The 72089-nt window shown below is 39.0% G+C and overlaps 1 protein-coding gene across 1 annotated transcript; it reads right to left on the bottom strand.

The window, feature by feature from the left end:
* Positions 1-22016: 22016 nt before the first annotated feature.
* On the bottom strand, positions 22017-66070 carry LOC115438119 (OTU domain-containing protein 4-like). The gene is given in 23 exon segments (XM_030161501.1): positions 22017-22487; positions 27068-27422; positions 30021-30097; positions 30310-30886; positions 30888-30971; positions 32804-32844; positions 35231-36079; positions 38315-39005; positions 44551-44625; positions 48007-48142; positions 48249-48411; positions 48771-48862; positions 55358-55452; positions 55542-55606; positions 56187-56289; positions 57117-57156; positions 57316-57478; positions 59422-59503; positions 60046-60118; positions 62059-62105; positions 62192-62242; positions 62875-62958; positions 65663-66070. Coding segments are annotated over 23 exon segments (4101 nt in total). The 5' UTR covers positions 65804-66070; the 3' UTR covers positions 22017-22470.
* Positions 66071-72089: the final 6019 nt, after the last annotated feature.

Here is a 72089-nt window from a genome sequence, read left to right as displayed (position 1 = left end):
TTATTTTTCTGGTCTGACCCACTGCAGATCAAATGTAGCTGAATATGGAACTGAACTAACATGAGTTTGACAGCCCTGATATAGTGTGTGTGTGTGTGTGTGTGTGTGTCTGTGTGTGTGTGTGTGTGTGTGTGTGTGTGTCTGTGTGCAAGAGAACTCAAAAAGTTCTGGACAGATTTGGATGAAAATGTCAGTAAATGTTGATACTGGCACAAGGAACAAATGATTACATTTTGGTGGTGATCGGGGGGGGGGGGGGGGGGGCACTGATCTGCCTGGGTGGAGGTCTGCGCTCTCTGAGTGCTTTTCTAGCTTTTTTAAAATTTTTTTGGCTGTGTGCAAATGTGGTCAGGGCCGGATCAAGTAAAAGTGAACACAACAGGGTTCTTGCTAGTGTCACTGAACGTCAGGGCCCCAGGGACAGCACCAGGGTTCCACATCCAGCCCAGTGTGATCTGCAGGGGGCCGGACCAGTCCAATACCAACAGTGAAAAAAGTCCAGTTACATTCTGATCAGGTTTACATCTGCAAAGGTTCCTTAAAAATCTGAATAACATGAACAACTGGAATTGTCTGAAGAAAAACAAGTGTAATTTGAACAATATTCTGCCTCAGTTTATCAGTTTATCATTTACACATGTGCGTTACAATCGCACAAAACATTTAGTAACAGACAGAATATTGGTCCAACTGCATTTACTTTTCTTCAGACATTTCCGTTTGTTCATATTTGTTCAGGTTATTCATGTTTTTTATAAAAGTATAGTTTGGTAATGTAAACATTTTCATGTAATTTTACTTTTTTTCCACCAAAAAAAACAAGATAAAATTTGTTGTTCTCATTACTTACAGGTTATTCTGATCATATTTGACTGGTTCTGACCCACTGGAAATCTAATTGGACTGTGTGTGTGTGTGTGTGTGTGTGTGTGTGTGTGTGTGTGTGTGTGTGTGTGTCTGTGTGTCTGTGTGTGTGTGTATGTGGAACCTGAATTAAAAGGATTTGGACACCATTGACTGTTCATATCTTCAGTGTCATTTTTGCATTTCATAAATTCATCCCAGGGCCGGATTGGACCCTTTGGGGGACCGGATTGGACCCTTTGGGGGACCGGATTGGACTATAAAAACTATAACTGAAATAAAAAAACCATAACTAACTGAAACTGTATTGTGTGTTTACAAAACTAACTAAAATAGATAAAAATTATGGATAAAATTTCCTTTTTTTTCGTCAACATCGGATTGATATGAAAGCAATTTATTTCACTCTAGCAATTTTCTGTGCTGTCTCCATACGACACTTTTTGCTCCGTCACTTGTGTTCACTTGTGGTTTCCAGTCGTCTTCTGGTCCCCACTCTACCTGGAAACATGGAGACTAAAGCAGCAGAGTCCTGTCTGGGATTGATTTGAATAGGAGCACAGAGAAGAAGAGAAAAGAGACCACTGAACTACAACTGAACTACAACTGAACTACAACTGAACTACAACTAAACTACAACTGAACTACAACTGAACTACAACTGAACTACAACTGAACTACAACTGAACTACAACTGAACTACAACTAAACTAAAACTAAACTACAACTACAACTAAACTACAACTAAACTAAACTAAAACTAAACTACAACTAAACTAAAACTAAACTAAAACTAAACTAAAATTACACAGCAAAAACTGGAGAGTTGAATCAACTCCCACAGAGTTGATTTGAACTCTTTTTCAGAGTTTCTATAGGTCCACACTTTGCAGAGTTAAATGAACATTTTCATTGGAGTTAATTATTTAACACTATACCAGACTTGGATTTTTAACTCAGACACCTGAGTTAACTTAACACTGACTGATTTAACTCCCAACACTCACCAGAGTTCATAAATGGACTGAACTTATATAGTGCATTTTCTACACCTTCATGGTGCCCAAAGCGCTGCACAATTCCTCACATTCACACACACTCATACAGTGTCATCAGTGCCTTGCCCAAGGACACTTTGACGCATGGACAGTCAGAACCAGGATTCGAACTGCCAACCCTTTGGTCATTGGACGACCTGCTCTACCAACTGAGCCACAGCTGCCCTTCAGAATCTGACCCCCCTGGGTTAAATGAACCCATCTGGATTTATTATTGACACTGTCAGAGTTTGTCCTTGAACTCCAACAGAGTTAAATTAACACCATGAAAGGAACAAAAACAACACTCATTTGACTGAATTTTCACTCTGACAGTAGTGTTAATTTGAATCATAAAAAGTGAATCTGTTCAAAATGAGTTCAAATTCAGTGTGAACAGGATGAGTCAAAGACAGCTGGTGCATGTTTTTTACATCATTTCTTTTTCCTCTGTTTTCTCTGACACTGACAGTCTGACAGAAACTGCACAGGTTCACCTGGTGGGAAATGCAGGGGCCAGGCTAATTAACACTGCAGAGACGCTAAACAACACTTCTGCTGAGTTCATTTCCACAGGCTAGACCAACTCTTTTCATTAACCCCAACTCTGAGTCACATTTAACTCTGTGAGTTCAAACTACACTTTGAGAGTGAAAACTGACTCTCAGATGTTTAACCCTGAAATTTACACTCTCCAGTTTTTGCTGTGTAAAATAGGAAAGAGTAAATCTAGGAGTAAATAGTTGAAACAGGAAGGTGATGATAGTAGTTGTAATGATGGGCACGCTTCCATCTCATTACTGTTACAAAGCAGACTCATCCTAAACCAACCAGACGTCACAGAGTACCCCACATGACCCCCAGAAAAGTCTGGAAAAGTCCCACCAGTTCAGCTGCCACATAAACCCACACAGCCAACATGGTAGTGTCATATCTGGAAAAGGACAGCACATACAGCCCTTTGAAAAATAAGGGGTTTTATTTTGTAAATGTGTTTTTGGTCCAACTGTGAGCAGCTCTTGCAGTGTTTGGTCCATGTTTGGTCCGTGTTTGGTCCGTGTTTAGTCCATGTTTGGTCCGTGTTTAGTCCATGTTTGGTCCATGTTTGGTCCATGTTTGGTCCGTGTTTAGTCCATGTTTGGTCCGTGTTTAGTCCATGTTTGGTCCGTGTTTAGTCCATGTTTGGTCCATGTTTGGTCCGTGTTTAGTCTGTGTTTGGTCCGTGTTTAGTCTGTGTTTAGTCCATGTTTGGTCCGTGTTTAGTCCATGTTTGGTCCATGTTTGGTCCGTGTTTAGTCCATGTTTGGTCCGTGTTTAGTCCATGTTTGGTCCGTGTTTAGTCCATGTTTGGTCCGTGTTTAGTCTGTGTTTGGTCCATGTTTGGTCCATGTTTGGTCCGTGTTTAGTCCATGTTTGGTCCGTGTTTAGTCCATGTTTGGTCCGTGTTTAGTCCATGTTTGGTCCATGTTTGGTCCGTGTTTGGTCCGTGTTTAGTCCATGTTTGGTCCGTGTTTAGTCCATGTTTGGTCCGTGTTTGGTCCGTGTTTGGTCCGTGTTTGGTCCGTGTTTAGTCCATGTTTGGTCCGTGTTTAGTCCGTGTTTAGTCCGTGTTTAGTCCATGTTTGGTCCGTGTTTGGTCCGTGTTTGGTCCGTGTTTAGTCCATGTTTGGTCCACGTTTGGTCCGTGTTTAGTCTGTGTTTGGTCCATGTTTGGTCCACGTTTGGTCCGTGTTTAGTCCATGTTTGGTCCGTGTTTAGTCCATGTTTGGTCCGTGTTTAGTCCATGTTTGGTCCGTGTTTAGTCCATGTTTGGTCCGTGTTTAGTCCATGTTTGGTCCATGTTTGGTCCGTGTTTAGTCCATGTTTGGTCCGTGTTTAGTCCATGTTTGGTCCGTGTTTGGTCCGTGTTTGGTCCGTGTTTGGTCCGTGTTTAGTCCATGTTTGGTCCGTGTTTAGTCCGTGTTTAGTCCGTGTTTAGTCCATGTTTGGTCCGTGTTTGGTCCGTGTTTGGTCCGTGTTTAGTCCATGTTTGGTCCACGTTTGGTCCGTGTTTAGTCTGTGTTTGGTCCGTGTTTGGTCCACGTTTGGTCCGTGTTTGGTCCGTGTTTGGTCCGTGTTTGGTCCATGTTTGGTCCATGTTTAGACCATGTTTAGTCCGTGTTTAGTCCGTGTTTAGTCCGTGTTTAGTCCATGTTTAGTCCGTGTTTGGTCCGTGTTTGGTCCATGTTTGGTCCATGTTTGGTCCATGTTTGGTCCATGTTTGGTCCATGTTTGGTCTATGTTTGGTCTATGTTTAGTCCGTGTTTTGTCCATGTTTGGTCCGTGTTTGGTCCATGTTTGGTCCATGTTTGGTCTATGTTTAGTCCGTGTTTTGTCCATGTTTGGTCCGTGTTTGGTCCGTGTTTGGTTCGTGTTTGGTTCGTGTTTGGTCCATGTTTAGTCCGTGTTTGGTCCATGTTTAGTCCATGTTTAGTCCGTGTTTGGTCCATGTTTAGTCCATGTTTAGTCCATGTTTAGTCCGTGTTTAGTCCGTGTTTAGTCCGTGTTTGGTCCGTGTTTAGTCCATGTTTAGTCCGTGTTTGGTCCGTGTTTAGTCCGTGTTTGGTCCATGTTTGGTCCATGTTTGGTCCATGTTTAGTCCGTGTTTGGTCCGTGTTTGGTCCCTGTTTGGTCCGTGTTTAGTCCATGTTTGGTCCATGAGGCCTGACATCAGCTCAGATTTCCCAGAATCAGTCATTTTCAGACAGCCTGTTGGTCTTGAGCACAAGAACGTCCAAACTGAACTAAATACAAACAGAGCTGAACTGTCCTGTCAGTGAAATGAAGAGGATGACGGTTTCTGCTGGAGTGTCCTTGAGCAAAGTCCAGAGGTGAGGTGTGTCATTATCGAAATGAAAACGTGACGGTTTAAAGGCTGGATTTAGGATTTAGGATGGGAATGGTAAAGCAGGTCAGAGCAGATGTGTTCAGTGTGTGTTCAGTGTGTGTTCAGTGTGTGTTCAGTGTGTGTTCAGTGTGTGTTCAGTGTGTGTGGTGTTTAATCTGTGGTGTGTGTGATGGCATGTGACCGTCTGTGACCTTAATGAGGTCAGTAACACACAAACACACACACACACACAGTGAGTGGTGGTTTGGGATTAAACCTCACTGTCTCATCTCAGATTATGTTTCTATCTTTCTTTCTCTCTTGACTACACAACTACACATGTTGTGCTTTTGTGTGTGTGTGTGTGTGTGTGTGTGTGTGTGTGTGTGTGTGTGTGTGTGTGTGTGTGTGTGTGTAGGGTACATTAATGAACTGATGTGCAGTACTCGTACATTCCTCTTCAAATCTTATCCCTCTGGTATCTCGTCCTCCAAGGCCCTTACTAAACACCAAGTGTGCCTTTTTCACACACTTGTGGAATAATGTCAAAAAAACTCACAGTTTGTTCTAAATTCTTTTACAGTTTTTTTTCTATTTCATCAACTTGAGCCATAAATAAAAATACTCAATACTCAATAATTGTCACATATTTTAACCCTTTAAATGTCATGTTTTTAATGGAAACAAACCTTTTTTTTTTGGATGCAAAAAACACACAAAAATATTTTTTCCAATATACTCCATAAAAAGTGGATCACATATTATTAGATTTTTTCATCCTGGCATATGTCAATGATTAACTCCAACACTGGTTAATTTGCATTTTTATTATTTTTGGCTCTAGGTCAAATGTTCAAAAATACTAGCATCTGTCACCAAGTGTGCGTAAAATGCACACCTATAAATCAAACTATTGAATATTATATACTGATTTATTTTTCTGCTCTAATTTGATTTTATTTTTGTAAATCCAGCTCAGCCCTAATCATACAGATCAAATGTTAGAAATAGTGCGTTTTCTGCACACTGGGCAGACAGATGCTAGTCTGGTCATTTTCTTTTGTTTACAATGTGCACATTTGAGTTGGTGGACAGAATTTTAAAGATCATGCACAAATGAACAACTTTTGAATTCTAACCTTATTTAAATTGTGAAAAATAATATGAAGTTTTTTAACACAAAGTGCAAAGTGTGCGTAAAAGGCACACCTGAACACCAGAGGGTTAATAGTTTTCACACAGTATGTCAGTAAATGCAGGTTTCTGAGCTTCAAAACTTAAACATATGGTGTCCAGCTGAGTGGACATTTTTACAACTCCATGAAAAATAGGTTCATAAAAAAAAAAAAAAGAAAAAAGAAAAATCAATCACATTGTTTTTTTCATGCCTAAAGAGGAATAAAAACACTCAGGAAAAAAATCTTGTTTAACCCTCCAGTATCCAGGTGTGCCTTTTAGACACACTTTGCACTTTGTGTTAAAACACTTCATATTATTTTTCACAATTTCAATAAGGTTAGAATTCAACAGTTGTTCATTTGTGCATGATCTTTAAAATTCTGTCCACCAACTCAAATGTGCACATTGTAAACAAAAGAAAATGACCAGACTAGCATCTGTCTGCCCAGTGTGCAGAAAACACACTATTTCTGACCAGATTTGGGCCCCGGGCCGCATGTTTGGCACCTGTGATCTACATTAATAAACAAGAACAAAATGAATCCAAAAAGGTCAGGTCATGTGGTAAACATCTGAACACACCACAGCTGAATGTGGACACAGTTCCATGATGGCACTTCCATACTTATCTAGTAGAAGTTCTGCTTGTACTGGGGAATACAACACTGTGTATCAAGTAAACAATCTGAATACTTTCCCCACCACAGGAAATATACACGTCCGCTGTAGTTGTCCTGGTATTTTCCTTTTCTACAGCATGATGGAATTATTGGCTCAGAGTTTAATGTATTTTTCCACAAAACTTTCCAGTACCCCCTGGGCTTCTTCCAAATCCCCCTGGGGGTCCGTGTACCCACTGTGGGAACCCTGGTCTACAGCAGCCCATGATATTCTAGAAGATGGTCAGATGTTTAAACACGGTAGACTTCTGACAAATGACAAGGTTTGTTTCTGAGACGCTCTGGAACAGATGTACAGAGCTGCAGAAAATGGAAATACTGAAGCACAGGTGTCAAACATGCGGCCCAGGGGCTAAATCCAGCCCACCAAAGGGTCCAGTCTGGACCTGGGATGAATTTATGAAATACAAAAATGATACCAAAGATATGAATCCTTTTAGTTCAGGTTCCACATTTAATCTGCAGTGGGTCGGATCAGTCAAATATAATCAGAATAACCTGTAAATACTCACTACTCCACATGTTTCTCTTTGTAAATGTAAAAAATTTTCATGCCATTTGACTGTATTTACACTAAAACAAACTAACATTTCACAAAAATACAAATAACCTGAACATATATGAACATTTTCAAATGTCTCAAGTGTAGTTTTAATATTCTGTCTGTTCTTAAATGTTTTGTGTTTGTTGATCCACTGGGATCTGTACGTTATAATTTACATGTTTAAATGATAAACTGAGACTGAATATCATTAAAATTGCACATAGTTTTTTTTAAGAAATGTCAGTTTGTTCATGATATTCACATTATTTTAATGGATAGTTGGCAGATGTAAACATTTTCATTGCATAATTTTACTGTTTTTGTTCTAAAACATAGAGGAAAGTTTGGAGTTGTCATTATTTCTGTATTATTCTGTTCTTATTTGACTGCTTCATCCACTGCAGATCACGTTGAGCTGAATGTGGAACTGAACGAACAGGAGTTTGACAGAAGTGGACTAAAGTAAAGGAGCTCAAATTTGGAAATGACTTCAAGTTCCAAAGTATCCAAGTATTCTAAGTGTTTCATTCTTAGAGTATGACCTGAGGGGGAGCTGCTCCTGCATAAGTTTAACACTGGTGTCCTTATTTCAGAATTTTACAATTTAACTCAATTCAGTGAATAAATCTGAATTGGAACTTTTTATTTTTCCGGTAAATGCAGTAATCATTTATTCAAGTACTTTACAGGGTAACATTTGGTGCATCGAATGGTCAGTGTTTACCCAAATGTTTTGTTATTGACGCAGCATCAAGTTGAAAGTTATTATAATTTTAATGATCTGTTTTATAGAGTATGTTTTTCATTTTAATTTGTAGTATTAAAAAATCAATATAAAAATAGGTCAGTATACTATAATAAAGTATAGTGTCCATAAAGTCCACACAACACTATGGGTCATATCTGTCAGTGTAAGGGCTGGGTTCTGTTCTGTGTCAGTTTTACACAGAATGCTGAATTTGCACATTACACTTTTGTTTTTAACCAATGTGATAATGCACTGTACTTTTATTTATTTATTTATTTATTTTCTGGATGTTTGTGTTTCTTCGTATGTGTTGTCTGTGCAGTGGACTCCTCTGTCCAAGACTAATTTCTCCCAAGTGAGACTAATGAAGACACCTGGACCTTGAAATTCAGGTTGTAATCATATGTCATATATTCTGTAAAGCACAGGCGTCAAACTCATGTTAGTTCAGGGGCCACAGTCTGATCTGCAGTGGGCCGGACCAATAAAATAATAGAAATAACAGGATAAGAACTAATAAATAATGTCAACTCCACAGTTTTCTCCATGTTTTTGGGTGAAAAAAGTCTAATTGCATAATGAAAATGTTCACATCTACGAACTGTACTTGAACACAACACGAACAAATACGAACCTGGAAATTCTGAAGAAAAATCAGTGCAATTTGAACAATATTCCACTTTAGTTTATCATTTATACATGTGCGTTACAACCTGCAGATCCCAGTGGATCTACAAATACAACACACATTTAGTACCAGGCAGAACACTGGTACAGTTCCATATGCTTCTCTTTAGACATTTCAGGTCGTTCATATTTTGTGTAAAAGGACAGTTTGTTCATGTAAACATTTTCATATAATTTTACTTTTTTACACTAAAGCACAGAGGAGCTTTGTCATTCTTTATCGGTTATTATAAGAGCATTTGACTGATCTGAGCCACTGGAGATGATACTGGTCTGTGTGTGGAACCTGAGTTAAAAGGATTTTAACTCCACTGACTGTTCATATCTTCAGTGTCAGTTTTGCAGTTCATAAATTCATCCCAGGTCCAGACTGGACCCTTTGGTGGACCAGATTTGACCCTGGGCCACATGTTTGGCACCTGTGCTTTAGGCTTTAGAAACTTTTACAAACGGTCTTCACCATCTGTGTTTTCTTCTTCTTTTCCAGTCTGTAGTCTGTAGGCTGTTCATGGATGCACTTAGAACACTCACTTTATTTGTGCTAGGCCTTCCAGTCCAGATCTACGGGTCTTGTCCTGCTTTTCAGTTGGATTTCAGAGTCTAGTCCAGGTCTGTCAGACTCCTGTCAGTTCAGTTCCACATTCAGGTAAATCTGATCTGCAGTGGGCCCAACCAGTCAAATAAGAACAGAATAATACAGAAATAATGACAACTCTAAACTTTTATCTGTTCAAGAGTGAAAAAGGTTAATTTACATTCTGAACAGGTTTCCATCTACAAACTCTCCTTTCAAAGACGTGAAGAACATGAACAAACTGAAACAATTAGTGTCATTTGAACACTATTCTGCCTCAGTTTATCATTTCCACATGTTCATTAGAACGTACAGATTACACCTAGAGCAGGGCTGTCAAACTCCTGTCAGTTCAGTTCCACATTCAGCTAAATCTGATCTGCAGTGGGATGGACCAGTCAAAGAAGAACAGAATAAAATAGAAATAATGTCAACTCCAAACTTTTATCTGTTTTAGAGCAAAAAAAGTACATTTACAAAATGAAAAGGTTTCCATCTACAAACTGTCCTTTCAAAGATGTGAATAACATGAACAAACTGAAACAATTAGTGTCATTTTAACACTATTCTGCCTCAGTTTATCATTTCCACATGTTCATTAGAACGCACAGATCACAGTGGATCTACAAACACACACAACATTTAAGAACAGACAGAATATTGGTACAATTGTACTTATATTTCTCAACAAATGTCCTTTTTTTCAGGTTATTCACATCTGTTTTTGTTTGGATAATTTGTAAATGTACATATTGGCATAATTGAATGTTATTTTTTGTACTAAAACCATTTGTAGTTGTCATTATTTATTTATTTTTTCAGTTTGTTCATGTTATTTACATCTTTTGAAAGGATAGTTTTAGAGCGAAAAAGGTAAATTTACATTCTGAACAGGTTTCCATCTACAAACTATTCTTTCAAAAGATGTGAATAACATGAACAAACTGAACAAATCAGTGTCATTTGAACACTATTCTGCCTCAGTTTATCATTTCCACATGTTCATTAGAACTGACAGATCACAGTGGATCTACAAACACACACAACATTTAAGAACAGACAGAATATTATTAAAATTGTACTTATTTCTCTTCAGACATTTCAGGTTGTTCATATTTGTTCAGGTTATTCATGTTTTCTGCAAAATTCTCCTTAGTTTCAGTGTAAATCCATGTAAATATTTCCATTTCCAAACAGAACCATTGTCAGTTGTCATTATTTCTGTTCTTCTGTCAGTATTTTTCTGGTCCTGTCCACTGCAGACTGAACTGGTCTGAATGTAGAACTGAACTAACAGGACTGGGCACATCTGAGTGGAAGTTATGCAGCTCACACATTCATCCCAGGGTCAGACTGGATTCTTTGGTGGGCCGGATTTGGGCCCCGGGCCGCATGTTTGACACCTGTGGTCTAGTCTGACAGGACTGTACAGGAAGTGTCAGTATTTGTCAGTATTTGTCAGTATTTGTCAGTATTTGTCCTTACCTGTCTCTGCTGTGCTGTTGTTCAGACTGTGTTCTTACCTGTGCTCTTCACCGGCCTCTCCTCCTCCTCTCCTCCTCCTCTCCTCCTCCTCTCCTCCTCTCCTCCTCTCCTCTGTCTGCTTCTCCTCTGCCTCAGAAACTCCACACAACTCCTTCTAAACTCCGTCTGAGGACATGAGCTCCACTTCCTCCTCTTCTCAGTTGGTTCTTGTGTTTCTTTTGTGTCGGACCAAACACCACAGCTGCGGCTCCTCCGCATTAAGCCGCTCAACTGTCAATCACTGCTGCCGGCTGGGAGGGAACCACCAGGCCACGCCCACAGAGAGATTAAGCCACGCCCCCGACCACAGAGCGACTGGTTCATGTGATTGTGTTTCAGGATTTAATTCTGTATTATTGCACAAAAGGATAGAATAGAATAGAATAGAATAGAATAGAATAGAACAGAATACAATAGAATAGAATAGAATAGAATAGAATAGAACAGAATAGAATAGAATAGAATAGAACAGAATACAATAGAATAGAATAGAATAGAATAGAATAGAACAGAATACAATAGAATAGAATAGAATAGAACAGAATAGAATAGAACAGAATAGAATAGAATAGAATAGATTATAACAGAACAGAATAGAATAGAATAGAATAGAATAGAACAGAATAGAATAGAATAGAACAGAACAGAATAGAATAGAATAGAACAGAATAGAATAGAATAGAATAGAATAGAATAGAATAGATTATAACAGAACAGAATAGAATAGAATAGAATAGAATAGAATAGAATAGAATAGAATAGAATAGAATAGAACAGAACAGAATAGGATAGAACAGTTGTCGTTGTTTACAGTTGCTGACTGAATTGCAGAACTGAAAACAGAGCAGAACAAACACACCACACACACACAAATACACTACACATGAAAAATAGACATAGTTTAAATAGAAAAGTTAACATTTAAATAGAAAAATACACTTTAAAAAAGGCAAATAAAAATACAACACTAATGCAATGAGGATAATTAAATGAAATAAAAACAAGGACTGTGTGTGTGTGTGTGTGTGTGTGTGTGTGTGTGTGTGTGTGTGAGAGAGAGAGAGAGAGAGAGAGAGAGAGAGATTCAAGCATAAGAGATTTCCATGTGAAAAGGTTTACAAAATGTACATATATACATATATATAAAACATTAAAATGATAAATCAGGAGCATTATTTAACAGAATGTAAATATAAGACATGTACACAGGGTGGGGAAGCCAAATGTACACTGAACATGTAGTTGTTTTTTCTCAGCAGACACTACGTCAGTTGTTTTGAACCCAAACATATACTGATGTCATAATCATACCTAACACTATTATCCATACCTTTTCACAAACTTTTGCCCATATGAGTAATCAGGAAAGCAAACGTCACAGAGTGTGTGATTTGCTGAATGCACTCGTCACACCAAAGGAGATTTCAAAAATAGTTGGAGTGTCCATAAAGACTGTTTCTAATGGAAAGAAGAGAATGACTATGAGCAAAACTATTACCAGAAAGTCTGGAAGATACTATTAAAGAAGAATGGGAGAAGTTGTCACCCCAATATTTGAGGAACACTTGCACAAGTTTCAGGAAGTGTGTGAAGGCAGTTATTGAGAAAGAAGGAGGACACATAGAATAAAAACATTTTCTATTATGGACATTTTCTTGTGGCAAATAAATTCTCATGACTTTCAATAAACTAATTGGTCATACACTGTCTTTCAATCCCTGCCTCAAAATATTGTACATTTTGCTTCCCCACCCTGTATGTATGAATGTATCTAAATCTAAATCCTTAAATGGTTCAGTCAGAGGCGTTAGTTCAGCAGGTGGGTCTTCAGTCTGGTTTGAAGAACGTCTCCATCCTGTGCAGCTCAGACGTTCTCCTCAGACGGTTCTACAGCAGCAGAAGGATGAAAACCTGCCTCACCATCAGTGTGTGTGTTCTCCTTTGGAGGGTGGGAACGGTCTGAGTATTTGTCCTGGGGAGAGGAGAACATTTTTACACCTGTTTTTAAATTATGACGTTATTCTCGAAATAGGACGAGATTTATTTTTACAATATTCAGACTTCATTCTGCTCCGATCAGGACTCTTTGTTTTGGACTCCTAAAACTGCAGCTTTCATCTGTATGTTTACCACTGTGTTCCAGTAGTGACAGGGGTTCTTAGGTTCTTCACTGGTTCTGTTCTTTTCCTTCAACGTCAACTGACTTTTACTTTCACTTTGATCTTTAGATTAAAAGATTTTTTTACTTAATTGAAGATTTTTTTTTTTTTGGCTTAATTCAAGATTTTTTTTTACTTAACTAATGATTTTTTTTTTTTTTTTTGCTTAATTCAAGATTTTTTCCTTAATTCAAGATAATTTTTTCCTCCACTTAATTCAATTCAAGACTGTGGAATTATTTCACTTGTCAAAAACCTCCCAGGGGCTGAACTGGACCCTTTGGCGGTCCGCATTTGGGCCCCAGGCCGCATGTTTGACAGCCCTGTTCTATCGCTTCATAACGTAAATATCACATCAGCGTTAAACAGACTATGAACATATTTGTTCCTTTTATTGATTCATTGTTGTTTTTCTTGGTGCTTCTGTTTTCATTGTTCCCTATATTATGGTTTTCATGCTGCTTTTATGGGCTGTTGGAGTTATGGTCAGTACTGGTTGTGACCTGCCCTTAAACGCCCCTCACCTTCTGTTTTCCACTGGACTACTGGGGAAACCATGTAGAAGGTGTCCCTCTGGTGGACAACTGGACCAACTACACTAAGCATGTGTTCAAGCAGCTCTGTCAGACTCCTGTCAGTTCAGTTCCACATTCAGCCCAGTCTGATCTGCAGAGGACCGGACCAGTCAAATAATAAGAGTGGAAAAAGTACAACTAAATTAGGATCATGTTTACATCGACAAAAATCTGAAGAACATGAACAACTGGAAACATCTGAAGAAAAACAACTGTGATTCTGACAATATGTTCTATCCTCCCCAGTCTACTTTTATACAAAGCTTTTGTTTGCTTCAGTTTTTGGGTTTTTTTTTGTTTTTTTGCTTAATTCCAGATTTTTTTTTTTTTTTAATTCAAGATTTTTTTTTTGCTTGATTCAAGTTTTTTTTTGCTTAGGTCAACTTTTTTTTTTTTGTCTAATTCAAGATTTTTTTCTTAATTCAAGATTTTTATTTTTTATTTTTTGCTTAATTCAACTTTTTTTTTTTTTTTTTGCTTAATTCAAGATTGTTTTTTTAACATCCACAAAATCTGAATAACACGAACAACTGGACACATCTGAAGAAAAACAAGTGCAATTTGAACAATATTCTGCCTCAGATTCTCAGTTTATCCTTTACACATGTGCATTAGAACTGACATTAGAATTACAAATACACCAAACATTTAATAACAGGCAGAATATTGGTACAACTGCATTCACTGATCTGAAGACATTTCAGCTTTGTCACATTTTTTGTAAATTAACAGTTTTTAATATAAATATTTTTGTGTAATTTTACTTCTTTTTTTTTTACACTAAAACAAAGATAAAATGGTCTGTTTTCATTCTTTCTAGGTTTAATATGATAGTATTTGGCTGGTCTGACCTACTGGAGATCTAACTGCTCTGTATGTGGAATCTGAAAGAAAATAATTTGGACATCCTCCATTGTTCATTTCTTCAGGGTCATTTTTGTATTTCATAAATCCATCCTAGAGGCCACATTGGACCCTCTGGTGGGCCAGATTTGGGCCCCGGGACGCATGTTTGACACCTGTGGATTAAATCTTTTCTCCAAGTTTTCTGTGAATCTGGAAGAAAAGATGAGAAAACAAACGGATGCACTTTACGTCTGTAAGAAAATAAAACTGTAACTATAGTTTGTGTTTCAGCCTCCACCTGTTCTCAGTATTTATTTCAGACTGTCTCACATTTGTAGTTACAGAGAACAACCAGCAGATGGCAGAACCACTAGTCAAACTTCTGTTTTTTTTTCCCTCTGGATAGATGCATTGTGTCAATTTTTTTCCCAACTTTATTAATCAAACTCTGGTCATACATTCTAAAGAAATCCCAAAAGAAACATTTTTTCCCCAAACTGAGCATCAGCATCAAACTTACTGTGAACAGTATTTGTAAAGAACATTTTATACACACACACACACACACACACACACACACACACACACACACATATATATATATATATATATATATATATATATATACAGTAGTACAGATACGATTAGACTCGGAAGGTTATTATTGTTAATTATATAAGGAGAGGGGGTGGAGTTTATAAGTTGTTCTTCTCACTCCTTTTTGAATATGTATTATATGTCTTACGTTGAAGTGTTTTGTTCATTTATTTTCTTCTGTTTGACATTCATATTCAAAATAAATCCATCAGTCAGTCGTCTGCTTTAGTTCTGGTAGTGACAAACTACACAAATAAGAGTGTTAGAAAATGTCATTTCACAGTACTGTGTGGATATTAAAAAGTACTGTGTGGATATTAAAAAGTACTGTGTGGATATTAAAAAGTACTGTATGGATATTAAAAAGTACTGTGTGGATATTAAAAAGTACTGTGTGGATATTAAAAAGTACTGTGTGGATATTTTTAGGTATTGATTCAAATGCAGATATAGTGGAGGTTCATTTGTGTTTTTTTGTTTTTCTTTTTTGTTCATATTTTATTTATTATTATTGAACGCTGTTTGTTCTCTGTCTGAGAGGCAGATGGGAGTTCCTTTGGAAACCAGGAGAATTAGAAACATTTGCTGATAGAACATTAGATCCTGTTGGGATCAAATACAAATGTGTTCAGTATTTGTGCAGGTTTCTGCTGGAATTCAATTCTTCCAGGAAAAAAATCTTAAAAAAAACAAAAAAAAAACAAACCTTTTTGACTGTATCATGAAATATCGTCATATATCATACTGTGATCCTCATGTTGTGGTTTCTGTGGTATTACCAGATCGTTGCTCATACACAGTCCTATTAAATACACAAACAGGATTATTCATTTTCGCTGCACATGTGCACAGCTCATGCAGAAACTGTCACGTTTCTGACCTCTGTAGTGTCATTTAGACGCTGTTAGCGCACCTTTTAGAACAGCGTAAAAATGTCTGCACAGGTGTTTGTGTTCGATGTTGAATATGAATGAAAACATCTGAAGCCTGTGTTGACCACAGACCTGGTCTGACCTAATTTATGAATATTCTGACTACTTATTTGCATTTATCACAGCATATTTTCTGTGTATTTGTAAATTCTATCTGTGTATATGTATATCTAGCTACTGTTTAACTTGGCAAAATACTTATATAAAAGAATTTTAATGTCAATGAGTGTTTCACTGTTTTCATGCTCAGTGGTCACTCCAGTGGTCACTCCAGTGGACAGTTGTTCTCCAGCTGTTCTCTTGTATATTCATGGATTTTGTTGTTTTACTTGCACATCAACCAACACAGTGAACACTTACGCACCATCCCATAATACACTGCAATTCATACCGTTACTGTAACATCCGTTCTTGATAAACCTGATCTGCAGCAACATATGTGAGTGTAAATCAATTGCTAATTGTTATTAGACTGTAATTAACAGTTTTGTTTTGTTGTTGTTGTGTTTTGTTGTTTTGTGCATATTATTTGAGTAATAACTACAGTATATTAAAATGTGTGAAAACATCAGATTAGCAACATAAAAAAAAACATTTCTTCCATAGTTTTCACACAGTATGACAGTAAAAACATGTTTCTTTTCTTCAACAATTAAATGCATGGTGTCCAGCTGAGTGGATATTTTTGTAACTCCATGAAAAACAGGTTCATAAAAAATTTTTTTTTCCATCACATTGTTTTGTTTTCTCACGCCTAAAGAGGAATAAAAACACTCAGGAAAAAAATCTTGATTACGGTTCTCATAATTCATGCATGAAAGGGTTAAATAAAGGTTAAAAAATAAAAACCAAACATTTTTGGGGGATCTAACACAAACCCTCTGAGGAAAAAAAAAAAATCAAGTTAATTTGAAAGATGAGGAAACTGAAAAAGCCCAAAACTCTGACTTCTTGTGGACTTCCTACTGCAGCGCTCTGATGACATGACGTTTTATATGGACTCCCTCTTGACACCTTCACAGAAACTAAACCTCAATAAAGGTGTTTCGAGGAAAAAAAAAATACACAAAGACGCCATCTGAACCAAGTTTTATTAATTCAACCACAGAGAAAAGTTCAACCAAGACAAAACCAGCCTTTGGTCTGTACAGCAGTGTTCCAACCCAAATACAAAAGTAGCAAAACATAAGGCACTGAGTCCAAAGACAGAAGGATTTGTACACTACACACAAAAGACAAAAGGACAGAGACGGAAAACTGACATGAAACCAGCAGCAGCAGCAGGATAACAAACATAAAAAACACATCATCTAAAGCAGCGACAGTTCAAGTCTTCTCTGGAACGACACACGTTCCAGCAGCGAGTCTGAAAACTGGGGATCACCTTCGTCCACTTGTTTTCTTTTTTTTGCAGCGCTGTAAACTGACGCTAACGGAGAACCACAGGCTGCTGATCATGGAGAACTCAGCTGATGCTCAAAACCCAGGAGAGATTTTAGATGTTAAAGCTACGGCAGACTTCCACCACCAGTGTGTCCTCACATCTGTCCATCCTCACATCTGTCCATCCTCTGTTTCCTCACATCTGTCCATCCTCTGTTTCCTCAGTTCTGTCCATCCTCTGTTTCCTCAGTTCTGTCCATCCTCTGTTTCCTCACATCTGTCCATCCTCTGTTTCCTCACATCTGTCCATCCTCTGTTTCCTCAGATCTGTCCATCCTCTGTTTCCTCAGTTCTGTCCATCCTCTGTTTCCTCAGATCTGTCCATCCTCTGTTTCCTCAGTTCTGTCCATCCTCTGTTTCCTCAGATCTGTCCATCCTCTGTTTCCTCAGATCTGTCCATCCTCTGTTTCCTCAGATCTGTCCATCCTCTGTTTCCTCAGATCTGTCCATCCTCTGTTTCCTCAGATCTGTCCATCCTCTGTTTCCTCAGATCTGTCCATCCTCTGTTTCCTCACATCTGTCCATCCTCTGTTTCCTCAGTTCTGTCCATCCTCTGTTTCCTCACATCTGTCCATCCTCTGTTTCCTCACATCTGTCCATCCTCTGTTTCCTCAGATCTGTCCATCCTCTGTTTCCTCAGTTCTGTCCATCCTCTGTTTCCTCAGATCTGTCCATCCTCTGTTTCCTCAGTTCTGTCCATCCTCTGTTTCCTCAGATCTGTCCATCCTCTGTTTCCTCAGATCTGTCCATCCTCTGTTTCCTCAGATCTGTCCATCCTCTGTTTCCTCAGATCTGTCCATCCTCTGTTTCCTCAGATCTGTCCATCCTCTGTTTCCTCAGTTCTGTCCATCCTCTGTTTCCTCAGATCTGTCCATCCTCAGTTCTTCCTCACATCTGTCCATCCTCTGTTTCCTCAGTTCTGTCCATCCTCTGTTTCCTCAGATCTGTCCATCCTCTGTTTCCTCAGATCTGTCCATCCTCTGTTTCCTCAGATCTGTCCATCCTCTGTTTCCTCAGATCTGTCCATCCTCTGTTTCCTCAGTTCTGTCCATCCTCTGTTTCCTCAGATCTGTCCATCCTCAGTTCTTCCTCACATCTGTCCATCCTCTGTTTCCTCAGTTCTGTCCATCCTCAGTGTTTCCTCAGTTCTGTCCATCCTCTGTTTCCTCAGATCTGTCCATCCTCTGTTTCCTCAGTTCTGTCCATCCTCTGTTTCCTCAGATCTGTCCATCCTCAGTTCTTCCTCACATCTGTCCATCCTCTGTTTCCTCAGTTCTGTCCATCCTCAGTGTTTCCTCAGTTCTGTCCATCCTCTGTTTCCTCAGTTCTGTCCATCCTCTGTTTCCTCAGTTCTGTCCATCCTCTGTTTCCTCAGTTCTGTCCATCCTCTGTTTCCTCAGATCTGTCCATCCTCAGTTCTTCCTCAGATCTGTCCATCCTCAGTCCTCTCCTCAGTCTCATTGGTCTGTTCATCTGTCTGTCATTCCTCAGCTGAATCTCTTCCTCAGTCTGAACACTTTTGGTTCCGTCCACCACAAACAGACCATGTGTTCACAGAGTTGGGCTGGAACTGGGCATCTGAGGAGTTTTGTCACGGTGTACATGGTGGGAAACGGAGGTTCACACGTCCACCTGACAGCAGCAGCTGAACAGACACGATCAGAAACGGCAGGAGCTCCTTCCCTCTAGACCACAGGTGTCAAACATGCGTCCCAGGGACCAAATGCGGTCCGCCAAAGGGTCCAGTCCGGCCCTGGGAAGAATTTATGAAATGCAAAAATTGCTCTGAAGATATGAACGGTCAAGGATGTCGTAGTCGTTTTAGTTCAGGTTCCACATACAGACCAATGTGATCTCAACTAAAATAACAGCATAGTAACCGATAAATGACTCCAAATGTTCTGAGTTTAACGTGAAAAACAATATTACATTACATCTATGAATAAGTAATGACAACTCCAAATTTTTATCCTTGTTTTAGTGTAAAAACTTACAGTAAATGATGAAAATATTAACATCTACAAACTATCCTTTAACAATAAAATGCAAAAAAACCTGAAATTTTGAAAGTGAAATTTTAATTATTAATTATTAATTATTCTTCCTGTTATTAAATACTTTGTGCCTTTGTGGATCCAATCCATAATACATATGCATGTATAAATGGTAAATTGAGGTGTAATACTGTTAAAACTGCACTTATTTTTCTCAAGAAATTTCAGTTTTTTTCAGGTTATTCACATCATTTTGTTTGGATAGTTTGTAAATATACATATTTTTTATAATTTAATTTTGATTGCACTAAAACAAAGACAAACATTTGGTGTGGTCATTCTGTACAGGTCTATGCTACTGTTTTACTGCAGATCAACTTGGGCTGAATGTGGCCCCTGAACTAAAATGAGTTTGACAGCCCTGCTCTAGTCCACAGGTGTCAAACATGCGTCCCGGGGCCCAAATCCGGCCCACCAAAGGGTCCAGTCCGGCCCTGGGAAGAATTTATGAACTGCATAACTTCCACTCAGATGTGCCCAGTCCTGTTCGTTCAGTTCCACATTCAGACCAGTTCAGTCTGCAGTGGACAGGACCAGAAAAATACTGTCAGAAGAACAGAAATAATGACAACTGACAAGGTTTCTGTTTGGAAATGGAAATATTTACATCTATTTATACTAAAACAAAGGAGAATTTTGCAAAAAAAATGCAAATGACCTGAACAAACATGAACAACCTGAAATGTCTTGAGAGAAGTCAGTACAATTGTACCAATATTCTGTTCTTAAATGTTTTGTGTGTTTGTAGATCCACTGTGATCTGTACGTTACAATGAACATGTGGAAATGATAAACTGAAGCAGAATAGTGTTCAAATGACACTGATTTGTTCAGTTTGTTCATGTTATTCACATCTTTTGAAAGGATAGTTTGTAGATGCAAACCTTTTCATTTTGTAAATGTACTTTTTTTGCTCTAAAACAGATAAAAGTTTGGAGTTGACATTATTTCTATATTATTCTGTTCTTATTGGACTGGTCCGTCCCACTGCAGATCAGATTTAGCTGAATGTGGAACTGAACTGACAGGAGTTTGACAGCCCTGCTCTAGGTGTATTCCTTCAGCCGTTTCTGTTTCCGTGTGTTTGTTTCATCCATATAAAATCATATGGTCGCGCTGCTGCTGTCAGGTGGCTGCACGAACCTCCATTTCCCACAATGCACGTTGCAACAAAATTCTGAAGATGCCTGAGTGACGTCCCAGGTCGGTTTGTAAACACACGGTTTGTTTGTGGTGGATGGAACTCAGGGCTGTTAGAAAATATTGGTATCACAATATATCACCATATTTCACTTCATGATATTGTATCGATATTAAAAAGTACTGTATCGATACGTTTAGGTGTTTATTCAAATGCAGATATGGCAGAGGTCCATTTTAGTTTTGGTTTTCTAAGCTCTGTTATTTCTATATTCACATGGGTATTTTGTTCGGTTGTTTGTTTATGACAATAGTACTATCGTGATACTGCAGGTCATACGTGAAGTTTTTTGAAATTGATAATGCTGTTTTGTTAAATAATGGATAATTCAAGCATCCTAAAAGCACTTTTTACTGTCAAATGTAAAAAGTCAAATGGCAAATGTTTGTGTTTTTTTATTGAGAATGCACAAAAATAATGTTCTGATGTTGGATGATTCAGGGACTGAACACTATGGATTCCGTTCGCAATAGAATACGAACATTTAAGCAGAAACTGAAACTATAATGTCTGCAAAACATTATTTATTTGTGTGTTTTTTTGCACTGGTAAAGCCACATGCTAAAACTTCATCCAAATGCTTCACTAGAATTTTTTTCAGGAAATAATCTTTTTAAAAAAGAAACAAAACAAAAAATATTGTTTTGTTAACAGTATTGTGATATATCGCGATATATTGTATGGTGATCCTAGTATTGTGATTTGTATCGTATCACCAGATTCTTGCAGATTCACAGCCCTAATGGAACGAAGATACTGTTCACCATGAGGAAGAGATTCAGCTGAGGAATGACAGACAGACGAAGGGACGAATGAAACAGAGGATGTGAGTGAGGATGGACAGATGTGAGGAAACACTGAGGATGGACAGATGTGAGGAAACACTGAGGATGGACAGATGTGAGGAAACACTGAGGATGGACAGATGTGAGGAAACACTGAGGATGGACAGATGTGAGGAAAACTGAGGATGGACAGATGTGAGGAAACACTGAGGATGGACAGATGTGAGGAAACACTGAGGATGGACAGATGTGAGGAAACACTGAGGATGGACAGATGTGAGGAAACACTGAGGATGGACAGATGTGAGGAAACACTGAGGATGGACAGATGTGAGGAAACACTGAGGATGGACAGATGTGAGGAAAACTGAGGATGGACAGATGTGAGGAAACACTGAGGATGGACAGATCTGAGGATGGACAGATGTGAGGAAACACTGAGGATGGACAGATGTGAGGATGGACAGATGTGAGGAAACACTGAGGATGGACAGATGTGAGGATGGACAGATGTGAGGAAACACTGAGGATGGACAGATGTGAGGAAACACTGAGGATGGACAGATGTGAGGAAAACTGAGGATGGACAGATGTGAGGAAACACTGAGGATGGACAGATGTGAGGATGGACAGATGTGAGGAAACACTGAGGATGGACAGATGTGAGGAAACACTGAGGATGGACAGATGTGAGGATGGACAGATGTGAGGAAACACTGAGGATGGACAGATGTGAGGAAACACTGAGGATGGACAGATGTGAGGAAAACTGAGGATGGACAGATGTGAGGATGGACAGATGTGAGGAAACACTGAGGATGGACAGATGTGAGGAAACACTGGGGACCAAAGTCTGCTGCAGCTTTAAATCCACACTCACTAACTGTTCCAGGACTGTTTCTGTCCAGTTTGTGTGTATGTGCTCAGAGAAGATTCCACAGTAAAAGGGACCTAAAAGCAAATGAACCAAACTGAATGTTCTTACCAGTATACAGCAGACACATTTGAGACTGAGTTACAAACAGAATAATGACAGTGTTGTCATGAGAAGAAGGCACAAGAGTTCCACAGTTCCATGGACAGAGTGGAGTCCATCAGATGTAGGAGGGAAAGTCTGGAGGGTTTTAGTCAGCAGTGCATTTATGAGCGGTACCCGAGCAGCGAGGAACCAGCAGTCACATCTGAGGGTGACCTGAAGAAAACAACGCAAAAATCCAATCAATTAAAGGAGAAAAACAACACAAACATCGGATCAATTATCCCTCTGGTATCCCGTCCTCCAAGGCCCTTACTAAACACCAAGTGTGCCTTTTTCACACACTTGTGGGATAATGTCAAAAAATTTTTTGTACATTTTGTTTTTAATTCTTTTACACTTTTTTCTATTTCATCAACTTGAGCCGTAAATAAAAATACTCAATAATTACCACGTTTTTTTAACCCTTTAAATGATGTGTTTGTAATGGAAACAAACCCTTTTTTTGGATGTAAAAAACACAAAAAATAATTTTTTTTCAATATACTCCATAAAAAGTGGATCACATATTATTTGATTTTTTCATCCTGGCATATGTCAGTGATTAACTCCAACACTGGTTAATTTGCATTATTATTTTTGGCGCTAGGTCAAATGTTAATAAATACTAGCATCTGTCACCAAGTGTGCATAAAATGCACACCTATAAATCCAACTATTAAATATTACATATTGATTTATTTTCTGCTCTAATTTGATTTTATTTTTGTAAATCCAGCTCAGTCCTAATCATACAGATCAAATGTTAGAAATAGTGCGTTTTCTGCACACTGGGCAGACAGATGCTAGTCTGGTCGTTTTCTTTTGTTTACAATGTGCACATTTGAGTTGGTGGACAGAATTTTAAAGATCATGCACAAATGAACAACTTTTGAATTCTAACCTGATTTAAATTGTGAAAAATAATATGAAGTTTTTTAAATCGAAGAGCACAGTGTGCCTAAAAGGCACACCTGGATACCAGAGGGATAAAGGAGAAAAACAACACAAACATCTGATCAATTAAAGGAGGAGAGCATTATCATATATCTGACTACTGGAGAAAATATGCCTTCTGTGTATAAAGTCCATGTTTTATTTGTATAAGCTGACATCTTTAGAATGACCCAGGGGCTCATACATGACATACATATATGTATATGACATCTGTATATCAGTATATCTGTATATGACATCCGTATATCAGTATATCTGTATGTATATGACATCCGTATATCAGTATATCTGTATGTATATGACATCCGTATATCAGTATATCTGTATATGACATCTGTATATCAGTATATCTGTATATGACATCCGTATATCAGTATATCTGTATATGACATCCGTATATCAGTATATCTGTATATGACATCTGTATATCAGTATATCTGTATATGACATCTGTATATCAGTATATCTGTATATGACATCTGTATATCAGTATATCTGTATATGACATCCGTATATCAGTATATCTGTATATGACATCCGTATATCAGTATATCTGTATATGACATCCGTATATCAGTATATATGTATATGACATCCGTATATCAGTATATCTGTATATGACATCTGTATATCAGTATATCTGTATATGACATCCGTATATCAGTATATCTGTATGTATATGACATCCGTATATCAGTATATCTGTATATGACATCTGTATATCAGTATATCTGTAAATGACATCCGTATATCAGTATATCTGTATATGACATCCGTATATCAGTATATCTGTATGTATATGACATCCGTATATCAGTATATCTGTATATGACATCTGTATATCAGTATATCTGTATATGACATCTGTATATCAGTATATCTGTATATGACATCCGTATATCAGTATATCTGTATATGACATCTGTATATCAGTATATCTGTATATGACATCCGTATATCAGTATATCTGTATATGACATCTGTATATCAGTATATCTGTATATGACATCAGTATATCTGTATATGACATCTGTATATCAGTATATCTGTATATGACATCCGTATATCAGTATATCTGTATATGACATCCGTATATCAGTATATCTGTATGTATATGACATCCGTATATCAGTATATCTGTATATGACATCCGTATATCAGTATATCTGTATGTATATGACATCTGTATATCAGTATATCTGTATATGACATCAGTATATCTGTATATGACATCTGTATATCAGTATATCTGTATATGACATCCGTATATCAGTATATCTGTATATGACATCCGTATATCAGTATATCTGTATGTATATGACATCCGTATATCAGTATATCTGTATATGACATCCGTATATCAGTATATCTGTAAATGACATCTGTATATCAGTATATCTGTATATGACATCCGTATATCAGTATATCTGTATATGACATCCGTATATCAGTATATCTGTATATGACATCCGTATATCAGTATATCAGTATATCTGTATATGACATCTGTATATCAGTATATCTGTATATGACATCCGTATATCAGTATATCTGTATATGACATCTGTATATCAGTATATCTGTATATGACATCCGTATATCAGTATATCTGTATATGACATCTGTATATCAGTATATCTGTATATGACATCAGTATATCTGTATATGACATCCGTATATCAGTATATCTGTATATGACATCCGTATATCAGTATATCTGTATATGACATCCGTATATCAGTATATCAGTATATGACATCCGTATATCAGTATATCTGTATATGACATCCGTATATCAGTATATCTGTATATGACATCCGTATATCAGTATATCTGTATATGACATCCGTATATCAGTATATCTGTATATGACATCCGTATATCAGTATATCTGTATATGACATCCGTATATCAGTATATCTGTATATGACATCCGTATATCAGTATATCTGTATATGACATCTGTATATCAGTATATCTGTATATGACATCCGTATATCAGTATATCTGTATGTATATGACATCCGTATATCTGTATATGACATCCGTATATCAGTATATCTGTATGTATATGACATCCGTATATCAGTATATCTGTATATGACATCCGTATATCAGTATATCTGTATGTATATGACATCTGTATATCAGTATATCTGTATATGACATCCGTATATCAGTATATCTGTATGTATATGACATCTGTATATCAGTATATCTGTATATGACATCCGTATATCAGTATATCTGTATATGACATCCGTATATCAGTATATCTGTATATGACATCCGTATATCAGTATATCTGTATATGACATCCGTATATCAGTATATCAGTATATCTGTATATGACATCTGTATATCAGTATATCTGTATATGACATCCGTATATCAGTATATCTGTATATGACATCTGTATATCAGTATATCTGTATATGACATCCGTATATCAGTATATCAGTATATCTGTATATGACATCCGTATATCAGTATATCAGTATATCTGTATATGACATCTGTATATCAGTATATCTGTATATGACATCCGTATATCAGTATATCTGTATATGACATCTGTATATCAGTATATCAGTATATGACATCCGTATATCAGTATATCTGTATATGACATCCGTATATCAGTATATCTGTATATGACATCTGTATATCAGTATATCTGTATATGACATCAGTATATCTGTATATGACATCCGTATATCAGTATATCTGTATATGACATCCGTATATCAGTATATCTGTATATGACATCCGTATATCAGTATATCAGTATATGACATCCGTATATCAGTATATCTGTATATGACATCCGTATATCAGTATATCTGTATATGACATCCGTATATCAGTATATCTGTATATGACATCCGTATATCAGTATATCTGTATATGACATCCTTATATCAGTATATCTGTATATGACATCCGTATATCAGTATATCTGTATATGACATCCGTATATCAGTATATCTGTATATGACATCCGTATATCAGTATATCTGTATATGACATCCGTATATCAGTATATCTGTATATGACATCCGTATATCAGTATATCTGTATATGACATCCGTATATCAGTATATCAGTATATCTGTATATGACATCCGTATATCAGTATATCTGTATATGACATCTGTATATCAGTATATCTGTATATGACATCCGTATATCAGTATATCTGTATATGACATCTGTATATCAGTATATCAGTATATGACATCCGTATATCAGTATATCTGTATATGACATCCGTATATCAGTATATCTGTATATGACATCTGTATATCAGTATATCTGTATATGACATCCGTATATCAGTATATCTGTATATGACATCCGTATATCAGTATATCAGTATATGACATCCGTATATCAGTATATCTGTATATGACATCCGTATATCAGTATATCAGTATATGACATCCGTATATCAGTATATCTGTATATGACATCCGTATATCAGTATATCTGTATATGACATCCGTATATCAGTATATCTGTATATGACATCCGTATATCAGTATATCTGTATATGACATCCTTATATCAGTATATCTGTATATGACATCCGTATATCAGTATATCTGTATATGACATCCGTATATCAGTATATCTGTATATGACATCCGTATATCAGTATATCTGTATATGACATCCACATGAAGTGTTGAAAGCACAGTAACATGATGTCAGTTTGGCTGTTTTCAGGACTGTTGTTGACCGTATTTAACACAGAATCAAATCAGTACTGTAGTATAAGGCGGCCCACTAATAATCACCTTCTTCATAGTACGTCCTCTGACGGGGGCGGTAGATGTACTGGGTGTGGTTAAATCTGGGCCCGCCCTCTCCTGCGTGTCTCCTCCTGCTGCCGCCGCCCCTCCCTCCTCTACCTCTGTAGCTCTTCCTCTGCGCTCTGTAGTTCAACGCCGGCTGTCTGAAGCTGTTGGGCTCGTCCCAGTCGTCCTCGGTACTGCAGCTCACCGACAGAACCTCAGCTCCTCCCAGTGGAGGGAACGCTGCGCTGTGATTGGCCGGTTTATGGTGACTCCTGTAACTGTGGGAGGGGTTGTTGTCAGGGACCGTCGACTTGGAGATGAAGTTATAAAGGACCTGAGGGCCAGGAGCCATGACCTGAGAAACACAAACAGTCAAATTACTGCCGCGTTCTTATGCATGTACTGAAAATGCAGATCCATGCACATAAAGGCCTCATGGCAGAGGAAGTGCCAGAGGAGGATTTGGGTTTACACCGATTCCACATCCTCCTGTTTCAACTATGTCTGACAGGTGACAACATGAGCTGAACTGAAACCACACACAGCAGGTGCACGAAAGAGTGGCAGCTCTCATTACAGTTCTATTAGAGGTGATACTGTTCAATCTGCTTCAGAGAAATTAAAATAGACCACAGAGTTAGGGATGGGAATAGATAAGAATTTAACGATTCTGATTCAGTTATCGATTTTGCTTATCGATCCGATTCTCTTATCGATTCTCATTGGCTGAGGGAATAAAAGAGTACAAACAGGTGTGTTTGCATTAACTGTCTTTTATATTTCCATCTGCACAGAAAATAGAACATATACAGTATGAACTACAGTACAGGCCAAAAGTTTGGACACACCTTCTCATTCTTTGCATTTTCTTTATTTTCATGACTATTTACATTGTAGATTCTCACTGAAGGCATCAAAACTATGAATGAACACGTGGAATTATGTACTTAACAAAAAAGTGTGAAATAACTGAAAACATCTCTTATATTCTAGTTTCTTCAAAGTAGCCACCCTTAGCTCTGATGACTGCCTTGCACACCCTTGGCATTCTCTTGATGAGCTTCCAGAGGTAGTCACCTGAAATGGTTTCCTAACAGTCTTGAAGAAGTTCCCACAGATGCTTAGCACTTGTTGGCCCTTTTGCCTTCACTCTGCGGGAAGCCCAAGGAATGGACATTAGACCAGTGGAAATCTGTGCTTTGGTCTGATGAGTCCAAATTTCAGATCTTTGGATCCAACCGCCGTGTCTTTGTGCGACGCAGAAAAGGTGAACGGATGGATGCTACATGCCTGGTTCCCACCGTGAAGCATGGAGGGGGAGGTGTGATGGTGTGGGGGTGCTTTGCTGGTGACGCTGTTGGGGATTTATTCAAGATTGAAGGCAACCTGAATCAGCATGGCTACCACAGCATCCTGAAGTGACATGCCATTCCATCCGGTCTGCGTTTAGTTGGACCATCATTTATGTTTCAACAGGACAATGACCCCAAACACACCTCCAGGCTGTGTGAGGGATATTTGACCAAGAAGGAGAGTGATGGAGTGCTGCGCCAGATGACCTGGCCTCCACAGTCACCGGACCTGAACCCGATCAAGATGGTTTGGGGTGAGCTGGACCGCAGAGTGAAGGCAAAAGGGCCAACAAGTGCTAAGCATCTGTGGGAACTTCTTCAAGACTGTTAGGAAACCATTTCAGGTGACTACCTCTGGAAGCTCATCAAGAGAATGCCAAGAGTGTGCAAAGCAGTCATCAGAGCTAAGGGTGGATACTTAATAATGGTACTGTAATAATAAGAACAGATGACGCTGGGCCCAGTTTGGGGGGGGGGTGTGACAGTGAAACTCCAGACTCTTTACTAATTCCTCTATTGCTGCATTTCCACTACATGGAACCTGTTCGACTCAGCTCGTCTCCTGTTGTTGTGCTCCTCATTTCCTTTCCTCTACCTTCAGAAACTTGTATTTGAGGGGGTACGACATTTGTTGCCCGCACCGGAACCAGAACTGGGCCCAGATGACGGCCTGGTGTTCACTCTGACACTAGATTCACAAGCACCGCTGAGTAGAGAATCAAATGAATCACATGTGGACAAATGTTTGAACAGACTGGAGGGATTCCACCTTTAGAAGAAATGGAAGCTTTGACAGAGTTCAACTGGACCTGGTGTGGTCTGTTTGGACCTGGTCTGTTTAGACCTGGTGTGGTCCGTTTGGACCTGGTGTGGTCCGTTTGGACCTGGTCTGTTTAGACCTGGTCTGTTTGGACCTGGTCTGTTTAGACCTGGTGTGGTCTGTTTGGACCTGGTGTGGTCTGTTTGGACCTGGTGTGGTCTGTTTGGACCTGGTGTGGTCTGTTTAGACCTGGTGTGGTCCGTTTGGACCTGGTCTGTCTGGACCTGGTCTGTTTAGACCTGGTCTGTTTAGACCTGGTGTGGTCTGTTTGGACCTGGTGTGGTCTGTTTGGACCTGGTGTGGTCTGTTTAGACCTGGTGTGGTCCGTTTGGACCTGGTCTGTTTAGACCTGGTCTGTTTGGACCTGGTCTGTTTAGACCTGGTCTGTTTAGACCTGGTGTGGTCTGTTTGGACCTGGTGTGGTCTGTTTGGACCTGGTGTGGTCTGTTTAGACCGTTTCTGCCTCAGCTCCACGTTGTCTACGTTCTGACCAAAACAATGCAGCGTACGCATGACGTCATTGCGCATGCGCAACGAAGGTGGAATCGATAAACAGAATTGTTAAACAGGCAAACGATTCCAAGGAATTGAGCTACTGGGATCCGGTTCTCAAAAAGAACTGGTTCTCGATTCCCATCCCTACATATAGTACAATGAAAATGAAAACATTAATGAAGCTGAGGAGTTGTAAGACGATTCTGAAGGTTCTGTGTGATTGTACAGATCCAGGGAATGCATTTAGTCTGTGGCTGTCCTCCAAAACAAAGACGTGTGTTCGTACTACAGGTGTGCTGTGTGAAGGATCCACTGCAAACATCGGTCTGGTCAACCGGTCTCCCTCCTCCTTCTGGGGGTGACCTGAAGGGACAGAATAACACTAATATTAAATATCTATGACTGCTCCTTTACACAGATTACAAAAATAAAAAGTGCCCGAGTGTTTTTACACCATTAGGCTAAGATCCAAGTTTCTGTTGCATTTCTTTACATTTGGACAGGATACAGACAGCCAGATGTTTGATGTCAGTATGTTATCAAGTTGTAGTTTCTTCAAAAAAGTCACAACTTACCAAAATCGGAAACTCCAGGGAGCGCTGCTGGCCGCCCGCTGTTCTCATTGGCCACATTAGCAGAGGCCGCCCCCTCCTGAGGACCAGGGCCTGGGGCTGATCTGAGACCAGGTGCCGCTTCTCCGTTGGCCGGCTGCAGGTTCTGGTCCTGGTTCACCTGGAGCTCCTCTGGGCCAGCTGAGGACTGAAACTCCACTGAAGAATACTGCGCTACAGCAGGGGGGTGCATAGGGTGACCCAGGGTCAGACTGGGGGGGTAGCACTGAGATGTAGGTGGGGGTGTGGGGTATGACAACAGCTGTGGGCTCGGGTACACCACAGGGTAACTGGGGTTTCTGTGCGTTTGCATGTGAGGCTGATGCCATAATGGTGGTGGGCAGGGCAGAGTGCATGAGGGGGGCTGAGAGAGGGGGGGGTATCCACCCTGGGTGTACGCTCCTTCTGTGGGGGGGGCCGGTTCAGCTGGGGGGGCTTGTGGAGAGCTGCGATCGAACTGACGCGACACAGAGGGATAAGGCTCGTGATGCCCTGGGGGGGCACCGGAAGGATGGCAGAGGGGGGTGGGAGAGGGGGAGCGGGGAGGGGGGCTTGGGCTGCACATTGTAGGCATGTTGAAGGGGGAACAGGTAAACATAGGGGTAGAACATGGGCATGGAGTAGGCCTGCAGAGGACAGAGCAGGAGAACAGTCAATATGAACAGAAGACAAGAACATTCTGACACTGTCTGAAGTGTCTACAGCCAACATTCTACAGTCCAGATGTAAGACCCTTTTAGATAGTCCTAAAGTCACTTTGTCTCCAACTTTCATTCAAAGCTGCAGCATTTGAATACTGATAAGTTATCATTCTAACGGAAATCATGGGAAACTCAGCTGAAAACAATAGATACTGACGTATGGGAGGAAATCTGACTTTTACCTTCAAAAATATCCATATGTAACAGATTTAGAGAAATGTAATATTCTAGTTTACAAAATATCTCTATATGTCCATATATGGACAGTAAATCTACAGCAGGGGCCTCTCCAAACTGCCCCAAATGTCAAACTGTTTTAGGTACCAGACTTCAGTGCCTCTGGGAATGTGAACAGTCAACAGTTGTGGTAAAGCACATGTGTTCAGGTCAGTGTGGTCATTAAACAGCAGGTACAGACTGATGCAGTACTGTGTCTGTTAGCATGTATCCCTGAATCACTGACAACACATCAGTCTACTGTTCAGTTTGTGTTTATATTGGGTCTAAAGGCTGTTCTGACCACATGGGTTAGAGAAGAACCTCCTTCAGTCCATCTGTGGAAGTCTGTGATATCTGACTATATTTCTCTGGAAAGACTAAGATTTTATATTAACGATCAGAAGGACGTCTGTACAGCAAAGTTTGGAAAAGTGTAGGAATATCTGGGAACTCAGACTGCAACGACCTGAAACAGACTGAATACAGACTTTTGAGATCATGGCTGTGGACAGATTTTGGATCTGCTCTACATTTCATACAACCTGCATGCACTGCACTGGACTATTCTGGACAATTTTGAAAATGTTTAATAAAAAGAATGTTAAAAAAAAAAGTCCAGATGTAGTGAATATCAGGACAAATGCTAATATGTAGGGCTGGGTAGCATGGCCAATTTCCTTAATCGATTTGATTTCGATTCATAAGGTTCTGAATCGATTAATCACAATTTGATTCAATATTAGTTGGATTCATTCATTACTGTCACCAGTTTGGCCACCCTGAAACAGACTCATGTTGGACCCTTGGTACAACAAACTCACTGGTGTTGGAGGGTGGGCGGAGCTTCGTGATTTCTGCTTCACTATTCTTCTAACTCCACCCTCAGCCACAGGTGATCCAAGTTAATATTTCTAGAATGACTCGCCTCCACCTGCCAGCTCCTCCCTGAGGGGCTTGCATTGGTGGTATCTGGGTCAGGTACTCACTGTCCCGCTCTGAAAAATCGATCTCATCCACTATTAATTGATAACGCAAAAATGAAATAGATCCAAAATTGATCAGATCAATTTTTTTTACCCAGCCCTACTAACATGTATGTGGCAGATCTAAGCATGAACCTGCTTTGTTGTGTATTTCTTCCAGATTCAGAGTGTTTTATTGTCATGTGCACAGTAATGAAACAGGCTTCCCTGTCCAATGAAAATCTGACTGTCATCCACACTGAATGCAAAGAGAGCTGAAGATGTATAAAAACAGAATAATTTAACGAGGAAATTAAAACAAATGAAACATGTGGCATTTAAGAATAGCATGGAAAAGAAATAAGCAAAAAAAAAAAGAAAAAATATAAACTACTATTACTAAGAGAGACAAATATATATTTACATAAATGTACAATATCTGAGTAAATGGTGTAACATGTGTAAAACTGACATAGATAAATAAGATGGTAAATGTGCCAGATTTATGTCTTTTCTATGAATGAAAGAGCAGAGTCCTTTTAATTTTGAAGTGTTTGAGTCTCTTTTTCCTCTTACCTTGACACCCAGGTTGAAGAAGAATCTCAAGATGCTGACATCTGTGAAAAACAAGTCAACTTATTCAACATCCACCTGTGGCTGTTGGAGTTTGAAACCTACAAGAGTTTTCAGCAGCACTATGCAGGTTCACTTCTGCTTCTTGGATTATCTGCAATTATTGCAACAAGTATACAAATACAAAAGCACAAATAACACAGACTTCATTCACCAGTCATGTAAATCAGTATTAGCTGCACGTATTTCTGTGTCATTCAAGTCTGTCTTTACTGTTCAAGTTTGAACTGTATACAAGTCTTACATGGAACTCTGCTCTTGCAACTATCTGATGAAAAGGAGCCCAAAAAGTGACTCCATGCAACTACATTAGGGCTGACACTAAGAACTTTTTCAGTGGTTGACGACTCATCGACTACTGTAACAACTAGTCATAGTAGTTGAGTAGTCAGATTACAAACTGCAAAATTTAATTTATTTATATTCATTGCAGCAATAAAGTACTGTAGCATCCTACTGGACGTCAGAAGGATAGATGAGGTTTTTTTTTTTCCATACTGGTCGCTGTTACTGTCAGCTGTAACCACGGCAAAACTAAAACATTACTCTCTGAAACATCAGTTCATCATACTTTAAAATAAAACAAGCATTTTGTTTTTTAGACAAGAGAATATATAGAAAGAATATAAGTCTGACTTTCAGGGTTGCCCCCTATTATTCCCTCCTCCAGGAGGTGCTGTGATCACTTTGCTTTGTGTGTTTGTTTGTGTGTTTGTTTGTTTTCATCTTTAGTGTCAAACTCTTCCACCCATCTTTCCCAGATCTTCCCCACAGATAGGCCTAGGCCCTGGGACCAGCCCAGTCCATTTTGGTCCCAGTAGGACAAAATTCAAGGTCACAGCAAGGTCACAACATCTACAGTTTTCCATCTGTCATCATTGAATGATTTTCCAAAATTCATCCAAAATTCCAAACGACTCCGATTCTCCTCCAGTTGGATCCACCTGTAGCTTAGAACAATCTCTTGTATCTGGAACTAAATTGTCCACATCCACTGTGGAATGTGGACTCTGTGGACATTTACATTGAACATTAAAATCCCATTTACCACACATTTAAAATTAGAACTCAACTAATATTGATGTGAATTGAATCTAATTTGACATACAAGGTTGTTCCATACTGCTGGATGGAACAACCTTGAAACTGTTAAATATAGACAGAAATAGTCGATTCACACATGCACACTGTTCAGGGGTATATTCAATTAGTTAATGCAAAATTAATGTGGAGAGCATCAATACCGACAACGGGGACAGAGTTCTAATGGTTGCATTTGACTTCTGGTGAATTTCTGTAGTCAGCTGCTTTTTACTTTTTTCTACACAGTAACAGAAAATAATAATGTTCCAAAATTCATTGAAATTCTTTGTATTTTTAATAAAATACATAAAATGTTCTTGTAGCCTGACTAACTACATCCTCCCAGACCTGTGTCGATGACAAAACCCCCAACAAGAAAAGGCTGTTGTGAATATGAATTGACTTTTGACAGTAAGTACATTATGGATTCTTTCACAAATGTGGTAAGGATGATGGCTGAAAAGTAAAAAAATGTGACAAAGACATTAACTACAAGGACCCCAGACAATCTCTAAATCAGGGGTCTCAAACACGTGGCCCGGGGGCCAAAGGTTCCAATCCGGCCCTTGGGATGAATTTGCAAAGTGCTGTCAAACTAATTTTAGTTCAGGTTCCACATACAGACCAATATGATCTCAAGAAAAATAATAGCATAATAACCTACAAAAAATAATGACTCCATACTTTCTTCTCAATTTGATGTGGAAAAAAAACATTACATTATGTCTGTAAATAATGACAACTTCAAATGTCTGTCTTTGTTTTAGTGCAAAAAATAACATCAAATTATGAAAATATTGGCATTTCCAAACTATCCTGTAACAATAAAATGTGAATAATCTGAACAAATGTGCCCAACCTGAAATGTCTGTATTAAATTCAGTCCAGTTTGAACTCTTTTCTTCCTGTTCCTCAGTGTTTAGTGTCTTTGTAGATCTGATCCAGAATGCACATGGACTAATGAGAAGTGGAGGAAGAAGATTGTTAAAATTGCATTTATTTTTCATAAGAAATTTCCATTTTTTCAGGTTATTCACATCTTTTCTGTTTGGATAGTTTATAAAAGTAAGCATTTTCATAATTTAATGGGGGTTTTTTGCACTAAAACAGACAAAAATTTGGAGTTGTCATTATTTCTAGGTTCTTCTGTTCTTATTTTCCTGGTTGGGTCCACTGCAGATCAAATCAGACTGAATGTGGAACCTGAAAGAACAGGAGTTTGACAGCCCTGGCCTAAATCATGTGAAAACTGGGGAAAGTTACATATTTATAGTTTTTGTGGCTCACCTTGTGGCAGGTCGTCTCCTGACTTGTTGGTGGAATAAGGAGGAGGAAGAGCCGGCTCGCCATTGTCCTTCTGGGGGAAGCCAGGATACAGGGGGTCCAGGTAGAGCTGGGACAGCTGCTGCAGAGGGACAGTCCCAGGGACAGGCTGGAACTGAGGGGGGTGAGAGGGGGGAGGGACGACTGGGTGAGCTGGGGACCCCGGGGGAACTGGAAGGGGAGGAGCCTCTGTTTGGGTGTCAGTGGTAGGGGTCTGAGTGGGGAGAGAGGGGATGGTAACAGAGGATAGGGACTGGGAGGGAAGAGGGACCTGAGAGGGGTGAGGAGGGTGAGGATGGAGCTGATCTGAGGTCTGGGGGGTGGAAGAAGGCATTGGACTCTGATGAGAGGACTGGACTGGCTCAGACTGGGGTTTGGAGGGGGGGCAGAGGGGCTGGACCTGGATCTGCTGCAGAGACACTAGCTCAGATTGGGCCTGATGAGACACTGAGGCCTGGACATGAGGCAGAAAGACCTGACTGTGAGGCACAGCAGCCTGGCTTTGGTTCTGCATTTGGGGCACCGAAATCTGGTTCTGCATCTGGGGCACTGAAATCTGGTTCTGCATCTGTGACCCTGAAATCTGGTTCTGCATCTGTGACCCTGAAATCTGGTTCTGGTTCTGCATCTGTGATCCTGAAATCTGGTTCTGCATCTGTGACCCTGAAATCTGGTTCTGGTTCTGCATCTGTGACCCTGAAATCTGGTTCTGCATCTGTGACCCTGAAATCTGGTTCTGGTTCTGGGACTGAGGAACCTCCTTTTGGGCAGACTGAGATGTGGTGAGAACTGCTCCAGGGTTTGGCAAACAATCTGAAGAAAGAAAGAAGAAACAGAAAATTGAATTTTATTTCAGGACAGACACATTATGTGATCATGGGATCTTTAACTCTGTGTGAACAGAACTGTGTCTACATAATCAAAACTAGAAGCACTCGGAGAGCGCAGACCTCCTCCAAAGCTGATCAGTGGCCCCCCCCGTGGGCCCCCCCACCCCCGATCACCACCAACATTTAATCATTTCTTCCTTATCCCATTTCCAACAAACCCTGAAAATTTCATCCAAATCTGTCCATAACTTTTTGAGTTATGTTGCACACTAACGGACAGACAAACAAACAAACAAACAAACAAACAAACAGACAGACAGACAGACAAACAAACAAACCCTGGCAAAAACATAACCTCCTTGGCGGAAGTAATAAATGTCTGATGATCATAAAAGAAAAAAAAACAAACAATACATGACATGATTCCATAAATAGCCTGAAAGTGTTTAGCTTTGCTTGTCGTGCCTGATGACTACCTTTTTGCTTCAGTGAGTTTTATTCTGATTGATATTTAAGAAGCTGTGTTTGATTATATCAACACAAGTCATATCTTATAAAATACTGGCACTGACTTTAAGAGACAAGTCAGGAAGTCATGAGATGGAAGTCATATAGAGTAGACATGAGAGTTTAGTTTGGAGCATTTTTTCCACGTTGAATTGAATTTAAGCGTTCAAATTAAATTAAGACAAGCTCTGCAGCTTTATTGATCTCTTAAGCAGGTCGCTGCTTAATGGGAACTCTTTCTCCTGACACTGTTTTCAGCTCAAACATGATTTTCCAACTTTAACCATGTCTCGAAAGGTCAGTTTACTTGCACAGATTTAGTCAGGTATGTAGTGGTAACTAGGGCTGTAAGAAAATATCAGTACTGCAATATATCACGATATTTCACTTCACAATACTGTATCGATATTAAAAAGTACTGTATCGATATTTTTAGGTATTTATTCAAATGCAGATATGGAGGAGGTTAACTTTTGGTTTTTGGTTTTCTTTTTCGTTTATATCTTATTTATTATTATTTAACACTCTTTTATTAAATAATGTTAGTTCCTTTGTTGGGATCGCACAAAGATAATGTTCTGATGTTAGTTGTGAACTAATAGAAAATGAACATTTGAACAGGATCTGAAACTGTAATGTCTGTAAAACAGAATTTTGTGATATAGCATTAGATCCTGTTGTGATCAAATAAAAATGTGTTTAGTATTTCTGAATATTTCTGGTGTAATTCAATTCTTCAAAGAAATAATCATTGAAAAAAAAAAGAAACCAAAAAAATTGCCTTTTTAACAGTATCATGATTAGGGCTGTGTATCGGCAAGAATCTGGCGATACGATACAAATCACAATACTAGGATCACGATGCGATATATCACGATATATTACAGTATATCACGATACTGTTAAAAAGGAAATATTTTTTGTTTTGTTTCTTTTTTAAAAAGATTATTTCCTGGAAAAAGTTATAGTGCAGCATTTGGATAAAGTTTTAACATGTGGCTTTACCAATACAAAAAAACCACACAAATCAATCAATCAATCAGTAAATAAATAAATAAATAATGTTTTGCAGACATTACAGTTTCAGATCCTGCTTAAATGTTCGTATTCTATTGTGAAAAGAATCCAGAGTGTTCAGTCCCTGAATCATCCAACATTAGAACATTATTTTTGTGCATTCCCAATTAAAAAAAAACACACATTTGTCTCTTTCAGACAGTAAAAAGGGCTTTTAGGATGCTTGAATTATCCATTATTTAACAAAACAGCATTATCAATTTAAAAAAACTACATGTATGATCTGCAGTATCACAACAGTACTTTTATCATATACAAACAACAGAACACAATACCCATGTGAATATAGAAATAACAGAGCCTAGAAAACCAAAACAAAAATGAACCTCTGCCATTTCTGCATTTGAATAAACACCTAAAAAATATCGATACAGTATACAATATCATGAAGTGAAATATTGCGATATACTGCAATACTGATATTTTCTTACACCCCTGATCATGATATATCGTATCGTGATCCTAGTATTGTGATTTGTATCGTATGGCCAGATTCTTGGCGATACACAGCCCTAGTGTTACCACAGTGAAGTGGGGTGAACCCCAGCTGTGCTGCTGCTCTAGCTGGTATGCTTCCACAGGGAGTAAATGACAAACTAAGAAGTTGACGTAGCAATAAATTATATTTTCTTACTTTTGGTGTGCACTGGAGGTGGTGGAGCCTCATCAACTTGACAAGCATGACGGATAAGAGAGGAGGAAGAGGAGGAGATGAGGGCTGAGGACACAGGTGGGCTGGGTGAGTGGGTGAGTGGGGTGAGTTGGGGGGAGACACGGAGAGGGACGAAGCCCTGAGCAGCGACAGGGGACGGAGCGATGGGAGCGATGAAGGTGGGAGGTGAAACCACCAGAGAGGGGGAGGATGTGGGAAGAAGAAAGGCAGAGGAGGGGGCAGTGGGAGGTTTAGGTGAAGAAGAGATGGGAGGGGAGGAGGAGGAGCCTGCAGCCGGAAGCACAGGGGTGACGAAAGCAAAGCAGGACGGCGACGAAGGGACGCCGCCCGTTACAGGAGGTTTGACGGTGGCGGCTGCAGCAGCAGGAGGAGGTGAATGTGGAACACCGCCGGCAGCTGAGGCGTAAGACAGTGTGTTCGGTTTAGGGGGCGGAGCCAAACCTGCAGGGAGGCTGGAAACAACAGTAGTGTCAGCAGCAGCGGTGGAAGCCACATTCAGTCCAGTGTCTGGAGTCCGGTTTACACAAGGTGCAGAAGGAAGGGAGGGGGCACTGGGTGGGGCTTTTGGAGGAGCTGTTAGTGGTGGGCTGACTGATTTGGGCTGTTCTCCAGCATGGGGCGATGGTGCTTTGAGATCTTCAACAGGACTCATCTGCACAAGCAAAGACCAGACAATGTGGATTAGAACAGTGACCTGAGGCATGAACACACTTTACAAATGGGTCATTCCATATGAAATCAACAGATTTTAAAAAAAATGTCCCACCTGACCCTATCAGATTTTTCTAAATTTTTACATACTTCTAGTACATTACCTGTGATGGAAAAATCCAAAATTTCAAGGCTTAATTGTAAATAGTTCCAAAGTTATGACCATTTGAAGTAGGTAGGGGGTACCCGAAAATTGCGACCAAAATTAAGACAGGAAATTTTCAGCTGTTTTCAGGCTTCTATAACTTCTGAACAACAAGAGCTAGAGGTCTGAAATTTTCAGAATCATTTCACAGGAATCTATAGTCCTAAGAAATGTGAAAATATTTACTTAAAATGTATAATTGCATGTTACAGAGAATGACAAAGTTGACATTTTATCCATTGCAAACTTCTAAAATGCTAAATTTGGCCGCTCATTACACAAAAACTAATCCTCATATTCATTAGAAATTTTCTGTGCTATATCTGTTCTACTGTCGGAATGGATCTGTGTAAAATGAAGGTCCTATGTTCTGTTATGGATGATATATGAACAGCTGAAAATCAAAAATATCTGTCCGACCTCCAGATTCAAAGGTCAATATCAGCATGTGGGATAGGTAGGATCACAAAATAAAAGACACCATGTGAAAGGACAGGAAGTGACCCAAATTTGGACACCAAGCACAACTGGCTTCTATAAATACCACATTTTAGCCATAAATGGCTAAAATATGAGGGTGAAAACGTCCATATTTAATTTGAACATTCAACATAGAAGGACGGTCAGACATTGTCACTCTACTCTTCCTCTAACTCCATACTCAGCCATAGGTGATAGTATGGATCCAAGTTATTATTCCAAGAACGACCGGCTTCCGTGACTCGCCGAGCAGCCACTTCCTTCACACTGCGAGTTCAAGTTTGAGGCCAGAGGACCTCCAGCGGAGGGCGTTTCCCCACTGCGTCTTTTTCACGAGCGAGACCAAGTCTTCCCCAGGGGTTCGCAAGACGGAGCCATCCGTGGTTCCGTGTACTCCCGGTCCTGCTCTGAAAAATCGATCTCATCCACTATTAATCGATTACGCAAAATTAAAATGAGATCGATCTAAGATCGATTAAATCGATTTTTTTACCCAGCCCTATAAAGGAGGCATATACATCGTCTCCCCTCCCTCCCCTGGGAAGATCTGATCATGATCCAGTACACCTTCTCCCTGTGTACAAGCCTCTGGTACACAGACAACCAGCAGCCACCCACACAAGAAAGATCTGGTCTGAAGAGTCTGTGGAGACCCTGAAAGACTGCTTTGACACCACAGTGTGGGACGTGTTCTGTGAGGACCACGGGGAGGACATCAACAGTCTGACCAGATGTGTTACAGACTACATAAACTTCTGTGTAGACTCCACCATACCCATCAAAACAGTAAGGGGCCGTTTACACGGCGTAGGATTCAGTCAACTCCGGGAAGATTTCATCGCAGATTAGCCTTCTGTTAACATGGAAACGGTGCCTAGAGCGCCTGAATCCGGAAACTTTTGATACCAGGGTCCAGGGTGGAATGTTATCGATACGCTCCGCATTTCAGCTCCGTGTTAACGCGAATCGGAGCGTTCCGGGGTAAAATATGACGTCACTGCATGCGCGCGCAGCCAAATACCGCCAGTTAACCCACTCCAGGCCAGTTGGTGGCGGTAATGCGCCTCCAAGCTGGTTTGCCAGCCTCTATGACACAATAAAGCTGCAGAAAAAGAAGGAACAACCCCAACAACAATGGCCGGTTTCAGAACAACATACGTGCTGCTAACTGTGCTCAGTTTGCTGTCGCTTCTCCACCAAAAGTTAGACTTGCTGCGTCTACACTCTTACCAGCGGAGACGCAGTTCTTATATTCGCAAATGCCTGAGTCGCCACTGTTTCACTACAGCTCTACATCGCCAGCTACTGGTCTGGCATGGCCACTACAGCGTATTCAGCCATCCTCACGAACTCATGTTAACGCAGATCGTTATCATAGCGGCTTCGTCTTAATGCGGAATGATTTTATAACGCAAAGGAGAAATCTTTGCGGAATTAGATCCTAGTGTTGCCATGTAAACGTACCCTAAGACTGTTTGCAAACAGCAAACCATGGATTACCCCTGAAATAAAAGCCCTTCTCAAGGACAAAAGGAGGGCTTTTAAGTCGGGGGACAGGGAGCTGATGAAGTCTGTGCAAAGAGAACTGAGGAGAAGATCAGAGAGGGGAAAGGGAGCTATAGGAGAAGAATGGAGGAGCAATTGCAGCAGAACGTCAGTGGCGTCTGGAGGAGCCTGAGAACAATGTCAGGACACAACTCCTCCAGACCTGAACTGGCTGCAGACCGGGAGTGGGTGAACCAGCTAAACCGGTTTTTCAACAGGTTTGAACGACCACTCACCCCTCCTCCCACCATACAACCAGCCCTGCTGCAACCCCCCTCTACTGGAACCTCAGCCACTTCAAACACTTGCACCCCAACCCCCTCCCCTGCTGCTTCTCCCAATCTTCTCAGCACACTCACTGCACCTCCAACCCTTCCCCTCCCTGTTACTCCTCCACAACCCCCCAGCACATCCACCCAACCTCCAATCCCCCTCCCTGCTGCCCCCCCAACCCCCATCCTGCTGCTCCCCCACAACCCCCCAGCCCACTCATAGCACCCTCTACCACCCACCCTGCTGCCCCTCCACCTAGCATGGTGTTCTCCACAGCCCAGGTAGAGAGAGAATTGGCCAGGCTCAAAGTCAAGAAGGCATGCGGTCCAGATGGCATCAGCTCTCGGCTCCTCAAATCCTGTGCAGGCCAACTGTGTGGGATTGTGGAGCACATCTTCAACCTGAGCTTGAGGTTAAAGAAGGTACCGCTGCTGTGGAAGACATCCTGTGTAGTACTGGTGCCCAAGTCATCTCGCCCCTGGGATTTTAATGACTACCGCCCAGTGGCTCTGACAGCCCACCTGGCAAAGACCTTGGAGAGGCTGGTCCTCCGTCATCTGCGCCCTCTGGTGAGCTCAACTGCAGACCCACTGCAGTTCCCCTACCAGCCAAACATCGGGGTTGAAGACGCCGTCATCTTCCTCATGCAGAGATCCCTGTGTCACCTGGAGAGGCCTGGAAGCACTGTGAGAATCATGTTCTATGATTTCTCCAGTGCTTTCAACACCATCCAGCCAGCTCTGCTGAGGGACAAACTGGACCATGCAGGAGCGAGCCAACAACTGACACCATGGCTCGTGGACTTCTTAACCAACAGGCCACAGTTTGTGAGGACAAAAGGCTGTGAGTCTGACACTGTGGTCTGCAGCACGGTGGACAGACGTTTCGGACTTGGACGTTTCGGCCTAGGACGTTCCGGACTAGGATGTTTCGGACTGCACTTTTTGCAGAGTAGGACTTTTCGGACAAATCATATTTTCAAAAACAAACACCATAAATTTATGTTTATTTGCATATAATTTTATTATTCACTCGATCACATATTAAAAATGTATACTTGATCACATATTAAAAATGTATACAATATACTCAAATTAAAGTATCAAAATTATACAAATTACATTGCAAGTCTATAACCTCACATTATTTGAAAGAGTCCATAAGAATTTTACACATGATCACACATTACAAATGTATACAATACACTCAAATTCAAAATTATACAAATTGAGCCTTTTTTACACATTGGGCCTTCCTCCTCTCAAGTTGTGACTGACACCCCGAAGGAGTTCTGGAATGGATTTAGTGCCAGAAGCTCTATCCTCACAGAGATGCTGCAGCCTTGATTGAAGTTCCTGGTAGGCCTTCTTTGTTCTCTTCTTAGGTCGGACCCCACGTTCATCTTGTAGTAGGACTCCAGTGACAGTGCTTATGCATCTCTATGATGTGCTCACTGTGTTAACAGCTGAGGTGTGAATTTTCTGGCCACACTTTGGTGATTTGCTTATCTCTATGATGTGCTCAGTGTTATGAGATCTTATTTTGGACTCTTTCAAATAATGTGAGGTTATATACTTGCAATGTAATTTGTATAATTTTGATACTTTAATTTGAGTATATTGTATACAATTTTAATATGTGATCGAGTGAATAATAAAATTATATGCAAATAAACATAAATTTATGGTGTTTGTTTTTGAAAATATGATTTGTCCGAAAAGTCCTACTCTGCAAAAAGTGCAGTCCGAAACGTCCTAGTCCGGAACGTCCTAGGCCGAAACGTCCAAGTCCGAAACGTCCTACATTCCTGCAGCACAGGGGCTCCACAGGGGACTGTCCTGGCCCCTCTCCTGTTCACCATCTACACAGCCGACGTCACACACCACACAACAAACTGCCACCTACAAAAGTTCTCGGATGACTCAGCTATTGTCGGTCTTATCAACAATGGAGACGAAAATGAATACTGAGAACTGAACCAGAACTTTGTGGCCTGGTGCCAGCGGAACTGCCTCCAGATTAATGCTGGAAAAACAAAGGAGCTGGTGGTGGACTTTCGCCAGCACAAGGCCTCCCCTCCCTCCCCAGTGAACATCCAGGGAACAGACATTGAGATAGTGGACTCTGACAAGTACCTGGGTGTTCACCTGAACTAGAACCTGGACTGGGCTGCCAACACCCAGGCCCTTTTCAAGAAGGGCCACAGCAGACTCCACCTACTGCGGAGACTGAGGTCCTTTGGAGTGCAGGAAGCTCTCCTGAGGACCTTTTACGACTCTGTAGTTGCATCGGACATCTTCTACAGTGTGGTCTGCTGGAGCAGCAGCATCACGGCAGCAGAGAGGAAAAGACTGAACAAACTGGTGAAGAAAGTCGGTTCAGTTCTAGGCTGCAGTCTCGATCCAGTCGAGGTTGGGGGGGCAGAAGAATGACAGCGAAGCTGTCATCAATCATGGACAATGTCTCCCACCCCCTACATGAGACTGTAAGAAAGCTGGAAACCTGGAAAGCTCCATCAGTGACCGGCTTCTTCACCCACGCTGTACGAAGGAGAGATACCGCAGGTCCTTCCTTCCCTCTGCTGTCAGACTGCACAGTCAGTCCTGCTCCCAGTAGATCACCACATATGTGGTCTACATATGTGGTGTAATAACAACCCTCCTTCCATTCCATTTATGTTGTCCGTCACTGTCTATATGCATCACTGTCTATAGGCACCATATTTATATATCTAAAACAGCACCTGTCCAAATCTGTATATATTCAAATCCGTATTTATATAGTTTTTTATATTTATAACCATTTGCACTACATTCATATCAAAACATATTTGCACTCTCCTTTTAAACACTTTTTTATTCAAATTTATGACTGTTTGTTTTACGTGTATGTTTGCTGCTGACAACACTGTGAATTTCCCCATTGTGGGATCAATAAAGGAATATCTTATCTTATCTTAAAGGTTTAAAACTCAAATAAACAGGGACAGAGGTCATGTAAAGTCATGTCTACTGTAGATGACATGAGTGTGGACTCAATCTACCGTTTTAACACTTTGCTGGGATCTTTTCTTCTCTCCACCTTTCTTTTTCCCTCCTTCATTGTGGGTCACAGGCGCCTGAGGGGAGGAAACAAGCCAACTTAATTACTGTCAAGACACGATACAGTACAGATAGGGATGGAACCATGGAAAAATTTCATATCACAGTTATTGTGACCAAAATTATCTCGGTTATCGTTATTATCGTGATATTGTTGAAATTGTGCTTAAAATATTCAAAAAGTACTAATACACACACTGAAATAATTTAACATAGTTGTATTTTTAAAAAAAACATAAAATAATTGACACAATCTTAACATATGTAGAGAGGAAAATGTTATCACAATAATAAATTCATCTGTTGATAATTATGGTCAAATCATTATTTCTAAATCAAATCTGTAAAAGACACAAGGCGGCAAAAACAACAACGAAATGAAAACAAGGGGAAAAAAAACAGAACAAAATGAAAACGGAATAAAAGAAATAATTCAAAACCAGACATAAGACCAAACACTTCTGTTGCAGAAACATTCAAATATTAACCCTTAGTGGTCTGAGCCTATTTTGTCCGTTTTTCAGTCCTTTTGATTTTGCCTTTATATACTATATAAACAAATGTTTACTATACCCATGTTTGGGATCTGTTTTTTCAGCACAACTTAATTGATATCAACTGTCTATTATTTTTTCACTTTAACCTACTATATCAACATAAAAATATATAAAATCCAATTTGAAAAATGTATATAACTTATTGCATAAACAACACACAGATGCTTAACGTACCTTTTCAAAGACTTTAAAAGTGAATATTGGTTCCAAATATTAGAGATATACAATTAAAATTGTGATAAATTTAAACTATACTCAAATATTTGACATAAAAGCAGATCTTTACATAGTGTTTTTTCCCCTAAAAATGCTGTAATCAAACACAGTTATCATGATAATTAGAATTTAAACGGTAATACTAACCATCTGCAATTTTACTGCCGTTTATCATTATACCGGTAATCGTTACATCCCTAAGTACAGCAAGACTGAACACTGTGCTACCTCTTCATATCAAAAAGAGTAAATCGGTGTCCATTCATTTGTCACAGGTCATCAAGTAGCTGAGAGCTTAAATGAGCCAAGTATCACATTTTAATAGTCCAAACTAAACAAAGGATCAAAGTACACATGTGTGAAACTCTCTTTTCTTGTATATCATGCTACCCATGTTATTCCTTCTCATGCTCACTCAGAAGATTCAAACCTGTGGCCGCGACTCCCTCTCATCTAATTCAAATACTGGTGGACGCCTATAAAGGTTCCAGTAACAAAAACATCACTGGTAAAATTTATACAGCTTTGAATTCAAAAGACAATGACGTATATTTTCACGCAAAAAAATCAATGGGAGAGGGACCTGCAAGAGGAAATACCAAGTGAGATCTGGTCAGAGGGATGGAAATCTAAAAACTGCACTACAAACTCCCTATCATGGAGGGGTTTGTGTTTCAAATGTCTGGCCCGTTTCTTTATTCCACCTGTAGGAAAATCCCATTTTTCTGGAGTTCATTTTTCCTGCTGGAGGGAGTGTGGTTCACTGGAGGCAGATCAAACACGTGTTCTGCTCCTGTCCTGGTGGTGTTGGCTTTTGGGAAGAGATGATAAAGTTGATGTATTCATTTTTTTGGTGTTCATTTTGATATGTCATTGGCTACTTTGTTTTTTAGCATTCCCCCAGAAGAATTATGTAAAAGTGACATATATCGTCCCTTGAGAATCAGCTGGTTCTATGTCCACTTTTTGCCGAAATGGAATTAAGCATATCAGGACATTCTAAAACCATTTAAGTTTCTGTCCCAAAGTGCTTAGCTCCAAGCTAAACATCTACACACTCACACATACAAACTTTTAGTTCTATGTCCTGAGTGGAGCTGGTTTCAAATCAGGTTGTTCTATGTCCAAGAGGAGCCAATCAGGGGCCAGACCTGGATCATGTGACATTTGCTCAAAATGGCCGTGGAGCACATGGAAAGCACAAAATGAGAACTCCTCAGAAAAAACTTTCTATTTTGATCCCTTCTGAAAGACTTAGGGATTATTTTGATGGGTAAGTTGTTCACCAATAATGTATAGATATTGTAAATCTTTATTTTGTTGTATTAGGGGCGGAAAATCACAACATTCATCACTAGGCCTATGCATGGACACAGAACTGTTTAATTCCCAAACAACTGATTATGTCCAGTTTGCAAATAATATTTATAGTGCACTTATAGAGCACTAATTTTTCTTGTTCATGTTCTAGAATCTGGTCAAGTGGACAATGTTGTCCCGTGTCAGGTTCAAATGAGAATGTGTCTCATTCATGGACTTTTATCTATGAGTGGACTCAGAATGTTCAGTCCTCATCACTCCTCAGTCTTTAAGGTGGTTCATGGTGTTCCACATCATTTGCCTCCATTCCACAACTAATTCTCCTGCCTTTGAGGATTGAAGTATGGACGGAAAATGGTTGTTTGCCATGAAAACTGAGTGAACACAATTTCCTCAGGTCCTCCAGGTGTCCGAACACGTTTATTCACCATTCCACCTTTAATGAAAAAGGATAGATGTGCTCATTTTAGTTGTCCACCTTAAATACATGTGGATTGGAAAACACTAGCAGAGGATGGTTTTTTGTGACATCAGTATAAAAGCCATGCAATCACTGACTAAAAAGTTCTTAGTTTGTTCATAACTTTTTAAAAAAAACAGCTGTGGTGGACATAGAACTTCCTGATGTGGATCATCAGTGACACCTGTAAAGGCACCAGCTCCTCTGGTGGACATAGAACATGCTGACCAGGGACAACTTCCACACCTTGGAATCACAAAGTTCTATGTCCATTTTTGACTTCTTCTATCTGTAAGCCTATGGAGATTTAAAACATGTTAACAATATGTTTAGGGTTCCTTCCACAGTCAACACTATTCAATACAAAAGATGATTGAGAACTCTCCAAATATCACAGAGCAGACAGGTGACATTTTCAAACTCTGTTTTCTCAAAATGAGGAAAAGTGGACATAGAACCAGCCAATTCTCAAGGGACGATATCTATTTAGAATACTGTTTGCCGCAGGCAAAAAAGCCATCACCAAATATTGGCTTAAAAAGGACCCTCCCTCAATTTCCTTGGTGGTAAAAACTGTCAACCAAATCCATTTAATAGAAATGATGACATACAATCTCCACCTACAACAGCACAAGGGTGTGAAGTACTGAAAAAAAATGGGACTTTTTCATTCAATCTGTGAACAGTAAACAGTATGTAAACGTCTGAATGGACCTGGGACCATGTCTGTTTGTTTTGTGTCTTAGATTAAAATAATAAAAAATAAAGTACAAAAAAAAAAAACCTGTGGCCGCCTGCCTGCCTACCTATAACGCTCTTTCTTTTGCGGTTGCTGTTTTACTCACACTGAGTGCAGGGAAGCTGTGTTCGTCTCTCAGCTGAATCTCCACCAACGCTACGTTCCTCTCCTCCTCCTCTTTGGCCAAACGTTCCTCCTCAGTCAGACCAAATGGTGGCGGATCGGCCGTGCTCAAAGACTTCCTGTAGAAACACACACACACACAACCATATTGGCTCACAGCCACAGATGTAGACACAGCAGGAATAGAAATGAAAAGGAAGATGATGTGAACTTAAATGAACTGACCTGCTGCTTCTGGACCCTCCTGGCTCCTCTGCGGTGGCCTGTGGGGGCCACGAGTGCTGCTTCAACACACGCCCACCGGGTGATGAAGCGGTTGCCTGGGCAACAGCAGAGGATGTTGCTGTGGACCTCCCCCTACCTCGACCTCGACCCCTCTGCTCCCATTCTGAGAGAAAAAGCAAAACATGCATTTTATTTTTACAAAACCAAACAGTGTTGTTGCGCTAAAGGCTCATCTACATCAACAGTGTGACGTCTCAGCCTCTTAAAGCAGTGATTGTTCTCAGATGGAATTTCTCTCAACTTGAAGTTTTCATCCTCTGCTCAACTTCTCACTCACTTGATTCTTGGCAATGTATGACTGTTATGAGTAGGGGTGTCTGGAAATGTCATTTGAAAATTACAAATGAGCCGTACATGCTCATACTGTACCGTGAGGAGCGTACCAAATGGTACATGTACCATTGCACTCACCCTTAATTATTACTATTATTATACATTTAATTAGTAGCCTGGTTTTAGCACCTCCATGCCCGTTGCCGAGTCTCTTGTCTCTGTTCACGAAGCTCCAGCTGCCGTCTTCATTCACAGGACGTAAACTCCCCAAAGGCACCTGTCTACAGAAACACAAATATGTTCAGGATTTCATTCTGTGGAGACTCACCTTATCCTTAACAACTAAATTCCTAATCCTACCCCTTTACCCTTAAATGTGAAGATTAAAAGTAGTGTGCAAAAGTTTTAGGCCACAAATACACTCATTGTTTTAGCAAGAAAATGCTATAGACCACAGTGGTGCAGTGGATAGAAGGTCCTGAGTTCCATTCCAACAGCAGGAACCTGTGTGTGTGCAGTTTGCATGTTCCCCTGTGTTTGCGTGGCTTCTCTCCGGGTACACCGGCTTCCTCCCATGATCCAAAGACATGCACTAGTAGGTTCACTGGTTAATCATAGGTGTGGATGTGAGAGTGATTGGTTATTTGTCTCTATATGTCCTGAAAATGACAATCTGTTCTCAACTAACTTACCTGGTTAAATAAATAAAATAAACACAGCTCTGGAAAAAATTAGGAGACCACTGCAATTTCTTCTGAAATCAGCATGTGTGCATGTATGACAGCCATTCCATTCCTGTGTCTGTTGAATACAACAACAAGCACACCTTATTCTACTGAATAAACACCTGTTCTATGTCTTATTTCAGAAGAAGTATAAAAACGGATCGGTTCAGCGTCTGCAGTGACGCGGTCATTGTATCGGTCTGTTGTGGTTCAGAAGGAACTGAGCCGAAAGGTGAAGCTCTCCATTTACTGGTCAGTCTATGTTCCTACCCTCACCTATGGTCATGAGCTTTGGGTCAGGACCGAAAGGTCAAGATCCCGGATACAAGCGGTCTAAATGAGTTTCCTCCGCAGGGTGGCTGGGCGCACCCTTAGGGATAGGGTGAGGAGCTCAGTCACCAGAGAGGAGCTCAGAGTAGAGCTGCTGCTCCTCCACATCCAGAGGAACCAGCTGAGGTGGATCAGACAGCTGGTTCAGATCCTCCTGGACTCCTTCCTGGGGAGGTGTTCTGGGCATGTCCCACCAGGAGGAGACCTGAGGGAAGACCTCGGACACACTGGAGACACTATGTCTCTCGGCTGGCCTGGGAACGCCTCGGGGTCCCCCCGGAAGAGTTGGAAGAGGAGTCTGAGGAGAGGGAAGTCTGGGCATCCCTGCTTAGACTGTTGCCCCCTTGACCCGGCCCCGGATAAGAGGAAGAGAATGGATGGATGGATGGATGGATGGATGGACAGAGACAGATAAAAACCACTACTAGGTCATTCCATATAATTTCCTCCAGTGGTCCCCACCTGACCCTCTCAGATTTTTCTAAAAATTTACATACTTCTAGTACATTATATATGATGGAAAAATCCTAAATTTCAAGGCTTAATTGTAAATAGTTCCAAAGTTATGACCATTTGAAGTAGGTAGGGGCTACCCTAAAATTGCGACCAAAATTAAGACTTGAAATGTTCGTCTGTTTTCAGGCTTCTATAACTTCTGAACAACAAGAGCTAGAGGTTTGAAATTTTCAGAATCATTTCACAGGAATCTATAGTCCTAAGAAATGTGAAAATATTTACTTAAAATGTATAATTGCATGTTACAGAGAATGACAAAGTTGACATTTTATCCATCGCAAACTTCTAAAATGCTACTTTTGACCACTCATTACACAAAAACTAATCCTCATATTCATTCTAAATTTTCTGTGCTATATCTTGGCTACTTAGGGAATGGATCCGTGTAAAATAAAGGTCCTATGTTCTGTTATGGATGATATATGAACAGCTTAAAATTAAAAATATCTGTCCGACCTTCAGATTCAGAGGTCAATTTCAGCATGTGGGATAGGTAGGATCACAAAATAAAAAGACACCATGTGAAAGGACAGGAATTGCCTTAAATTAAGTTATAGAAGCCTGAAAATGGACGAACATTTACAGTCTGAATTTTGGTTGCAATTTTAGGGTAGCCCCTACCTACTTCAAATGGTAATAACTTCAAACTATTTACAATTAAGCCTTGAAATTTTTGATTTTTCTATCACATATAATGTACTAGAAGTATGTAAAAATTTAGAAAAATCTAACAGGGTCAGGTGGGGACCACTTGATGAAACTATATGTAATGACCCATTTCTGTCTCTAACTTTAAGGTCTTTTAACCCAGCGTCTTCATAGTCATACTTTTCTGCAAGCTGATATGAACGTTCTCTTACCTGTAATGTTAACCATATAAAAATGTTTAAAAATTTCCCTATTCAACATATATCTTATATATTGCCACCAGTCTAACTTTCCTAAATTCAGCCTGACTTCTCAGTTCTTCTGTGCTTATCTCTGTAGGACACAGTCCATAGTCTGTATTAGTAGCACCTTTCAGATAGTATGTCCAAATCTGTTCTTGATCATCAGTGAACACCTTTGTTGCAGAGTTGTACCTACTCGTGGAAGTTCGCTTGATCTTCTAACTTCCTCCCTTTGCAGAATTTATATACTAGTGTTCTTCTACCTCGGGGTCGGGACCCTACGTGGGGTCATCTGGAATTCAAATGGGGTCGCTTGAAACTTCTAGTAATTGATAAAAATAAAAACTTACTAATTAAAAATATATGGTAAGTTGAGAGAGACAATCACAATACATAAAAGCTGAAACTGCAGCACTGTGGTTCTGTTTCTCTGTCAGATGTTCATTGTGGTCAGTTTCAGATGCTGCAGCTCTTTCATAATTCATAGTTTCAGTTCTTGTTTGTTCAGTATTAATTGTCCTCCTTGTAAATCACAGCTGGACTGACTGGACAGATCCTGACCAAGGAAAATAAAATTCTCCCTTTGTGCAGTAATCTACACCTGGATTTACTGCCTCTGTCCACAATAATATACATTATATAGACTAAATGTCATCTAATATTAACGTTTATTTGCAACATAATATAGCAAACTATTACATGATCAAAAACAAATTAATTTTAGCAACAACAAAAAAAAATCTCCGTTTTGAATGTCTGGGGTCACCGAAAGTTGTGATGTTAAAATGGGGTCATGAACCAAAAAAGGTTGGAACCACTGCTACATACAGTGACATGCCATACAGTTTTTCCACAGATCTGACTGACTTTCTGTGGACCTTTACGTCAGTGGATATCCAGAGGCACCCCCCCTGTCAGTATTTCTCCTCTGAGACCTAGGCATGTTGAAACTAAAAATCATGAAATCGTCATGAAATCCTGGAAAAACAAATGGATTTTAACTTGGAGTAGGTTGTAACATTTTAGAAAGTGTTCCAATCTACCCCAAGCAAGTTTGTTCCAACTGTCCCTGAGTGCATTAGTGATGAGTGAGTCTGACTTACAGCTAGAAGCTAAAACATTAGCACAAATAACCTGTATGAAAGACTGCTAAACACACATAATCAACACGACAGACCTTTAATGAGTCCAACTACAAAGAGGGCTGCACGATTAATCGATTTTAAATCGAAATCGGATTTTTTAATAAGGACGATTTTTAAAAAAGGGAAATCGTGAAATCAATTTCATCTTTCTCGTGCCTCTGGGCCACACGCCGCGCACCTCTGGGCCGTGCGCTTGCAGGCTACCGTAGGCTCTTCCTCCTATCAGTGACAGCGGTCTGTCACAGAAGTCTGTGCAATGACCACGGACATTAAATCTGTTCATGAACCCGCAGTAGCGATACCAATATAAGCCGTGGTTTCACGCATGGATCCCGCAACTGAAATGTAGCTGTATGGAGATCAGTCATCTTCTGTTGTCCCAGATCTGTACCATACTGTCTTCTTCTGATCCGGGTCTTGGGGTCATCAGCCTCAGCAGAGGGACCAGACAGCCCTGTGCCCACACACATCCACCAGCTCCAGGATAGAATCCCTCCAGTGTGTCCTGGGTTGGTCTGTTCCACACACGGATCTCCCAGTTTAAATAGAACCGCATGAGGATCACTCATACGACTGATGTGTGTCTCTGACTTACAGTGTTCTCACTTCTGTGGGCCCAGATACCCCAAAAAGGGAAAAAAAGTTGTTGTTTTTTTTTTATAATTAATTTATTTCTCTTACTTGCTAAATTTTACATTCAGAAATGTAAGTTCTGTAACACAAAACCAAATAGTATGAATTTTTTGAAAAATATTGAACTTTATTTAAAGCTGTTCAATAAATCTGGAAACAAAAAGGCTCTAAAAACATTCAGTATTCGCTCTGATTTGGACATTGTATTGTAGTGTATTCCTCCTGGCAAACTTGTTATGTTTATTTTTTTTGTTGTATACATTGTTTGTATACTCTACTTCATTCAATAAAGATTTAATAAAGAAAAAAATAAAACTTCTGTGGGCCCATCACGTGATACCATCACAGATTTGAGGTCAGAGCAGTGCCTTGCATTGTGGGCTGCTCACTAAAATGACATGCTGACTTCTGTTGTCTTTTGTAGTTTTACCCAAAAATCGAAATCGAAAATCAAGTTTTTAGAGGGGGAAAAAAAAAATAAAAATAAAAATAAAAAAATCGGGATTTTATTTTTTGCCAAATTCGTGCAGCCCTAAAAGCTATGTAATCACAAAAGTAATTTGAGCAAAAATAATTACTTTCTTACCCCAAAATTATTTTTTCCCTCAAATTTGGATGTGTCTGTCTCACGGCACTAGAACTTCCCATGTGGACCAAGGACTAAATGAGCATGTGCAGAGTGAATTAGGTGAGTCCTAACTTGTTCCTGATTGGAGCAATTGCAAGTGTTACAACTGACCTGTGTTACAACTGTCCCCAGTAACCCCTACCTATAAACGGTAAAAATCTGTGAAAGTGATCATTTTGCAGTGGTCTCATTTTTTTCCAGAGCTGTATATATAATGCTCAAACACATTTCTCAAATACAAGAATTTTAGGAAAAGAAAAAACACAAAAAACAGACACACGTATCCAGTATTTCGTGTAAACTTCCTTTGTACTGAACATGTCTTGAACTCTTCTGGTTTTATTCAACACATGTTCATTGTCTCTTGTTTGTGCTACTTTTTGTCATGGGAACAGAGATCACACAAAATACTAGCTGCTTCCTGTCGAGGCCATGGAGTTTATACTTAATGCTGTGCACAATATTCCCTTTTTTTTTTGTTGTAGTTTGACATAGTGACTGACAAATAGCTATGATGCTCACTACAGCTGCATAAAAACAACACATCTTAGGGTGGACTAAGACTTCTAGAGCAGGGCTGTCAAACTCATGTTAGTTCAGTTCCACATTCAGCCCAATATGATCTGCAGTGGGCTTAACCAGTAAAATAATAACAGTGAAAAAAGTACAATTACATTATGATAATGTTTACATCTACAACATTTGCTTAAAAATCTGAATAACATGAACAACTTGAATTGTCTTAAGAAAACAAGTGCAATTTTAACAATATTCTGCCTCAGTTTATCATTTACACATGTACATTAAAACTTACATTACAATTACAAATACACAAAACATATAGTACTAGGGCTGTGTATCGGCAAGAATCTAGCGATACGATACAAATCACAATACTAGGATCACGATACGATATATCACAATGCATCATGATACTGTTAAAAAGACAAATTTTTTGTTTCTTTATTTTAATGATTATTTCCTGGAAGAATGGAATTACAGCAGAAATCTGCACAAATACTGAACACATTTTTATTTGATACAACAGGATCTAATGTTATATCACAAAATGTTCCTGTGTTCAAACTGAAATTCTGTTTTCCAGACATTCCAGTTTCAGATCCTGTTCAAATGTTCAGATTCTATTAGTTCACAACTAACATCAGAACAGTATTTGAGTTCAATCCCAACAAAGGAACCAACATTATTGAATAAAAGAGTTTTAAATAAGAATAAATAAAATAAACAATAAAGAAAAACAAATACACCAAAAATGAACCTCCACCATTTCTGCATTTGAATAAATACCTAAAAATATCCATACAGTACTTTTTAATATCGATACAATATTGTGAAATGAAATATCGCAATATATTGCAGAACCAATATTTTCTTACTTCCCTATATGGTACCAGGTATAATATTTGGAAAATTGCATTTATTTCTCTGAAGACATTTCAGGTTGTTCATATTTGTTCAGGTTATTCACATTTTTTGTAAAAAGATAGTTTGTCAGTGTAAACATTTTTATTTAATTTTACTTTTTTTTTTACACTAAAACAAAGATTAAACCTGCAGTTGTCGTTATTTATAGGTTATTATGATAATATTTTACTGATCTGACCCAACTGAGATCTAATTGGTCTGTATGTGGAACTGAATTAAAATGATTTTGACACCATTGATTGTTAATATCTTCAGTGTAATTTTTGTATTTCACTAATTCATCCTACCAATTGGACCCTTTGGTGGGCCAGATTTGGCCCCCGGTCCACATGTTTGACACCTGTGTTCTAGACAGTGCTGTACATTGTGTGGATCAGCTTTATGTCCCCAAAAGATTAGGAAATGAAGGGCACAAAGGCACACAGCCTCAGTGGTGTGTGTTTGTGTGTGTTGTTAGACCCACCTCCTGCCCAGTTCTTCTACATAAACTGTCACTGCGCTGTTGTTTGGTGGCACCTCCTTGATAGTTGCATTGTAAGTCCTGCCCTCAAGACGAACCTACAGGGCAATCAAACACAAAACTACTATAAATACTGCACGTCTGTAAGGTAATGACCCTGTGAAAACACACACACACACACACACACCTGACAGCGGTCTCCTACTGCGTACTGCATCCCAGCAGCAATGCAGAAATCCAGCTTCTGCTGGGCTAAAAAAAAAGGGGAAAAAATTATGAGCTAGAAAAAATTAATAAGAACATTCAAATTAAACAAATGACAAAAATACCACTTGTATTAAAAATAACATAACTGTAAACATAATTCCAATTTAGGATTAATAATGTAATAAAAACAGATTAAATATAATGCAGCATCAATAAGATGAATATCAAAAATATGATATAAATTAATGAATGTATGTAAAGCATTTACAAAGGCTAAAAAAGTTTTAAAAATACATTTAAAAAAACTACTAACAATAAAAAACACTAATAACAGTGTAAATAAGGTAAATAAACACAAATAAATATTGACATAAGACATTAAAATAAAAGTTTATATAAATTGATGTTGTAAAATGTTTAATAAAATTATATGATGAAATGAATAAAAAGGATAATGTGGGTAATAATATTAATTCTCATACAATAAAAGGAGTAAATACCTGAACTCATATAAACAGCACAATAAAAAAAAACATGTCATTCTTTTCTTCTGAATAAAGATAATTCAGTGTGTGTGGTAGTAAATGAATGTACATGAAGTATATTGTGTTTATATGTGTGTCACCTTTCTTAGACCTCTGCCAGACGTCAAACTCTATGTTTCTGAACAGAGTCGGGTTCAGAGACCGTCTCACCCTGTCGGACAGATGACGGCCACGCCCCCGGCCCTGAAACACCAAACGCACAAACACATGAACGCAGACACACACACCTATTCACCAGTCTACAGTTCAGTGGTGTGGACAGGGGTCTGACAGCCTGTTCATTAGGGCTGTGTATCGGCAAGAATCTGGCGATATGATACAAATCACAATACTAGGACCACAATACGATATATTGCGATATATCACAATGCTGTTAACAAGGCGATACTTTTTGTTTCGTTTCTTTGTTAAAAAGATTATTTCCTGGAAAAAACTTATAGTGTAGCATTTGGATGAAGTTTTAACATGTGGCTTTACCAGTACAAAAAAAACAAACAAATAAATAAATAAATAAATAATTAAATAAATGTTTTGCAGACATTACAGTTTCAGATTCTGCTTAAATGTTCGTATTCGATTGCGAATAGAATCCATACTGTTCAGTCCCTGAATCATCCAACATCAGAACATTATTTTTGTACGTTCCCAATAAAAAAAAAACACAAACATTTGCCTCTTTCAGACAGTAAAAAGTGCTTTTAGGATGCTTGAATTATTATCATTATTTAACAAAACAGCGTTATCAATTTCAAGAAACTACATGTATGATCTGCAATATCACAACAGTACTATTGTACTATAAAAACATCCGAACAAAATACCCATGTGAATATAGAAATAAAATAGCTTAGAAAACCAAAACAAAAATGAACCTCCACCATATCTGCATTTGAATAAATACCTAAAAATAGCGATACAGTACTTTTTAATATTGATACAGTATCGTGAAGTGAAATATCGCGATATATTGTGATACCGATATTTTCTTACAGCCCTGGTGCTCATATTACCCTGCTCTTTGTTGTAGTAGTGCTTGTCCCATTGTCCAATCTGCAACACAAAAATGAACAGAATCATGAGGCTGGAAATCCAGCTTTAACAGTTTCATAAAGTGCCAAAAAAACCTACAAGAATACTGAACAGGAAATCCCCTACAGGTTCTTCAGTGCCAGCAGACTACTTCACTGGTTTATGTTTACTGTTTCCTACCTCTGCGTCTCAGTCGAGTCCACATCGGACTCGTCACTGCTGATACAGGCGGCCATGCTGTCATCACTCAGCACCTCAAAGTGTCGGCCAGTCCGCTGATACCCAGCCAGTACACTTCGATCCACCTTGAACACATTAGTGTACAGCAGCTCGTACAGGATGGCTGTGACACACACACAAACGGCAGACTTAACACTGCTTCAACTACAGACTCAGCTGCAGGTTTAAGACTGGCACTAAAAACTATGTACAGGCAGCATCACACACCCACGAAAAACTATTCAAAACTAGAAAAGCACTCGGAGAGCGCAGACCTCCGCCAAGACAGATCTGTCGTCGTTGTCGTCCCCCCGATCACCACCAAAATTTAATCATTTCTTCCTTGTGCCAGTATCAACATTTCCTGAAAATTTCACGAAAATCCGTCCATAACTTTTTGAGTTATCTTGCTAACAAACAAACAAACCCTAGCAAAAACATAACCTCCTTGGCAGAGGTAACCAGATAGAAATATATATAAACCAGCCAACCAGCAGTAAACCACATAGAAACATAGTAGTGCTGGGCAGAGATTACATTTTTTAATCGCAATTAATTGCGTGGATTTCTGCGATTAATTGCAATTAATCACATAGTTATATGGGGGGGGGGGGGGGGTTGCTGGCATCAATAGTGTGTATTTCCTTTCAGTGATATTTCAGACTGAAGTACTCTGCTGATAAAAATAATTGCACATGTCAGTGCTTCCAAACACCTGTGTCCTTCTCCCCCCCACCATCTGAAGACATTTAAAATGAAAATGTCCATGGAACAGACCGGTACTGTTACACATGTTTATGTACACACGTTTATTTACACTTGTGAGTGATTGACAGGAGTCTTAGTCCCACTAATCAGTACTAATACTAATAAGCCCAATAGTATGTGGTGTTCAGTTGTTCAAAGTAAACAAAGGGGGCCCTCTAGTGGTCGGAATAAATTGCACTAACATATGTTTTGTCCTTGCGGTGTTCCCGTAGTCAGTTCAGACATAAGAAGGAACTAACAGACACGTTTCTTTCACTCTGTTTGTATGGCCCCAAAAACATTTGCCCGTCAGTATTTTATGTTCAGTTGTTGTCAGAATGAATAGTATCAAACATTAAGGCGTGTCAAATTTTGGTTGAAATCCTAAAGTTTTGGAAATTGAAAGGGCCTTAGTGAAAATATAGTGTATTTTTGGGTGCTGAACACGAATATGGCATTTAAATTTGGATCAAATTACATCTAGCTACCGGGATTTTGATTTGAAAACTCAAAGAAATTATAATTTTTTATCAAAAACTGTCATGGTATAGCTATGTCTATGAGACCACCAGAATCAAAATCAAATGTTTAGAAGCAATTAGTTAGTGTATTTCAGGGCTATGAATAATAAAATTTATGTTTCAGACAATTTAAAGTATTTCTAGTGGAATGTAGAAGTGCAGAGAAATTGCAAAATAACCGTAAAAATCAAATATGATAGCTAGCGTGTGAGCGAGTGCGCTCTACACTGTAAAAATTGGAAGCTGAGATGACTCATCAAAAAGAGTGAGATGGTTTCTCAATTAAAGTAAGTTAACAAAAGGCTAAAGTTTGAACTGAATTTAGCTGTAATTCAAAATTTTTAGCTAAGACAACTTGTTTTTGTTGTGCAACCATCTCACTCTTTTTGATGACCTTTCCCAGCTTCCCAAATTTTACAGTGTACATGTAAAAACCAACTTAAGTGGCAAACTCAAAAACTACTTAAAACTAAACTGAAAACACATTCAGCAAAATAAACTTAGAAAAAGATTCTGTAGACATAGACACTCACAGAAAACCATAGTACAACTAAAACGTCAAAGAAAGTAAAATAAACATGACCACAAATCTGCGCGCGCACACACACACACACACACACACACACACACACACACATAAATGTTCAGAGTTCTTCTCCTAAAAGCTTTAAGTGTCTGACAAAGGCAGTGACTCGGTGCTACCAGGCCTTCATGTCTTTCTTCAGCCGTAGTTTCAGGTTAAAAACATTTGTGCATGTTCTGAGCTTTAGTTTATCTGATTTGAATTGTGAACACTCACACTGGCAGACAGCGGCGCCCTTCATGTGGCTGATGGGATAGACACTGTCGTAGTGATTCCCGTTCAAAAAACACAACCGCACCTGAGAGACAAAAACATTCACCAGGACATTCATGAAAAATTTCATTCTATTCTGTTGTTTCCAAATAGCCCTTTCATTTTTACTCAAACAAAAGCTGCGTTAGCATCTTCATCAATCAGCTGAGGCATAAGAGTCTGGTTTAGACCAGCTGTAAATGTAAAGTGACATGAGATAACTTTTGTTTTGATGTGGTGCAATATAAATAAAATCTGACTGATCAATTTGATTGATAATCTGAAGAACAGACACACCTCAGTCCAATGCAGCCCACTATAGCATCTCAACACAAAGTGAACATTATGAAGCAGGTTTAACTGCACTATCATCAATTTATGTATGAATTAATACATGCTGCATCTGTTTGATTGAAGGCCTTCAATATATCTTTTATTTTGAAATGTTGTCTATATTTTGAAATATATTTCATAGACATCCTGTACAAAAATAAAGTCAAAAGAATAAAATGCACAGTTGTAGAAAAACTCATGTTTGTGAAATGGACTAACGGATTATAAAGGTGTAAAAGTTATTTTCAGTCTCACCTTGTCCTTGAAGTTATTGTCTGTGATGTGGACAGCCGGTTTGTTGGGTTCCTGGTAGATAAGAAAATCTCTCCTACAGAGAAAGAAAAAAAATCATTAAAGGTCGTCACCAGTTTTCCTCAGATCTGTCCATCCTCAGTATCATGAATCCTCTGTTTGTTAACATATGGTTTGTTTGTGGTGGATGGAACTAAGAAACTGTTCACCATGAGGAAGAGATTCAGCTGAGGAACGACAGACAGACCAACAGATTCATGATTAGGGATGGGAATCGATAAGAATTAAACGATTCCGATTTGATTATCGGTTTTGCTTATCGATCCGATTCTCTTATCGATTCTCATTGGCTGAGGGAATAAAAGAGTACAAACAGGTGTGTTTGCATTAACTGTCTTTTATATTTCCATCCGCACAGAAAATAGAAAATATACAGTATGAACAAATAATAAGAACAGATGACGCTGGGCCCAGTTTGGAGGGGTGTGGGGGGTACAGTGACAGTGAAACTCCAGACTCTTTACTAATTCCTCTGTTGCTGCATTTCCACTACGTGGAACCTGTTCGACTCTGCTCGTCTCCTGTTGTTGTGCTCCTCATTTCCTTTCCTCTACCTTCAGAAACTTGTACTTGAGGGGGTACGACGTTTGTTGCCCGCACCGGAACCAGAACTGGGCCCAGATGACGGCCTGGTGTTCACTCTGCCGCTAGATTCACAAGCACCGCTGAGTAGAGAATCAAATGAATCACATGTGGACAAATGTTTGAACAGACTGGAGGGATTCCACCTTTAGAAGAAATGGAAGCTTTGACAGAGTTCAACTGGACCTGGTGTGGTCTGTTTGGACCTGGTGTGGTCTGTTTAGACCTGGTGTGGTCTGTTTGGACCTGGTGTGGTCTGTTTGGACCTGGTCTGTTTAGACCTGGTGTGGTCTGTTTGGACCTGGTGTGGTCTGTTTGGACCTGGTGTGGTCTGTTTGGACCTGGTGTGGTCTGTTTGGACCTGGTGTGGTCTGTTTAGACCTGGTGTGGTCTGTTTAGACCTGGTGTGGTCTGTTTAGACCTGGTGTGGTCTGTTTAGACCTGGTGTGGTCTGTTTGGACCTGGTGTGGTCTGTTTAGACCTGGTGTGGTCTGTTTGGACCTGGTGTGGTCTGTTTGGACCTGGTCTGTTTAGACCTGGTGTGGTCTGTTTGGACCTGGTGTGGTCTGTTTGGACCTGGTGTGGTCTGTTTGGACCTGGTGTGGTCTGTTTGGACCTGGTGTGGTCTGTTTAGACCTGGTGTGGTCTGTTTAGACCTGGTGTGGTCTGTTTAGACCTGGTGTGGTCTGTTTAGACCTGGTGTGGTCTGTTTGGACCTGGTGTGGTCTGTTTAGACCTGGTGTGGTCTGTTTGGACCTGGTGTGGTCTGTTTGGACCTGGTCTGTTTGGACCTGGTGTGGTCTGTTTGGACCTGGTGTGGTCTGTTTAGACCTGGTGTGGTCTGTTTGGACCTGGTGTGGTCTGTTTGGACCTGGTGTGGTCTGTTTAGACCTGATGTGGTCTGTTTGGACCTGGTGTGGTCTGTTTGGACCTGGTGTGGTCTGTTTGGACCTGGTGTGGTCTGTTTGGACCTGGTGTGGTCTGTTTAGACCTGGTGTGGTCTGTTTAGACTGTTTCTGCTTCAACTCCATGTTGTCTTCATTCTGACCAAAACAATGTAGCGTACGCGTGACATCATCGCGCATGTGCAACGAAGGAGGAACCGATAAACAGAATTGTTAAGCAGGCAAACGATTCCAAAGAATCGAGCTACTGGGATCTGGTTCTCAAAAAGAACTAGTTCTCGATTTCCATCCCTATTCATGATACTGAGTTTTTACTGAGGTTTTACAGATTTGTTGAAAAATTGGTGACAAAAGTCTCCTGCAGCTTTAAGGTGAATTTCTGTATGTTTTGATGACTTTACTGCTCACAGAATCCTTTTTTTTTTTTAGATAAAACCACAAAGAGAAAACCCATTCTAACACGTCTTACTTGTACATGACAGCCAGTGCATTGATCTCCACCTCTCCAACCCATTGCTGAAAAATAGAGTAAAACAAATATGACTTTTGTTTTTCTTAACAGTCACCTGTTAATGAAACACAGTGTCAGATGTTGAGTTTACCTGTGGGTCCTGAAGCTTGCAGAGGTAATCCTCAAAGTCTCCTTCGATAAACTGCAACACAGAACAGGGCAAACACCAATTTGACCAACAAATGTACTCATTATTGAATTATTTCATTTTTCAAACTGAAAATGTAACGTTTTTGTTTTGTCTAGTCTTAGAAAGAACAATAAATATCTAAGGTTCTGAATTAGTGGAGCATATAAATTAACTTATGTTTGAATACTTTTCTACATGCCACAGGAAATATACACTTTAATGATGCAAAAATTATTACAGGGCGACAGGATTTTTCAGCTTGTACTTTCATAATTCAATCAAACTCAAATATAATTTTGATTGAATGATGAGGATTACATGAAGTACTAATAAATAAAAGTAAACAATATCTTAAATAAATTATGTATTTTCATTTTCCAATGTCATATAAGTTGTGATCAGTTACACCTCACTTTTTATGTTTTAAGATTCTTTAAAGATCCACAGAAAACCTGGAACATCTTCTTCCTCAATAAAGGCGGCTACTACTACAGCTACATTTATTATTATTATTATTATTATTATTATTATTAATAATAATAATAATAATAATAATAAAGTTCGTCTACTCAAAGGCAATGCTGATACCACAATCAGACTAAAGTGTTAGAAATCCACAAATACATATTCATTCATTTCCATACCGCTTCATAGCTGTCTCTGTTTTTCTTCAGGAACTCCACACATTGTGCTCGAACCTCAGTGTGATAACTTTGGCAATACAGCACCTAGACAGGGTCAAAGGTCAACAAGTTATCCTCTGTTCATTCATATCATAGACTAGTGGGTTGACCCATGGGGATCCACAGGTTCTAGATGTGGTGGTTTTTATGCTGTTGTGTGTTTGTGTATGCTGTACCGCATTTGTCCAGCAGTCACCGCCAAAGCTTTGGGTATAGCAATGTGATTTTAAGGCTATTGTATTCCAAAATTATTAATATCTCCCAAAATATTGATCCTATCAGCTTTCCATTTTCGCTTGTCTGTTCCTTGACCAAAAATGCATGAGTATGAAATGTGTCATGTTTTTGCGTTTGCTGTCCATATCTCTTTTACTGTGTTGCTTCTGTTTTAGTGTCTTTACTTGCATCTTGTATCCTGCTGTTGTGTCCTTCTGCTTTGTCTGTCAAAGCACTGTGTAAACTTTGTTTTTAACGGTGCTATAGAAATAAAGCTATTATTTGTTGCTGTATAGTCCTGGCATCACATGATCATAAATTGGCCAACCAGGAGAGGGTGTCTCTGCGTTGCCGTGCCATGTAGAGGTGCACATCAAGGCTGTGCGGGCCAACGCGGGGCTGTCCACAGTGATGGCGTAGGTAGCGACGCGTGACTAGGGATGTAATGATTACCGGTATAACGATAAAACGTGGTAAAATTCCCAGCAGTTAGTACTACCATTTAGATTCTAATTATCATGGTAACCGTGTTTGATTATTGCACTTTGAAAACTGATGGTGCTGCTCATTTCCTGGAGAAGCAGCATCTATCTATCTATCTATCTATCTATCTATCTATCTATCTATCTATCTATCTATCTATCTATCTATCTATCTATCTCTGAAAAAGAAACTCAAACAACTCAAACTTGATCTGTAAAATGGTAAAATAGTGTCCATAAGGTGCCATCTTTAATGGACATTTGTATATTTGATTGTTTACAAGTTAATATTTGAAGGATTCTGCAACAGAAAGTACATTGTACCTATTATTTAATTTTATTTATTTATTCTTTTTTTTTTTTCAAAATACAACTTGGTTAAATTATTTCAGTGTGTGTATCAGTACTTTTTGAACATTTTGAGCACAATTTTAACAATATCGTGATAATAATGATAACTGTGGTAATTTTGGTCACAATAACCGTGATATGAAATTTTGCAATCGTTACAACCCAACCCTACAACCCTAGCTGGATTTATGGTCTGTGTGACCATAAATCCAGCTTCAGACTCACTCTGTTGTGTTTCTGTTGACTTTCTCTAGTTTCTGTCCTGCTGTTGTGCAACAATCAAATATTGCCATAGTTTGTAAGATGATTCTCTTGTGGAATACAACAGACTGTAGTACTGTGCCTACCAATAAAAACTCAGCAAAAATACTGCCACTGCAAATACCCACACATGCATACTGGGGATATCTCAACTGTTAGGGTAGTTTACAGACTACTTTTGATCCTGCTCTTATGACCTCTCAGTAGTGACAGTAAATGTGTAGATTTCCAAGTGTTGTACTGCTAATATCATATGTGTTTACTGGGATGTGAAACTGAAACCACGATACCTACAAGAAAACAAAACTGGACTAGAGCTGAAACCAATTAATCGACTCAACGTGATCCAAAAAAATCCTTCAACCACAATTCTCCTGAATCTTCAGCTTTGTTTCCTTCATTTTTCTGCTGTTAAACATTGGTTCCACTGTTGTGTTTCACACGGACGCTTATTGTGACGCACAAAGAAGCTTCATATTCAGGAAAACTGACATAGAATATTTCCCTTCAAACAATTCCAGTTGATTAATCAAATCGTGAATTTTTGCATTGGCTTCAAGCACCTAATCGATTAATCAGTTGCAGCTCTAAAGTGGACTACTTTATTTTAGAGACAACATTAAATAGATCTCTGAATATTCATTTTAACTGGGAAGTGCTGCATCAGTGTCATATATTACACGTTAAAAGTTTTAAACATTTTGTAAATGTAAATATTTTCATGTATTTACACTAAAACAAAGTATAATTTCACAAAAAAAATGCAAATAACCTGAACAAATATGAACAACCTGAAATATTCTAAGAGAAGTAAGTAAAATTTTAACAATGTTTTGCCTTATATTAAATGTTTTTGTGTGTTTGTAGATCCACTGTGATCTGTACATTATAATGAACATGTGAAAATGACAAAGTGAGGCAGAATATTGTTAAAATTAAACGTATTTTTTTAGTTTGTTCATGTTATTCACATTGTTTGAAAGGATAGTTTGTAGCTGTAAACATTTTCATTGTTTATTTTGACTTTTTTCACTGTAAAACATAGAGAAAACTTTGGAGTTGACATTATTTATATATAATTATGTTATTATTTTACTGGTTGGGCCCACTGCAGATCAGATTTAGCTGAATGTGGAACTGAACTAACAGGAGTTTGACTGACCTGGGTAAAGTCATTTCCATCAGAGAACTGTAAAAATTAATTTTAGTCCATTAAATCACTAAAAAAGTATAAGACACAAACATACAAATTAAATCTAACCTTAGGATTCCTTAATTTTAATTGTATAAGGCATTGGTTTAACAGTGTCTTCAGGTTGAACCGGTTTCTCTTGGTGCTTCTTTAATAAAACTAAGAATCTGATCAACACAACACACCAAACCCAGTTAGCATGTTACAAAACTTAAGCCTGGCTTTGGGTCAGCTTTATCACATTTACCTGCTCAGCCACGGCCCGAAACAAGCACGACCCATCTTTGGCTATCTTCTTCCGATGCAGACCTATTGTTTTCAGGTAATCATCCATCTGTTTCTCGGCGACCCTCTCCTCATTACTTCTCATGCTTCCGCCACCGTCCATGCTAGCGGGGACTAGCGGCTAACGCTAGCTGACCTAACCCGGACTGTTGGACTGTCGGCTAGCCTGGACAAACTTTTAGACGCTTTAGACCGGAATAAGTTGTTAATATTATCAGCCAGAAAGAGTTCAGTGACTACATTTGTGGGTAAAGGACACTCCAAGACAACTATGACCGGTTCTAGTTTCGTTTTCCTCGAAGCCGTGCGCATCCCAGAGACGGAATGTCAGAAAATGAAAGTACAACAGTCAACTTTAGCCCGCAGTTAGCATTTGAGCAGCTAGCACAGGCTAACGACACGCCCCCTTCTTCTTCTATGGTGTCAAGTTGGACCTGCGCAAACGTCACCAAACCGGATGTTTACAAGAATAAAAGCTGGCAATTTTATTTTTTTAAATTTCATTTAATTTAATTTAATTTTATTTTATTTTTACGTATTGACTGAAATCTACAAGAAAATTAAGTGTAGAACACACATAAAAAGCCAGTGAATCTGTGTCAGAGGGGTTCACCTGTGGAATAATCTGGAACAAAACTGAAAAATGTCTTCTTCAATTAGTGCATTTAAATCACAGGTGTCAAACATGCGGCCCGGGGCCCAAATCCGGCCCACCAAAGGGTCCAGTCTGACCCCTAGGACGAATCTGTGAAATGCAAACATTACACTGAAGATATTATCAGTCAAGGATGTTAAAATCATTTTAGGTTAATTCAATCTAAAGTGGATCAGAGTGGTAAAATATTATCATAATAACCTATAAGTAATGAAAACTGCAAAGTTTCTTCTTTGTTTTGGTATAAAAAAAAGTAAAATTAGAAAAAAAAAGTTACATTTACAGACTATCCTTTCACAAAAAATATGAATAATCTGAACAAATATGAACATTCTGAAATGTCTTAAGGGAAGTCTGTGGAATTTTAACACTATTCTGCCTGTTACTAAATCTTTAAGTTGTGATGCACATGTATAAATGATCAACTTAGGCGTAATATTGTTAACAGTGCACTTTTCTTCTCAAGAATTTTCTGGTTGTTCATATTTGTTCATGTTATGTTCAAGTACAATTCATAGGTTTAAACATTTTCATTATGGAATTTTACTTTTTGCACTCAAAAACATAGAGAAAACTTTGGAGTTGACATTATTTATCAGTTCTTATCGTATTATTTATATTATTTGACTGGTCCGGCCCACTGCAGATCCTATTAAGCTGAATGTGGAACTGAACTAACATGAGTTTGACAGCCCTGATTTAAAAGGACGTATAAATCCACTGCAATAACAAAATATAGAACATTATAGAAGCACGCATAAAATAAGATATTATTGTAGTTAATTGGTTATCATGATAAGAAGATACTATGAGCTTTATTGATCATTGTATTTATAGTAAATATTTAAAGTGCATATAAATATTATAGTTTATGTTAAAAACAGTTGATTTTGTAAATCTGATTGTGTGTGAGGTGACTAAAAAAGTGTATGTGAATGGACTGAATGGATGTTTTGTGTTATAGTAAAAATATACAGAGGAAAATGTGTGTGAACAAATCAAATGAAGCGGTGGATCTAGTTTGATTATTAGTTTGTAAAAAGGGGGTGGGAGTCAGTAAGCTGTACTTCTGCCCACTCCTTTTCAAGCACAATTTTTTTTTTTTTTTTTTGGACCATGTATGATTCTTTGTTATCTGATGATTCTATGTGCTTGAAATAAACTACTACTACTACATTTACATTCATTCATTTGGCAGATGCTGTTTTTCCAAAGTGACTTACAGGGGAAAAACCTAAAATGAAAGAAAAATACAAGAATAGATTAAAAACATAAAACAGCTCTACAGTTAAAACAGAAGAATACACTGCAAAATAATAGACTAAAATACAAGAATGGATTAAAAAGACATAAAAGCAGCTGTACACTTAAAAGAGTGAAATAAAAAAAAAAAAATTAAAACATATTTATTTATTTAGTGTTATACAGAGTACAATAGAAACATAAAAAGTATAATACAATATTAATACAATAACATGAACAGAACAGAACATTAGCCAGGGGACAAAATACACAAGCAGAAATAATATATCAGTTTAGGCAAAGATCATGACTGTTGCATAGGTCAGTGGTTTTTATAGCTCTTTTATTTTCAGAACACTGAACATTTGAAATATACTGAGTAAGCTCAGTTTTAGAGATTAAAAAAGGAAGGTTTAAGATTGGAGAATTTGGATTTATGAATGTGGTATTTTGCTAAAAACAGAATTAGACTGATTATTTAATCTTGATCTGATTTGTTAACAGGATATGAGAAAATACCAAACATTTTTGAATAAGTGAGAGAAAAATCAGAAACAATATTTTGACAAATAAAAAAAACAGACATCTTTACAGAAAATATTTGAGAAAGGACAGGAACCAAAACAGATGATCTGCATTTACTTCTGACTGATTATAAAAGGGGGTGACACAGCGGATAGACCTGGTGCCTCACACACAGAAGGTCCTGGGTTTGAGTCCAACACCAGTCCATGGGGGTGGGACCTTTAGTCCATGGGGGTGGGTCCTTTAGTCCATGGGGTGGTCATGGGGTGGGTCCTTTAGTCCATGGGGGTGGGACCTTTAGTCCATGGGGGTGGGTCCTTTAGTCCATGGGGGTGGGTCCTTTAGTCCATGGGGGTGGGACCTTTCTGTGTGGAGTTTCCATGTTCTCCTGTGTCTGTGTTGGTTCTCTGGTCCTCTGGCTCCTCCCACCATCCAAACACATGCTCTGATAGGTTAACTGGTTCATCTAAATCCCCCACAGGTGTGAATGTGACAGTGTGTTTGTCTCTATATGTTCAGTCTGGGATGAACTGGTCACATGTCCAGGGTGAACCCCGCCTTCACCCATAAGGAGCTGGGATAGGCTCCGCCCCCGTGACCCTAGTGAGGATAAAGTGGGTTCAGAAAATGAATGAATGAATGAATGAATGAATGACTGTAAAAGGAACAATCCACACTGATGTCCTGTTTATATCTGTGTAGGAACAGTTCACAAAGGATAGAAATGATGAAATAATTTGAGAGAAACTTCTTTTATCTCGTTTATAATTAAATAATTAGAAGGTAGACACCAGATTTTCTTCCATCTCAGGTTTGGAATGAGATTATTCCAATAAGACATCACATTTGGAACAGAACAGAACAGAACAGAACAGAATAGAATAGAATAGATCTTTATTGTCGTTGTACATTGTACAACAAAATTAAAAAGTGCGATCCTAAAAGGTACATTCATGTGACATCAAAAACACACAGACACAGTCACATTCTATTGCACTATCTTTTAGCAGAGACAACATTCTTTTGGAATAAACCACGTATATTGTGGTTGTTTACTCTGTTTTGGCCAGAAAAAAGCTGGCAATTTCTTCAGCTCAAATCAGGACAAAAACACAACACAACTAGAAGCACTCGGAGAGCGCAGACCTCCGCCAAGGCTGATCAGTGGCCCCCCCCCCCGTGGGCCCCCCCACCCCCGATCACCACCAAAATTTAATCATTTCTTCCTTATCCCATTTCCAACAAACCCTGAAAATTTCATCCAAATCTGTCCATAACTTTTTGAGTTATGTTGCACACTAACGGACAGACAAACAAACAAACAGACAGAGACAAACAAACAAACAAACCCTGGCAAAAACATAACCTCCTTGGCGGAGGTAATAATTACAACGGCAATTTCTAAATGTGCTGGTGTAGATATTAGACAGGGGTGGGATAAATGTGTGACAGAACTTTAAAAGGTGATACTATGGCCTCACAAATATTGGTAGATTTGGAGTTGGAGCTGCTAGTTTTTATTGATTTATTACTTGAACTGTTTTTTTTTAATATGTATATATATATATATATATATATATATATATATATATATATATATATATATATATATATATATATGTATATATATATGTATTCTGCAGAGAAACAGCTTAATTCTGCCTGTACTATCTTATATGTACAACAAAAATGACAATAAAGACTTTAATTTAGATTTGATGAACACTTTAACTTAAATAATTTTACACAGAAGACAAACAGACACATTGGGTAAAGCTTCATCAGCATGTCACAACTAGGGATGTAACAATTACCAGTATAACGATGAACGGCGGTAAAATCGCAGACTGTCAGTATTACCGTTTAAATTCTAATTCTCATGATAACTGTGTTTGATTACCGCACTTTTAGGGAAAAAACCCTATGTACAGATCTGCTTTAATGTCAAATATTTGAGTATAGTTTGAATTTATTACAATTTTAATTTTCTATACCTAATATTTGGAACCAATATTCACTTTTAAAGTCTGTGAAAAGGTTTGTTAAATATGTGTGTGTTATTTATACAATAAAGTATATATATTTTTCAAATCAGATTTTATATATTTTTGTGTTTTCTGTCCTTTTGTGTTTTTATAGTAGGTTAAAGTGAAAAAATAACAGACAGAGGATCTAGATGAAGTTGTGCTGAAAAAACAGATCCCAAACATGGGTATAGTAAACATTTGTTTCTATAGTATATAAAGGCCAAATCAAAAGGACTGAAAAACAGACAGAATAGACTCAGACCACTAAGGGTTAATATGTGAATGTTTCTGACACAGAAGGGAACAGTGGGACTGGTATTATATTTTATTTTTTAAGACAAACTGGTTAAATTCTTTCAGTGTGTGTATTAGTACTGTTTGAACATTTTCAGCACAATTTCAACAATACTGCGATAATAATACATTGTCATCTGGTTCCCTCTGTAATCCCACCCCACCAGTATGCATCTGTCAGTGGGTCACTGTGGTGCTCCAGAGGTCCTGCAGCTAACAAGTACTAGTCAGTCATGAAGAGGCTGTTAAACATTTTTGTGAGTTTTAGAGAATACATGAAAGAAGACTAATACGTGTTTATCTCCTTCACCTCTTCTACTTGTTTTTGGACACATGTTTAATGGTATGGCCTGTTCCTGCTCCTTTTATCTCACCATCAGACTTGATCCCAGTGTTTAAACCACGCATTTGACACAAACTCATGAGGTTTGAAATATCACTCAGCTTTTGCCTTTTCATAAACAGACAAACTTGTGTACTTGTACACATACACATGAAATCACACAGGTGCTGAATCCTAAAGTACACAACCATGTCCAGATCCTCCTGTCCACAGATGGAAAATAAAGGCAGCAGAGGTCAAAGGGCAGTCCGTCTGCAGTAAAGGTGTTTGGAACAGGAAGTAGGAATAAAAGACCTGCTCCTCAGTGCTGTTCAGGTTACAGTTTATTCCCTTCCTGTGACACCTTCTATTCCTCCACTAATACAAAACTAACTCATTATTATAAGAATAAAACGCAGCTACGACTGTATCACCAAAATAAAATCACTTCCGGTCATGTCTGGACTCCGGATGTTTCCTATCAAAATAAAAGCTTTAACTTCAGCTGACCCTCAGCTGTGTTTGGACCAGACCTTCTCAGACCTTCTCAGACTGCCTCTGCTCCTCCACTTCTTCTGTCACATGTCTGGACTCTGTCCTGCTGGTTCGGACCCACTACCACAGGAAGGGGGTTCCCGCGAAACCCAACTCTGCACGTGGAGGCCGCGTGGGACAAAAACACATGACAACACGGCCAGGCCACGCCCACTGTGAGTGGGCTGCATCAAGCTGCACGAGCCGACAGACCGGAAACCAGACCGGAAACCAGACCGGAAACCAGGATGGAGAGGAGAACCAGTGGAACACAGAACAGCAGAAACATAAGAAAAATGAGACTGAAACGGTATGGGGTTTGTGTGTGTGTGTGTGTGTGTGTGTGTATTTTGTTTTTTTCCGTGGGAAACGGGACTTTCCTTCCGTGTCTTTATTTTTTAAATTATTTATTTATTTTTATTCATCAAGTGTAATGTACAAAACATTCATGGCATGAATTCTTTTATAAATCAAAAGAGGAAAAGGTGCAAAGGGCATAAAAAGGGGAAAAAAGAAAAATGGATGGGAATTAAAAAAAAAAAAAAAAAAAAAAAATCAGTTTTCTTATTAATGTTTCCACAATAAAATCTGTTCAGAACCACAATTTAAAACATTTTGCATGGAAAATGGTTAAATATCATCAATATATGATTTAAATGTTCAACTGTGCATAACTGAACAGGTTCTATCTGCACTCTGACCTTTTACTTTGTTTAAACTGATTCTTATTTATGTTTTATTGATTCTGTTTTAATTGTGTGTGTTTTTAATCTGTCTCTTTTCCATTTCT

The sequence above is a fragment of the Sphaeramia orbicularis genome, chromosome 18, assembly GCF_902148855.1.
Source record: "Sphaeramia orbicularis chromosome 18, fSphaOr1.1, whole genome shotgun sequence".
NCBI lineage: Eukaryota > Metazoa > Chordata > Actinopteri > Kurtiformes > Apogonidae > Sphaeramia > Sphaeramia orbicularis.
This window is presented reverse-complemented; position numbering and strand designations above follow the sequence as displayed.